Below are 71,906 nucleotides of genomic sequence, written 5' to 3' on the forward strand. Positions count from 1 at the left end.
TATTATTTCAAGCTTGATGAAAACTTTAATATTTTTTATTCACAAAATGCATCTCAACTTTAGTATTATTCACAAAATGTATCTTGACTTTTACTCTTCTTTACATGATTTTGCACAACATTTGAGTGGATTCGTGATCCTTTTGTACAAGTACTTCTTAGCTAATTTTAAGGCACATGTAGAAGATGCATAATAAGTGCTAGGCTCGAATGTTCACACTAACATTTACATTAATTTTATAAATTCCAATATATAGATATAATAATACTTTGGAAATAATGTGAGGCCACATGGTGATCCATGGCCTCCTCCATTTCCATTCCTTTTGTACAAGCACTTTTTAGCTATGTAGAAGATGCACGATAAAGAGAAGCCACATGGTGATCCATGGCATCGTCAATCCCATTCCTATTTCTTAGCTAATTTTTAAGCACATGTAAAAGATACAGCACATGTGGTGATCCATGACCTCCTCCATTTCCACTCCCACTTATTAGCCAATTTTAAAGCACACGCAGAAGACGCACAATAAGTACTAAGCCCAAATGTGCGCGCGCGCGCGCGCACACACACACACACACACACACGATATATATATAGTTAGGGTGTGTGTGTGTGTGCACATTTAGGCTTAGTACTTATTGTGCATCACACACACACACACACACACACACACACACACACACTATATATATATATATATATATATATATATATATATATATATATATATATATATATATATATATATATATATATCCATGATAGCATGAATTGTATCATTGATGTAAGCTTCTTGTTTTTAAAATAATGATTTTGGAAAATTTGAAAAAATCATGGTCATCATAGATTATGATCTTTTGGCTCTTTTATAGTGCACACATCTAAGGGACAAAAGGTTCACATACTTTTGGCATTTTCTAATTATATGTTAAACATTCAATATAGTGAAGACCTCAAAAGGTGGAAAGAGTGTGTTCTTTCTAGTCATGGTAAATCAAGAACTTTTGAACACATGTTGTTACTCAAGGTGATCCATAACTTACTTTGATGTTGGAGTTAGTGTTGAAGGCTTGAATAAGTGAACTAAGCTCGAAGAGGGGGCTTCTCACCCTTGTGGGATCTCTCATGATCCATCATCAATTTATTTTCTACCTTTTAAATAATCATGTTAGAATAATATAATATAGTCACACGTATGACCAATTGATACCTAGCTAGGTGAAGTTTATGTTGATTGTTTGGCGCTAGCTCATGAAAAATATGAGCTAGGCTAGACTTAATGATTTCTCTTTTGGCTAATGTCCAATGGAGAACAATATGGGTCCCAAATTTTCTTTGGCATTAATTAATTAGTTGATAGAAGAGAACCTTAAGAGTAGGGCATTTTAATAACTTTTGGGAAACGTATATGATGTGACGTGTGACAAGAAAAAAATAAATTGTGTGGTGTGCGAAAAAAATCAAAGTTTGAAGATGTCTCTAGATTCTTCTTGACCGCCTCAAAACGTGAATAAAAGCCATGAATAAGGGAAGAGCATTTGAGGATGTGCCCTCTAACGTGAGAGAGAGAGAGAGTGTTCTATAGAGACGAGCAACAAGTCCTTTTTTTTCGCTCGAACACAAGAGAGACATGCGAGGGAGAAGTGCCCGAGAGATGCGTCGTCTTGTTCTTAGACTAAGGTTAATGTACTAATATATTAGTGCCTTGGGCACTAATAATTAGTGCCTTGGGCACTAATATATTAATTGACAACCCGCATAAATATGTGAATATATTTCACATGAAATATTTATTAATTGAAGGTTCCAAGTGGCTGAGAAGCTAACACGTGGTAGGAGGAGGAGCAATGTTGAAATTTTCAGAGGAGAAGCTAACACGCTTGGGTAAAGATTTACGCCCCCTGGGAAAAGATTGAACGCACATACCATTGCAGTTACTTTATGTGTATAAAAACACATAAATTGAACGCGATATATATGCCATTCCAAACAATGCCGCAACATCGCACGGGTCCTGTATCTATTCCATCTATCAATTGAATGTTCCAAGTAAGTGGCGGAGAAGCTAACAGATGGTAGGAGGAAGAGCCATAATTTTGAAATTTTCAGATGAGAAGCTAACACGCTTAGGTGCACGCTTGAGAAAAGATTCACGCTTAGAAAAAAATTGAACGCACATACCATTGCAAATACTTTGTGTATAAAAACACATAAATTAAACGCCATATATATGCCATTTCAAACAATGGCACAGCATTGAGAGAGTCCCCTACTAGTATTAACAATGACGTGTGGATATGGGTAAACAACATTTTTGTTGCTCTCTCTCTCTCTCTCTGGTGTTGCCCAAGAGGAGATGTTAGTTAAGCCAAGTGGGCAGCTGTTTTGTCTCTAGTTTCATTGGTCTCTCTCGCGCGCGCGCGCACACTCTCTCTCTCTGTGTCTGGTGAAAGCTCAATCCATTCATGAGCCTGTGTTACGTTTTTTTCATCTCTCGTGTGTTTTTTGTATCACAGCTGAGCCATGGGCGCCTTTCCTGATGAGGTTTTGTGGGTGATTATATACTTGCTTTTCTTGCTGGTGTTCCTTCCATTAGCATCAGCTCCCTCCTTAGACCTGTGCCCTGCTGTAGATCATGAATCTTCCTGCCTTGCTAAGGAGCTTCTCGCAGCTGCCCACGAAGAGGAAACCATAGCCTGGCTCAAATCTGTCAGAAGGCGAATTCACGAGAACCCGGAGCTCAAGTTTGAAGAGTTTGACACCAGCCAGCTGATCAGAGAGGAGCTGCAGAAGTTGGGCATTCCTTATGAATGGCCTTTGGCAACCACAGGGGTTGTAGCTACCATTGGTTCTGGCAAAGACCCTGTTGTAGCCCTCCGTGCTGATATGGATGCTCTGCCCATGGATGTAAGCCTTCTTTTTTCTTTTCTATCTGGGTTGAATAGATGCAAAACCTTCATTTTGTATGTGGGATATCCATAGCTTTGACATGGTATGGATGTTAGTCTTCATTTTTATATGTGGGATGTATACATCAAGCAATTGGTTTTTTAATTTTCATTTGAGAGAGAGAGAGAGAGAGAGAGAGAGAGAGAGAGAGAGAGAAAGAGAAATGAAATGTTATATTAACGTCTTCAAAAGGCCAAAGTGACCTATGAGACCAACGTTACAACCATGTGACATCCGATACACTGTCTGGAAAAGAAAAGAAAGAACTGAAGGTAAGTATCTAGCCCCACAATACATCAGTAGGGGGCATCTGGAAGCAGCAACTAGGGAGAGTGGGAAGCTAATGCTACTAGTCAAAATGGGGTACATGAGTACATGGATACATGAATACATGAATATGGGGGAGTACAAAAGTGACAGTGAGTACAACAGTATATGGCTGGAGTCGTAATCATCCTAGGAGCTCTAGCATGGGTCTCTGCCGGATGGCCTGGATATCTGCCATAGTGAGATGCCTGGTCGGGCGAGCCTGATGCCTCGCAATGATGCTCTGAATCCTCCGGTCTAGGCACCGTCTCCGATGTGAGGATCCGCGAACCCTCGGGCGTCTAGATCTGCCCAGCTGGATAGCTCTCTCAACTAGAGTCCCACGGGGTGCCCGCTGCTGGGCTGTCGGTTGTGTGTCCTCTCGGGTAGTCCCTCTAAAGAAGTCAGTAATCTGTCTCATGGATTGAGGTGTGCCATTGGGCAGATCCGCACCTCCTCACATCAGTTAGAGACAGAGACATGCAGATTTAGAGGCATACCTCCAGGGGACAGGATTTGTCAGATTTGTTGGATAGAGCCAGAGACGGAGGAGCACTACATCTGTTGCTGCACAGCATATTATGAGATCCGAGGGCGCTACCATTGCCTTTTTAGAGCGGGATTTGGACCACTGGCTAGAGTCATCGACTATTGTGATCAGCGATGCTTGGGTTTTTATCTCCTGGAGATCCGCAGGCTCAGAGAGTCCATTATCAGGAGCAGACGCCCGACTGGCAGGGAATCCTAATGTGCATCTCTTGTTCTACTAGGAGATGCAACAATTACAACAAAGGAGGTTGGGGGTGAGGCTGTGTTGACAGCAGTTACCACTTGAGAACTGCTGGTTTGGGTTTGCGAAATTTTGGATGAGGGATGAGGGCTTTTCTAGCATGAAAGATGGCCTATTTGGGATGAGTGAATGTGGCTTTGACATGCCATAGATATAAGCCTTCATTTTGTATGTGGGGTATCCGTAGCTTTGACACGGTATGGCTGTTTGTCTTCATTTTTGTATGTGGGTAAATCCTCTCCTCTGTGGGTCTCCGTATGAGCTCCTTGGCTCTGAAGACGCACTCAACTCTAGTTGTCTCCAATTCGAGGCGGTGGGATGAAACCCGCATTTGGCCAATCGCAATCCGCATGGCATGGGGCATGTGAACACTCGAGAGCATGTCAAGCATATTAGTTTATTTCCTGAAGTTGAAGACAATTTGTGAACGTCTTCAAAGGACCCAAAGGGCCTATGGGAACGTCTCACCAGTTGAGAGTGGAGACAGCTAGATATAGGTTGAGAGAGAGAGAGAGAGAGAGAGAGAGAGAGAGAGAGAGAGATATTAACGTCTACGAGAGGCCAAAGTCGGCCTATGAGACAAAAATAATACAACTGTGTTCTTCCGGTCATCAGAAGAAAAGAAAGAAAAGAAAAAGTGTGCATGTGTCTGGATACAATTGTGAATCATCATGGATCGGTGGAGCCCATATACAAACAATATAAGGGGGGGTGGGGATGTGGATGGAGTGCTAAGGCAAGATGCATCTCTATATGCTGAAGGGGTAGTACAAGCATGCTATGCAGATCTATGTCTAACTCCATCCAGTGCCATAAGAGGGATATAAGATATCATACATCGCCGATGCTGAGGCTGTGAATGGCGTGAACATGTACCCTGAGTTTGAGTGAAAGCGAGCTAGCCTCTCCTGTGTCTCTACATTGTGTCTCATTCGGATAGCTGCTATCTCTCGGTGACGGAGTCGGGGTGCTCTATGTCCAGTCTGTCTAGGTCTCCTCCTGGCTCTCAATTCCTTTGCTCTCTGTGCGGTCACCCCATGTGGTACTTTAGCTGGCACTGGCATAGCTCTCTGGAAGAAATCTGTGAGTTGGGACTGTCTCCCACCCCTAGTGGGAGCGGGTGTCTGGAGGAGTCTCTCTCGAGAACTATGAAGCTCTAGTAGTAGTCTGCCAAGTTGTCGTTGGTCCGAGGCCTCCATCAACTGATGTAGTGAAGAGTGCTCCTCAAACAATCCTGCATATCTATCTATGACCCCCTGGTGGGCTCTACATCTACATACAAAGTGATCCTCAGTCTCCACCTCCTCGCGGCACAATTTGCATATCCGCTCAGCTCTGGGAACCCGTGCCGCTCTCCCAGCCTCTCTCTCTAGCTGATGTGATGAGACTCGTAGTTGTCCAATAGTAACGCGAGAGCTATGTGGCATGTATACATCCATGTACCGCGGTCGATGTATAAACCCATCCCTTGAGATGCTCATAAAGTGAGTCTATGAGACCAAAAGTGATACAATAGTGTCCATGTAATATCATCATGGTACAAAAGAAAACAAACACTAGAGCTATGAGTTGGGAATGTCAAATCCGAGCCATATGATATAAAGTGGAGCCATCATTATAAATTTTTTTTTTCCGAGAAAAGATCCTTTCATTAGCTAAAAAAAACGCCCGCTGGGCGACAAAAAAACTCTCGTGCTCATAAGAAGGCAGAGCAGAGATCCAATCAAGGCAGCTAGGGAGACTCTCCCTAGGTGCAAAAAGGTACAAAGATCAGTACAAATAACTGAGAGCTATATCATACAATAGGAGGGGGGAAAAGCCAAACAGGTGGCCTGTAATGCCAGCGGGGGGTACCCGCGTGTAGTGTATAGAAGGGGCCGTTGCGCCAAGTGGTGTGGAAGGCCTGGCGCCGCACGATCGCCGCATCCGCATCCGAGTCGCCCCGGATGCGGTCATACTGTCCTCGCAGGGTGTGGATCAGCTCGTGCTTAATCCCCCGAACAGTCTCTGCTGGTGGCTCCAGTCTCTCCTCAAAGGCCCTGAAACACCGGGCTCTCCAGGTGAACCAGATGGTGAGGCTGCTGAGGAGCTCCCATCGTAAATCCCTCTCCTGTGTCCAGACGGCGGACGAGAAATCCGGTGAAGGAACAAGGCAAGGCTGGCCCCTAATGAATCTGATGGCCTGGCTGTCCTGCTCTGTCTCGTATCCCAGAGCAGGCCCTGACAATGTCGACTAAGCAGCGGCACCCCACGTATACATGCCCTCTGGAGAGAGGGGGGCCAAAATGCGCAGCATCCTCAGCCAAATCTGCTGCGCCTGTGGACAGTCCCATAGGCAGTGTCTCTGTATCTCCAATAGGTGGCCGCATCGGGAACAGGCCGTTGGAAGACCACTGTAGACAAGCCAGGTGCCAACTGCAGAGCCCCTGTGGGCAACCAGCCACTGAAAAGTCGAGATCCTGCGTGCCTGTCGACTAGCCTAGAGCCTGGCCCAAAAATCCTCCAAGAACTCCTGTGAGAGTCCTTGTAGCCGCCAATGCTCCGGTGCGGCTGGAGAGACCATCCTCCTCGTAGTCAAAATATGCCTCCCCAACCGAACAGTGTACTGGAAAAAGGTAATCTCTGTGGCCTTGAGGGACGCATAAGGATCATGCCACTCGTACTCGCCAGGGTCCCGATGGAGCTGGGCCAAGGGGCGCGCAGCATATGCCCAAATGCGCCGATCAGAGTCCACATCTGCAGGGTCTAGATCAATATGCCACTTCCGGGAAGCGGCGGCCACTACCCGTATCCTCTGAAAGATGCACTCTGCAACCAAAGGCAACTCGGCCTCCACTCTCTGAAGTCTGCCCTCATCCTGGATCTCATAGTAGAGGCATCTACCATCCTCAGTGCAAGCTCTGACAGCAATCAGGATCTCCATCTGTGTAAAGGCTCCCATCCACCGTGGGGCCGCTGGCTCGAAAGGCGTGAACCACTCCTCAGTGAGTGCCTCCTGAATGTCATCCCTCATAATCAGCCCCCCTCTGAAGTGACTCAGCCTCTCCACCTGGACCTCCGCTGGGAGACTGCAGAAGGCCTGCCAGTCTCCAAAACTCCGTGCTGGGCCTGTCGCCAATGGTCCCCAGGCTAGACGAGCCCGAGAACCCAGCATATGACCCTGCTCACTGCGTACTGCGGGGCTCCAGATGAGCGGCTGTCTGGCCTGCTCCTCAGCACAAGTAGGAGGTCTCTGAGAAAGCCCCGGTCGTCGCAGCAACTCCCAAGCTCGCAGGATGCTCAAGGCAAATCTGTCCTCCCATCCCCTACTGAGGCCTGTCCTCCTCATCTCTATGAAGATCCATCATATCTTTGGTGCCCAAGTGCCCCCTGCTGGAGGAGCCCTAGCCTGCAGTCGTTGAAAAAGAAGCTCCTTCCAAGGCTCAGCGCGGCCTGGAAGCTGCCCCCGAACAATAAGCTTCCCCAATAAGGCTCTACTCTGATCAACTGGATCTAAAATGCCCAAGCTCCCCTGGGCCAGCGGAAGAGTAATAACTGCCCAAGCAACCTTAGCCCGGGCCGGCTGACCGTCCCGCCCAGACCAAAGAAAGTCTTGATTAGCCTCTGTACCTGGCTGATGCAAGAGTTCGAGAAGATCCAGCAAGACGTGATGTACCACATGGTCGCTAAAAGCATTTGATTTGTCACCACCACCCTCCCAGCCAAGGATAGCCGAGCTGTACTCCAATACAAAAGCTTCTTCTAAATGCTCAGAAGAAGCGGGGCGATCTGCTGCTCAGGTGACAAATCAAGTCCAATCTGGCATCCCAAATACCGCACTACTGTGCCAGGAGGAATCCATCTAAAACATGGGGCTGGGCTCCATGCTGGAGTGGGAGCGCTACTGATCCAAAAGGCCATTGTCTTGCGCCAATTGATTGATGCTTCCGAAGTTGCACCAAAAACCTGTAGCGACTGCTCTGCCCTCTGAAGATTGGCCTCCTGGCCATGCAAAAATAATCTCGTGTCATCAGCAAACTCAGAATCGAGCAGGTCCTCACCCCGGACTGGGAACTGGAGTCCTCTCAAACCAACCTCCTCTGCTGTCAGATACATGCTCATAGCCTCAGCAAAGAAGAGAAAAAGAAACGGGGCGAGAGGGCACTCCTGACGGACTGATCGGTCAACTCAAAACTCGGCCCCCGTCCTCCTACCATCAGCACCTGGCTACGAGCTGTGGAATATAGAGCCGCCACCCCTCTAATCCAGACCGGCTCAAAACCCAGGCGAAGCATAGTGCCCTCTAGGAAACTGTTAAAAGTCGTATCTCATGTGGAAACGAGTTGTAACAAAGGGCATAAGTTATTATTTAACTTATGCTACATGAGTCGGCCATTTCCATTGTGAGGGTATATATACCCATGCCCACCCATTGTAATATCCATCTATTCATTGCTAATCAAGTTCAAGCGTTGTTCGCCAACCCCTCTCTCTCTCTCTCTGTGCGTCAACTTCTCTCTCTCTCTTCGTGTATTCAAACTTCCGCATGCTCGATTCTGACATGGTATCAGAGCTGAGTGCTCGTTGATTCTTGGGCACACGGTGGAGTTGGAGAAGGTGGCTGCTGCAGCACAGAGGAGCCAACGATGACCTGGACGTCATGCGGCGGTGATGGCGAGGGCGGAAGGGTCATCCAAAGGGAACGGGTCCAGTGCAGGGGCGCCGGAAGGAGCGACGCAGGAGCAGGCAGTGGGGTGCAAAGCTTGCGGGAGGGCGGAGGTGGAGAACGGGTGCAACAGGGAAGGGCGAATCCAGGGGGCATTGGCGTGGTACCCGGATTCGAGTGGTGGCCCATCAAAGCCTACCGCCCCTGCCCGGCCTTCGTCCAATCGGGCGGCCGTTACAGGCGGTTATCCAGAATGCATATTGGCCCTGGTTTGTGCAGGTTGGGTAGCAGGGGAGCTCTCAAGTAGGCAAGTGTCCTAAAGCTGCATGTATCCGGCCAAAGCCTGGACGAGATCCTCTTCGGGCGCAGAGGAGCCGTTGTTATAAGTGCGGAAAGGGAGGGCATTTGGCTCGGGATTGCAAATCCAAAGCTAAAGCTCAAGGCTCGACGAATGACAAAGGCAAAGGCAAAGCTGACGAGGATGACAGTGACAGTGATTCTACTAGGGATGCTACGGCGTCTGCCGGTGTGGCGAGGACTACACTGGCACATGCTCCAGCATTCTAGCTTGGTGGATGGATGCTACCACATGCTTCAGCCAGAGAGAGGCATGTGAGTGGCAGAGAGGGGCAGTCTGTGCTCCTGTTTTGGTGATTTGGACCCGTGTGTCGGAGTTCAAGGCACATGCATCTGGCATGGAACAGCTTGACAAATCTATGGACGTGATGTGTTCGTAGTTCATTGGTAGCAGACTATGGATGGGATGAGTTCCTAGTTCATTGTCAGAGAATTTTGGGCGTCATGTGTCGATAGTTCAATGTTCAGGAGATCTTTTGGACGTGTGTGTACTCAGTTCAACGAATGGGGGATCATGAATGTGGAGTTGTCTGCAATTCATTATTCTATGTGGCAGCTGAAGCTCAAGATGGCATTCCTTGAGGAGACAGGTTGTTTGGTGCATTTTCCGAGGTGTATTCGGTATCCGGCCAGTACTGAGGTGTCCATGGTTGCATCTGTTTCTTCATCTATGTCCACTGTGAGCTACAGAGAGGGTGTTAAAAGTCGTATCTCATGTGGAAACGAGTTGTAACAAAGGGCATAAGTTATTATTTAACTTATGCTACATGAGTCGGCCATTTCCATTGTGAGGGTATATATACCCATGCCCACCCATTGTAATATCCATCTATTCATTGCTAATCAAGTTCAAGCGTTGTTCGCCAACCCCTCTCTCTCTCTCTCTGCGTCAACTTCTCTCTCTCTCTTCGTGTATTCAAACTTCCGCATGCTCGATTCTGACAAACCCCAATTGACTCTATCGTATGCCTTCTCAAAATCGAGAAGCATAACGACCAGGTCCTCGCCGAGAAATCTAGCTCGGGCCGTCGCCTCCCAGAAGGTGAAAATGTTGTCAAGGATACTGTGCTCCTTGACGAATCCTGTCTGGGTAGAATGAATCAACTCCCCAAGGAAGGGCTGGATCCTCAAACTCAAGGCCTTGGCCAGGACCTTGTAGACAGTATTGAGGATCGTAATAGGTCTCCACTGCCGAATATCATCAGACACTCCCTCTCCCTTGGGGATAAGAAAGATCAAGCCCTCTGAAAAGCTATGTGGCATCACCCTTGTGTCCAAAACATACTGAAAGCCCCTGCGGAGGCCTGGCCCCAAAATGTCCCAATAGCGCATAAAAAAGGCAGGCGTCAATCCATCCTCCCCAGGGCAACTATGGCGCGGAAGGACCCTCAAAGCCTCAACAAGCTCATCCTCTGAAAGAGGCTCACCCAGAATTGTGCGCATACGATCTGTGACCCTCTGCACATGGGCCCACACAGTCTGTCTGCAAGCATCACGTGCCTCCGTGGCTAGCTCCGTTGAGAGCAGGTCTCTATAGAACTAGTGGCAATGGCTCTAATCTCCCCGAGCTCAGTGGTGCCTAACGAGCCGTTCTGTCTCCTGAGCTGGTGTACACCTGCTCGAGCATGGCGGGGTCCGGTAATCTCAAAGAACTCCCTAGTCACTCTATCACCAAGTTGCGTCCACTGTGAGGCCTGGCGATGATAGTAGAACTCATGTCTCTGCTCCTCTGCCTCTCTAACCTCCTGGCGTGCCTGGCTCAGCTGGGACGCCACCCACTCACATGTAGGCTGCTGCTCCTGAAGGCGCTGGAGCGAAGCAAGGCTACATCTCAAGCGGCGCTCCCGCTCTTGTGTCTCTCCTAGCCGTGTCAAGGCTACAGCGTGCAAAAAAGAGCTGAGCTTGATGAGTCCCTGGGCACACTGGCCTGCTGCATCCAGGTCAGAGCTCTGGCTATCATGCCATATCCTCTCAATGTCCTCAGAGAGACTGGAATCTGTAAGTATCCTCTCTGGGATCCTCAACTGCAAGCTGGTCTCCCGTGTCCCCTCCTCAAGTGTCAAAATAACTGGCGCATGCTCTGAAAAAGAAGTGCCAGCGAGAATGCCAACGGAGCTCCCACGCTCCCTGAACTTGTCGCCCACATAGAAGCGATCAATCCGTGATAGATTAGTCCCTCCTTGCCGGCGATCCGACCGAGAAAAACTAAGACTGTCCTGAGAGCGGGAGAAAGCCTCATGCTGCCATGCATCAGTGATCCACAGTGTCATGCAAAATCGCTCCCAAGCTGCAAGCTCCGTGCCGTGCACTGTAACATGACTGCCTCCCACCCTATCGGCCGGGTCCTCAAGCATGTTGAAGTCTCCTCCGACACACCAATGTGCGACCTCGGGCAATGCATCTGTAACAAGGGTCCAGAACTCTGCTCTGGCACTAGCATGGTTGGGCGCATAGACATTGAGCACGCCAAAGAGCTCATTGTGCATCCTCAGAGTAACATACTGTGCTCTACCAGGCACAATGACCCCGCGATCCACAATGGCCTGCCGCCATACATCCGCAATGACCATACATACTCCTTCCCTACCCACCCAAGGGGCCAAACCCTGCAGACCAAAATGTGTCCCATCTACCAGGCATCACGGAACCATATCTCCGAATCCTGCTCTCACTCAAATGGTGCTCCTGCATCATCAGAATATCAATACTGCCCCCAACCAGGCATCTCTGAAGCTCCTGCCTCAAGCAACCACGATAGCGTACATAGTGTGCGCCGCCAAGGCCCTGTACATTCCATGAGATGATCCTCATGGATGACCTGCTGAGGTGGAGGCTGTCTCAGCCATACGGCGGGCCTTCGCAAGCGGCTTGGATGGAGAATAGTCCCCATCTGAGCGGCTATGAATCTGCCCACCCGGTGTGCTGCTTGAATCTCGGATCAGGCGCCAGTGGCTGTGTCCCATGGCGACTGCCTCCCGCTTAGAGAGAGCAACCTCGTGTATACATACATATCCAGGGTCGCGTGCTAGGTCTGCCACTATGCGAACCACCAAGTGGCGAACCCCGGAGGCATCCGCACTCCCGGAATCAAAGAAGTGAGCTAGCTCCCAGAGTCGGCCTATCACGTCTGTCACCTCCAGATCGCTCACATGGTGAGAAAACTCAACTGCTTGAGTCTTCAGTATGCTAAGAGCGAGATCCAGAGTCCACTCCCGGTCGCTAGTGCCACAGAGAGGGAAGGAGAAGGCCACCGCTGAATCAAGTGCCTCCTCCCCTCGGGCCGGAGGTATCACCACATGAACTCTGATGGGTGCTGGCTCATGGGGGCCCTCCGCTCCAAAAAGCCGTGTGAAGGAGTAGTCAAAAGCCTTCGAGCGCTGTCTAGTGTCGAGCCTACTCAGCCGACTGCGGATAGAGGATATCCGTGAAGCCCGAATCGGCATGGTAGGTCTCCTCTGCGATGCTCAAGCAAGGTTGGTGCTCAGTGCCCGCCGGACAGCAGGTGAGCGCCAGGGTACTGCTAGGGCCTCCCGAGGAGCTGAGGCGAGCGGAGGGGGAGGGGGGGGGGAGAAGGGGGTGGGGAAGGAGCCGCTGACAAAACGGGAGCGGGAACGGGAGGAGGCAAAGGTGGAAGCGAGGCGGGAGGGGGGGAGGGGGGGCGAAGGAGGGGGTGCTGGCATCTCCAGATCCTCAGTCTGCGCTGGGGTCTCCTCCTGGAGGGGAGCAAAGTTGTTCCTCACTGGAACCCAGTGATGCTGAGACTGTGACTGCTGCTGCATCGGCCTCTGGGCCTGCTGCTGTGGCTGTCTCCCTCTACGGCGCCCCTGTCCAGGCTGCCAATCCGAGGTCTGTGTGGGCTGAGCAGGTGTCCCGGAGGCTACCTGCCGAGCCGCATCTGTGGGCGGGCCATCGGGGGCCTGCTGCTGCGGTGAAGGTTGGGGTCTCCTGCGAGGGCAGGCCTTGGCCAGGTGGCCGACCTGCCTGCATATAAAACACTGGTTCGGGAGCCCCGAGAACTCCACTCTCTGATCGATCCATCCCCCCCCTATCCTAGGTAGTTGAATGACCTTCGGAAGAGAGGAGATGTCAGGAACCAAAACTCTGACCGAAGGCAGGCTAGCTGCTCTAGCCACCACTTAAGCTATTGTGGGGCCAGTCTCAAAGCAACGAGCCCACCAATGCTCCTATCCTAGAAAGGAGCGGAAGGTACTCGCGGCGGAGTCCAGGGAAGCAAACTGTGACATGGAATAGGCGCTCTCCCTGCTCAACCGTTGCTGGGTCGAAGCCATGCTGCCAAGGTTTGAAGAAGGCCCGAGCGCCCCTGATGTCAAGGGGACTCATGGTTAGGACCTGGGCCATTCTCTGGGCTGTCTCGAACTCAATCTGGTAATGTCCGCGGCCCAGTAGCTGAACGTCCAGGATCTTGCCCACATCTGCAAGAAGGCGGGCTTGGAGAAGATCCCGGATCTCCCCTCTGCTGGGGCGAGTGTCGACTATACGGCAGATGGTGGAATGTGCCTGGAGGCGTTCCACCTCTGGGGCGAGGCTCGCTTCCTCTTCTGGCGAAAGAGAAAGCTTGATGGGGGTATCCTCAGGGGCGGGCGAGGGGGCTACGGAAGAGTCCCTCTGAGGTGGGGTGGGAGGAGCCTCCATCAGTGTCTGAAGCTTTGTCGAAGGCGAAGCGTAAACGGAAAGCCCTGCAGGAACCGAGTTGCACAAAAGGCGGAGCGGGGAGGGGCGGAGGGGGAAAGGCTGAAGACGGAGAAGGATGGGGAGAACAAAGGGGGGCGGAAAGAAAATGAGGGGAGGGGATTAAAACAAAGGCGGCGAAAGGGGAGGGGGGGGCGGATGAAACACGAAAAGGGAGGGGAGAGGGTGAAGGCAGGTGGAGGGGGCGGGTCACGGAGACAGGGCAGGGGCGCGAAGGAGACGGAGTGGGGGGGGGGGCGCGAAAGAGCAGTGGCGGGGGGGGGGGGGCTGGCGCGAATGAGCAGAGGCGGGGGAGTCGGTGCGAATGAGCAGAGGCGGGGGGAGTAGACGCGAAGGCAGATAGGAGGCGGGGAGGGGGGTGTGCGTGCAAGCTGCAGCGCGAGCAGGGGGGGAGCGGAAGCTTCAGCGAGCGGGGTTTTTTTTTTTGGGGGCCATCATCATCATACAACCTATGGAGTTATATGAAACGTCTTCAAAAGACATAGTGGGTCTATGAGACCAAAAGTGATACAATAGTGTCCATGTAATCTCATCATGATACAAAAGAAAACAAACACTAGAGCTATGAGTTGGGAATGTGAAATCCAAGCCATATGATATAAAGTGGGGCTATCATCATCATACAACCTATGGAGTTATATTAAACGTCTTCAAAAGACCTAGTGGGTCTATGACACAAGTGATACAATAGTGTCCATGTAATCTCATCATGGTACAAAAGAAAACAAACACTAGAGCTGGGAATGTCAAGTCCGAGCCATATGATATAAAGTGGGGCCATCATCATCATACAACCTATGGAGGGGCATCAAAGATATTGAGCATGGGGTTAGCTTGTAGAAGGCTCTGCAGATTTGCCGGGTGTGGGAAGGTGGCTCTGTGTCTCTCCAAGATCTCCTCAAGCTGGGGCTGATGTTTGTGTTGCTGGCTAGGTTCAGGGAGTCTGGAACGTCGGGCTCACTGCAGTGCCATGGCACGGTCTAGAGTCATACCAGAGTGGGGTTTGGCAGGGGGTTGGGCGCTCGAGAATGTGTGGCTTGATGAGGCTTTGGGTATGTCATCCATGGTTGGTGGGGCATCCTCTCGTGGTCGGAAGAATTGAGTGATGGCGGCCTGGGGCCGGGGTGGATGTCTCCCATGGGGTCTCGACTCCCTAATTAGTGAGTCTCTGTGGTGATGAGAGAAAGAGAAAGAAGAAAGAAAGAAAGCTGTATTAACGTCTACTAGAGGCCGAACTCGACCTATGAGACAAATCAATGTACAACTGTCAATGTCTTCTGTATGTTCAGAAAAAAAAAGGACAAAATGAACATGAACTAAACTGTGAGAGAAGAAGAAGAAGAAGAAGAAGAAGAAGAATGTATTATCGTCCTCTGGGAGCCGATAAACGACCCATGGGACCTCCATGAAATTATTACAAAGCTGTAAGAAACAAAAAACAAAGCCTCCTTCCTTCATTGGAGGGAAATACAAAGCCTTCTCCCTTCATGGGAGTGATATGGAGCTTGTCGTATGGTCGCATTGTGCTGTAAGGTAGCCATGATGTTATGAATGTCTACAAGGACCCAATACATCTATGAGACCGACGTGTTACAACCGTGAACATGGAAACAAAAAGTACTTAAATTGAAATGAAAAGAGGACCCGTGTACCGCATGGGCCTCCCATGTACATGTGGTAGTGAATATCCCGGAGCAAGAGGGCCAGAGATACTTGGGGAATGTGTTCCAGATCTCCTCATGCAATGATAGTACCATCCTTCTCCATCATCAAGCATTAAGGTGCGATGGCATCCCCTGCCCGAAGAAAGAAAGAAAGAAAGATAGATATATTAAGCGTCTACTAAAGACCCAATGGGCCTATGAGACCAGTGTGATACAATAATGTCCATGGCATATCTCATCATGGAATGGAAAATAAAATAGAAACAAAACATAAACATAGCTATCTCACTAGGGTGATACAAAACTGTCCATGGAAACTCATCATGGAATACTAGGAACATAGAAACATGAGAGCAGCATCAGCTCCTCGTAGATGGTATACTACTCTCCAAAATATCAAGTATAGGGCTAATGAGTATGGCCGAGAGAGAAAGAAAGAAAGAAAGAAAGATTTTATTAATGTTTTCCAAAAGACCGAACTCGGCCTATGAGACAAATCGGAGTACCTGTATGGGGTATCCTCTGTCATCCCAACAAAATGAAAAAGTACTGAACAAAAAAAAAGCTGAATCTGGGTGTGCAGGGGATGGAGCTCTACTACTAGGGGAATGCAAAGCTATATGCGTGGAGTATTGATATGCAACCTAGCTAGCTCCATCTTGTACCATACTGGGGGTATAAAATGGTATACATCAGTGAAGGGGGTGTCCACAGCTCCCTGAAGAACATGCCTGGGTGTGCTCTGAAGCGAGCGAGTCGCTCCGCACCCTCTCTGTGAAACTGAGCCGTGATCTCTGTCATCTCTCTCTGGTATAGGCGTGGTGTCCGAAAGCCAGGTGTCCTCTGTCTCCTGCGGGCTCTAAGTGTCTCTGCTCTCTGGAGAGTAATTCCCTGTCGTGTAGGGGCTGGGAGGGGGATGGATCTCTGAAAAAATGTAGTAATCTGTGTCTGTCGCCCCCCCTCTGGAGCTGTCTGAGCTTGTAATAATGTCTCTCTGTGGCGCTGTATGTCTAGAATGTATCTCCCCAGTATGCGCTGGTCTGCTGCCTCAAAGATCTGGCGTAGGGAATGTGGCTCTCTGAATAAAATGGGATATCTCTCTCTGATGACTGTATATGCTCTGCATCTGCATACATAATGCTCCTCACTCTCCACCTCCTCTCTGCACAATCTGCATACCCTCTCCTCTCGGGGGATCCGTGCTGCTCTGCCAGTCTCAATCTCCAATCGGTGTGATGAAACTCTGAGCTGACCAATAGCCACTCGGGAGCCTTGTGGTAAAAAGCCCTCCATGTATCTAGGCCTCTCTATAAATCCATCATCAGTGATACTCATGAAGTGATCTCTGTAGTATAGCATCTTCGGTGGAAGAGGCTGTGTAGGCGATATCCATGTCTCTCGTGTATAGAGCTGCCATACTCTGTTCCTCTCACTATGAGAGAGACGGATATGTGGTGCATCCCTGTCATACTGGAATGGTGGTAGATGATCCATGTCTAGGCCATGCTGTGAGAACCAATGTGTGACCTGTGCATACCATGATCCTCTGTCTCCTGCCTCAGCCAGCTGTCTAGATGCCTCAAAAGCTCTGTATGACAATCTGTCCTGTGCATCTCTCTGAATCTGTTAGCAAGCATATAGTCTGAAATATGGCCTCTACCATCATAGGAGGCACAGCAAACTTTGCTCGGATAATGCCATGAGGTACTGACGATTTGCTGCGTATCATGCGTGCCATCATGAGGGCATGTGGTCTCTCTATCTGTGTCCACCAATGGGTAGCAAGGCCTGGCGCCCATACCGCTGACATCAATGCCGGTGTGACTAATGTGTCATAGCCATCCCTTCGTCCGGGGCTCCTGAAAATGTGCCTGGTGGCACTGTCTCTCTAGCATAGCCAATGCTGCATATCCCCGTGTCAATCTAGCTCTGGCTGCTGAACCCATGGTGAAGCATGTGGCTGCTGCAGAGAAGGTAATCCCTAGCCACCTCATCAATGTATAACCCAAATAGCGTGGGGGAAAGTGGGCATCCTTGCTTCACACCAATGGTGCTAGCAATAGTTTCGGACATACCTCCTGGACATCTGACTCGGCCAAAAACCTGCTCATATAATGCATAGATGCCCCATGTCATATCTGCTGGTATGCCAAGAGACTGCAGGCGCTGAAAGAGCCTCTCTCGTGGTACTGTGTCAAATGCCTTGCGGAAATCCACAAAGCAGCAATAGAGCTTTCTCTTCCTCACTCTGGCCTGATCAATCATACATCTCAAAGTGAATACATGGTCAGTGGTAGAGAAAGCTCTCCTGAAGCCTGCCTGCCCTGATGAGCGTAAACCTGCTCGCTCAGCATATAAGCTAAGCTCTTGCTCCAGCACTGCACCATAGAGTTTGGCCAGCACGTGGCCAACCATAACCGTCCTATAGTTGCTCGGACCGAGCATATCCCCTGTTTTGTGAATCGGCACAATGGTGCGCATCGTCCACTCCGCAGGCAAGCCCTCTGCTAGTGCCCTGTTAAATAGGTGTGCAAGAAAAGGAGCTAAAGAATCTACTGCATATATGAGATGCTCACCCTGCAGGCCCATATGGTCGGCGGCCTGTCCATGCTGAGAGAGAGAGAGAGAGAGAGAGAGAGAGAGAGAGAGAGAGAGAGGCAATCATAATGGTTTCTTTTCCTTAAACAACATCTATTTTGATCTGTTTTCAGGAATTGGTGGACTGGGAGCACAAAAGCAAGCATCCAGGAAAGATGCATGCATGTGGGCATGATGCCCATGTTGCAATGCTTTTAGGAGCAGCGAAACTACTGCAAGAGAGGCAAGACAAACTTCAGGTTAGTTTCCCAATTTAAGTAGGAACTACGAAAGGAAGGTATCATATCACTGGCAATTACCAGGATAACTAACATGTGGTGGTGTGGCCATGGTTTTGTGGGAATTACTGCAGCAGGGCATGATGAAAAACTACAAACTCATGAAGTATGAGTGCGGGGGGTCTTTGTAGGCTGCAAATGCTGTAAAGGAAAGGGCGGAGGGGCTAGTGACCGACCTGGTTGGATCTAGGGCTGATCCCTGAAGTCGGTCGGGTTGGGACAGCGATTGGCTGACAGGTTGACTGCTTTTCCAGCCCCAGGATGCTGTTGTGCCTTATGTGGCAGTATGGTGCCAATTACGCTTGCAAGGCTTGCCTAACAGTTGTGCTGGCCACATTGAAGCAAGATTATCCTGCTTGTCACTTTTTGCTCTATCCATTTCAATTTTTGCATGCATGATTGTGTGTCATCCGGCTAGGCGAGGAAAAGGGGGCTCTTACATGAGCTCCATATCGAGAGGAAAGATGCCTTTTTCTGTTTTTTCCCGCGGGGGGGGGGGGGGGGGGGGGGGGTGTTCCTGGTTGTTGGGACCCAGTGCTGGTGTTGTGTGTGCGGTTGTGAAAGTGTTTTCTGTCAGTTTCTTGCTCTACATGTGTTTTGTGAATTAAAAGGTCAATCACTTCTGCAAGCCAAAGTGTTCTTTCAGAGGTGGCCAATGCATTTCGCATGCCCAAATTGAGTTTCAAATCAAGTGCGTTGCAGTTTCATATTCTTTAGAAGTATACATTTGGATGCCATATATGCTTCATTTTCTCCACTAATTTCATCATTTTTAAGGTTTTCTTCCCTACAACCACAAAATACCTAAAAGAAAGTTCATAACAACTTCACATTATATATGACATTTAATAATTGTGAAAAGAGGCTTATTGATGACATTTAATTGGGAGGGCTCAATGAGCCCTAGAGGTCCCAATGTATAAGTTGAGGTGAGTGGGGATGCCAGAGCCTGTAGGCTATGCTATGCGTGATGGAGTTAATGATTTGTGAGTAGACTCTCATGAAGTCAAGATCACACTTTGGTTTTTGTTGAGTTTGGGAAGGAACTTGAACTTTCCGTTGGTACCTCTTTCTGCCGCATTTGTAGACATGCTGATTTCTTTTGAAGTTTTCGTCCAAGTTGCCGCCAGCTGGTTCTTTCTATCCAAAGTGGTGTGATTGCTCGACCAGCTATGGGGTGTGTGTGTGTGTGTGTGCATGCTCCCTAGTGCTAGCCTTCATCATGGCCGAGTTTGCCTTTCACCTTCGGAAAAGTAATAGAAACTTCGTATGGTGCTTTATCTTTGAAGATTTATCCACTAAGGACATTTCTCATGCGTGAACGTGCACCTATTCTTGGGTGTCGATGACGTGAGTGGATATGTTATAGCACGTAGTCTATGCTTTCCATGATGGAGTTGATGATTGGAAGCTTTATGAGTAGGAGTCAAATCACTTTTGTTAAAGCTTGGGAAATAATCTGAACTTTCTGGTGGTATATCTTTCTTTCACAGCAGACTTGCTGATTTTTGAAGTTTTTGTCCAAGTTGCGTTCAGTTGGTTTTTGCCTGAAATGGGAACGAGAAATTGGAATGGCCAAAGGTTGGGAAATGGGAACGGCCCACAGATGGGGGGTTGAGAACAGGGAATGGCTAAGGGGAATTGGGAAAAATATAGAGATTTAGAGGATTTGTTTATTTGGGTAGAAATTGGGGCAGTTGGGGATTTGAGGAATAGGAAAACAAAATTGGAGGATTAGGGAAAATTGGGCGAAAGTGGAACTCTCAGAGAAATCAGTGAAAATTGGGAGAGAAATTGTAATAGAGAGAACTTAATAAGGAGAAATAGAAGAAAAGAAATAATAAAATAAGAGCAAAAAAAAAAAAAACGTAAACAAGAAAGGGGAAGCTGGGTGTAACTCAAGAGGGAGTTCCAGAGCCGTTCCAGAGTGCAGGGTTCTACAAATCTCGAGATAATGGCAAACTCAAACCAATAACTAGATGCAATAAAGTTAAATGAAATAAAGTCAATCCAAAGATAGTAATAATATTGGACCTCAATGTACTAGATTAGCAATAATGTGAAAAATATTGCAAGAATCATAGGCATCATTCAACTTAACTTGCACAAGGTCCAGAATGGGCTGCTGCCCCCCTTAGGAATTTTATTCGAAAAAAGTATTTAAGCTACAAAATTTGAGGGCACGCAAAGTGCCAGATTTAATATGCATAAAATGAAAACAAGACAAATAAAAGTGTAACATGTGGAAGCTTGATGAATAGAATCAGTTCTTCAATGGACAGAATTCAGCAATCTTTCGTGACGAAGATAATGCACAAGATAGAGACATAGGTGTAGAAAAAGAGAGAGAGAGATAGAGAGTGAATCGGACACAATATTGGGTCTCGAATACCCTCTTTAGGCCCCCCACCATGAATGGTGTATTTACTTTATTAGCATGATGAGAAAATAACGCAAATCTGTAGATCTTCTGTGGCTGTAGACTTTCAGCCTGTAGAGGAACTGACTCTTGATGTTCAAGCTTCACCTTGGCTTAGGCTCCCTTTGGCTGTCCTGGCCTTTGAAATTCTTCAGCCCTTTGTGACTTATGAGATGCCTCAAATGAATCTCTTGCCCATGCTTTTATAGGCACTAAGCTGCTGGTCGGTGGTTGCTAATAAGCAGGTGGCCTGTTAAAAAGACCTCCATGACCTGATTTAAATGTATAAAGTATGCGCCTTTTCACACCTTGGCTGGCCGCCTTGCAGCGTGCCTGTCCAGGCCGCGCCCTTGAGGCTGGCCGCCTGTTGGGCTGGCCTTCATGGCTGGCTTGGCCATTGGGACTGGCCGATTGGCTGCCCAAGCCATATAGGCCTAGTCCTTGCCCCCTAGGGGCTGGCCCCCTTGCCTCTAAGTATATAAGGAACCAATACCCTCTTGGTGAGGCATAGAAAGCAATCGTGGAGACTTATAAAGGAGATCTTGTGAAGCTTCATCATCAACATCAACTTCCCTCTCTCCACACGCAACCCTTCTCCTCAACCTCGGCTGGCGGCAACCACCTCAGCAGTGCCGATTTCCGCCACTGCTCTGAATCCCTCTGCCACCCTGCACTGGCTTGCTATGCACATCCATCTGCAGCCCCTGCACGCCCAGTTGAGCCTGGCTGCGTCGCCACCCTGCCTACTACCTGGCTGCGCCGCCACCCTGTCTACTGCAGCTACCTTTGCTGCCAATTCCAGTCGCCGCCTCTGCCTGCTCTCTGCCCTGTGAGCACCGCCGCCACTTCTGCCAAGAGCGCCTCCGTCAGAGCGTCGTCTACACCCTGACCGCTGCCTCTGCGCCACCCAGAGAGCGGCACCGCCTCTGCCCAAAGAAGAAGTGCCTGCGCTACCTTTGTTGGGTATAAAGTCCTAGTTTCGCCTCCGGACCTTGATCATCGCGTAGCTCTTTTCGAGAGCTTCGTGGCCATATATTTACTTGTACATTTGGCCCCCATTTGGGCCTTGTAACGGCATTCTTTGTATTTGGTCCGCCGGGCGCCCCATAAGTTGGGCGCCCGCCCATATTAGACCTAACCCTAACTTTACCCTTGTATCACTATAAATACGAGGTCTCCCTTGAGCCTCATCAAGACATCAAGATATTCTTGAGCATTGTGTGAGTTCTCTCTCTCTCTCACTCCTCTATCTCCTCTGCGCTTCCTTGGCTGCAAGCTCTTGTGTTTGAGTCATTCTCCTCCAACAACTGGTATCAGAGCTATGGAGGGAAGCTGTATGCAGAAGCTATGGAGTTAGAGGTGTCTTCCACCACTTGACTACAGGATTGTCTGCGTTTTTCGCGTCAAACACCTCCCTTCTATCATCAATCTGGTGCGTTTTTTTTTTCTTTTAGAGTGCTGCTCTGTTTTTCTTTAACGCAGGAGCCTGTTTTGGGTTTTTCTTGCTCTTCCCCTCTCCTGCGTTTTCTGCTCCACTCTACGCTGCCCTTCTGCTGCGTTTTCCTCTACCCTGCTGCCCCCTTTGCTGCGTTTCTGCTGCTGTGCTGCTGCAATCAGCGTTTGCTGTCTTTTCTCCTGCTGTACGGCTGCCTCCTGTACGGCTGCCATCAGCAGCAGCCAACGCTGCAGCCAGCAGCCCCACGGCCACCAGCAGAATCTAGGGCTGCAGCCAGCAGCCCCACGGCCACGAGCAAGCAGCCCGGGCTGCAGCCAGCAGCCCCACGGCCACTAGCAGCAGCCAACGCTGCCTCCAGCAGCCAGGAACTACGAGCAGCCCCAAAGACAGCAACATACTGCCCCGGATTCACTTCAGCATCAATATAGAGCTGCCCCGGTCCTCTTTTGCAGTATCTCCGGCTGCCCCTCGGGTTTACATCGACATCCGGTGATTCTCTTCCGCCGTCTTCTTCACTTGAAGTTGTTTCATCAATCTACGAGCATCCTACTGTCAACCCGTATTTGGCACTGGGTTTGATCTTTGGAAGGTGAGGATTCAGAATATCTTCTATCTGCGGGAATGTGATATTGCACTTGAGCAGTTCAAACCCGCTGCTATGACAGATGATGAATGGGGAGTCCTTAACAGAAAGGCCGTTGCCTATCTCCAGATGGCTGTTGCTGATGAGGTTCTTGTTGACCTCAAAGGGCTGACAACAGCCTATGCCGTCTGGGAGAAGCTGAGAAGCACCTATGAGATCACCACGCCAGTGAACCAGGTACATCTCATCAGGAAACTCATGAATATGCAACTTGATGATTCTAAGAATGCAGTAGAGCATATTACTGCTTTCACAGGGGTGCTTAATCAGATGCAGGATTCTGGATTGCCTGCTTTTGATGATAAGTTGAAAGCTATTTTTTTGCTCACTACTTTGCCTGACTCTTGGGAGACACTTGTGGTGTCACTTGGGACAAATCCCAACCTAACTTTTGATGGAGTCAGGGGTGCTATTCTCAATGAAGATATCCGGAGGAAGACCTCAGAGACTAGCGGTTCTGCAAATATCTCACGAGGGAGGACGACCAAGCGGGGAAATACTACTACCAATTCCAAGGGTAGAAGCAAGAGCAAGGGCCAGCAGTCTGATGTTACATGCTACCAGTGTGGTCGTAAAGGCCACAAGAAGCCAGATTGCAAGTTTTACAAGATGGAGCAAGACCGGAAGAAGAAATCCAGTCATTCAAATGACAAAAAGAAGGAAAAAGAGAGTAATTCCAGCAAAGCAGAAGAGTTCGAAAAGGACAAGAGCAAGGCCAATGTGGCCTCTGGTGTTGTCATAGAGGAACTGTCTGACTGAGATGATGTGCTATGTGTTTTTTCTGCTAATGCTCTTGATGTTCATAACTTGCATGTCTTAGAACCAGATGTCATTCATGCCTTGATGTATGAATCTGATGTGCTTTCACAGACTTGGATTATTGACACGGGTGCCTCTTTTCATGTAACTCCTATCAAGGAGTGTTTTGCAACTTTCACTGCAAGCTCCCGAGGAAAGGTGTTCTTGGGGAATGATCATGCTTGCAATATTGAAGGCATGGGCACCGTGAATTTGACTTTGCAGGATGGTAGTGAGTTTGTGCTGCCAAATGTGAGGTATGTGCCTGGTTTGAAAACCAGTCTCCTGTCTGTGGGCCAGCTTGATGCCTTGGGATACACGGCCATATTTGGAAATGGCACATGGAAATTGACCAAAGGCACAAGGCTGATTACAAAAGGATGCAAGAAAGGAACATTATATAGCCTTCATGGTCAAGCTTTGTCTGGTAAGTTTATTGCTTTTGCAGAGGTACGCTCCCACATGGAGCTTTGGCATAAGAGACTTGGCCACATGAGCCAAAAGGGTCTCTCCATTTTGTCCTCCTTGAACAAGTTTGATGCAAAAGGAAGCAAGCTTGATTTTTGTAATGATTGCTTGTATGGGAAACAGAATAGGAGTTCTTACTCCTCTCGTGCCTCTCGCACGGCTGAAAAGTTGGACTTGGTCCACTCTGACGTATGCAGCATGCCCATTAAATCTAAAGGTGGTTCAAAGTACTTTGTGTCTTTTGTGGATGATCACTCACGAAAAGTATGGATCACTTTGTTGAAATCTAAGGATGATGCTTTTGCTGCATTTCAAAAGTTTTATGCATTTGTTCATACTCAAACTGGAGTGAAGATTAAATGCTTACGCACTGACAATGGGGGTGAGTTTGTTAGTACTAAATTTCAGAAATTTTGTGATGATAATGGCATTAAGAGGGAACTTACACCCCCTTATAGCCCCTCTTCAAATGGTGTGGCTGAAAGGTATAATCGTACACTGTGTGAAAGAATTCGATGCATGCTGTCCACAGCTAATCTCTCTCAGGATTTTTGGGGAGAAGCCTTGAAAACTGCAGTTCATGTTTGCAATCGATCTCCACACACAGCTTTGAAAGGTGGAATCCCTGAGGAGGTTTGGTCTGGCAAACCGTCCTCATATGACCACTTACGCATCTTTTGTTGTGATGCATATGTGCATATCCGCAAGGAAGACCGGAACAAGCTTGATGCTAAGTCCGAGAAGGGCACCTTCGTTGGCTACGGTGATGAAGGTGAGATGGGCTACCGTGTGTGGTTGCCATCAACCAACAAAGTGGTTCGCAGCCGGGATGTTGTATTTTATGAGGCAAAGCTGCTTCGTAATGTTTGTGCCTCTCATGGTGATCAGAAAAAGGTCAAATTTCAGCAAGGGCAGCCACCCATTGATGCTGAAAATGAGCCCCAGGATGCTTCACAAAGGGCTGAACATAATGAGTCCGTGATATTTGAGCCAGAAGAGGTTGGACAGCCGCTTCATGCTCCTGGAGGTGTAGGGCAGCAACCCCTATATGCTGAAAATCAGGCTGTTCGTGAAAACCCGCAGCCTTTTGATGCTGAAATTATGATTCCTCCCGATATTGACCCCCAACCAGCCAATGATCATTGGGTACGGAGGTCTACTCGTTTTCGGAGGGAACCTCAGCGTTTTGATCCCTCTTTGCAACATGTTTTGCTTACAGATGAGGGTGAGCCTCTTACTTTCAAAGAGGCTAAGTCTTGTGAACTCCGAAACAAGTGGGAGCATGCTATGCAGGAGGAGATTAAGTCTCTACATGCAAATGACACTTGGGACTTGGTTGAGTTGCCCAAAGGAAGGAAGGCTATTCCTAACAAGTGGGTGTACAAAGTCAAGACAGTTGACGGCCAGCCTAAGTATAAAGCCCGCCTTGTTGCTAAGGGCTATGCTCAGAAGGAAGGGATTGATTTTCAGGAGGTCTTCTCTCCTGTGGTCAAAATGACCACCCTTCGTGTTTTGTTTGCTCTCACTGCTGTTTTGGATTTAGAACTGTATCAGATGGATGTAAAGACAGCTTTCTTACATGGTGATTTAGATGAAGAGCTGTATATGAAGCAGCCTGAAGGCTTTGTCATTCCTGGCAAAGAACATCTGGTTTGTAAGCTGAAGCGTAGTCTCTATGGGCTGAAACAAGCCCCGAGGCAGTGGTACAAAAAGTTTGATGCTTTCATGCTTAACCAGAAGTTTAATCGTAGCCATGCAGATCATTGCTTGTATACTAAAACTGATGCAGATGGCAGCCCAGTGATACTTGTGGTGTATGTTGATGACATGCTTCTTGCCGGGAAGAATAAGAGCGTTTTGGAAGCTCTTAAGGACCAGCTGAAGTCAGCTTTTGCTATGAAGGACTTGGGTTCAGCTGAATATATTTTGGGTCTTCGGATTAGACGGGACAGAGCACAGAAGTTGCTTTTCCTCTCGCAGGAGAAGTATATCTAGAAAGTCCTTGATAGATTTAACATGGCTGATTCTAAGCCTTTGGGTGCTCCATTGCAGCCCTATGTTAAACTATCCAAGGATGATTGCCCAAAAGATGATGATGCAGCCAGTACTATGCGTGGGATCCCTTATGCTTCTGCTTGTGGATCTCTTATGTATGCTATGGTTGCTACACGGCCAGACATTGCTCATTCAGTGGGAGTAGTCAGTCGTTTTATGTCCAACCCTGGCAAAGCACATTGGGATGCTATAAAGTCTATTTTGAGGTACTTGAAGGGGACACAGAAGAAATGCCTTATGTATGGTAAAGGTCCACTTGAGGTGCAGGGTTATTGTGATTCAGACATGGCAGGTGATTCTGATACCCGCAAGTCTACTAGTGGGTACATCTATACTCTTGCAGGTGGTGCTGTTTCTTGGTGCTCTAGACTCCAGAGGATAGTAGCACTTTCTACTACTGAGGCCGAGTACATCTCCGTCACAGAGGCTTCTAAGGAGGCCATTTGGTTAGCACGCCTTGTCACAGAGTTTGGATTGCCAGAGAGGGCTCCGGTCCTTGGTTGTGATAGCCAGAGTGCCATATACCTGGCTAAGAATGCCATGTTTCATGCTCGTACCAAACACATTGATGTACGGTACCACTTCATCAGACAGGTGCTAGATGATGGTTTGGTCAGTTTGGTCAAGATTGGCACTCATGAGAACCCTACAGATGCTCTCACCAAAAGTTTGCCAAAAGCACAGCTTGATATGTGTCTTCAGCGGGTGGGAGTTACATAGCTTCACTTAGAGGAGCTTCACTGGCCCTTTAAGTGGGAGGTTGTTGGGTATAAAGTCCCAGTTTCGCCCCCGGACCTTGATCATCGCGTAGCTCTTTTCGAGAGCTTCGCGGCCATATATTTACTTGTACATTTGGCCCCCATTTGGGCCTTGTAACGGCATTCTTTGTATTTGGTCCGCCGGGCGCCCCATAAGTTGGGCGCCCGCCCATATTAGACCTAACCCTAACTTTACCCTTGTATCACTATAAATATGAGGTCTCCCTTGAGCCTCATCAAGACATCAAGATATTCTTGAGCATTGTGTGAGTTCTCTCTCTCTCTCACTCTTCTCTATCTCCTCTGCACTTCCTTGGCTGCAAGCTCTTGTGTTTGAGTCATTCTCCTCCAACAACCTTTGCCTGCAGTGCCTGCCTGCACCACCTCTGCTTGCGGCGCTTGTTTTCTTCCTTTGCACTACCTTGTGCACTGCCTTGTACAGTCTCTGCCTCCAGACACTCCCGGTGCCAACGCCAACCACCAGCTCCAACAAGCTCCAACACCCCCTAAAGAAGCTCGGCCGCCACCAATTTTCTTGAACCCCTATGAAGGAGGGGATTTCCTTGTGAAGACACATACTTGTTATCTTGGTGTGAAGTCTTTTGGATTTGCCTTTGTTCGGATTGAGTACAAAGAGCCTTGTGGATATTTGGGGACATCTGTTTGATTCATTGGATTTCGGTACTAGCCCGGTGTAAGTCTCTTGTGGGTCATCCTTATGGTGAGCTTGGCATCAGTTATCTTGTGCCTTGACATCAACTCGGCCCGACCCCGACATCGGCACTTTGTTTGATATTGTATTCATTTGTTGTATTGGTCCTGGCTTGGAAAAGCCCGTGGATTGTTCTTGAAATAAATTCCGAAGAGGGGGTGGGCCATGTTCCCCGCTCAGTGTGGTGTACTGTGTGAAACCCCTATTCCCATCTCTCTCTCCCGCATCAATCTCTCTATCTTTATGTCTCGTAACGTGGTTGCATTTGTCACTGCACGCTCTGTTGGGCTTACAAAGCCCACAAGCTATGAGAAACCTCTCCCTTGCAGTTCTCTCCTTGGATCCCTCATTGGCACCCGAAAGAACAAGAACTCAGAATTTTGTAAGCGTAGTGCTTCCACTGCTTCACCTCTGCTCCTGATCATCCAGGGTCTCAATTCACCTCTCTGCCTAGTTCCATGTCATTGCTCTCTCTGTCCCCTGCTGAGAACCCTTGAGGGGTGGATGTGGAACTTAGTTTGCTTCGAGTCGGGCTCGGATTGTCCTCTCTCCAAGGAATTGGATGCTAGATGATGATTCCTCAAAACTCATTGAGTCGAGAGATGAAAACCTCTTGAAAAGCTCACCAATAGAGTGGTTCAATCACCTTCTTAAGAAAAGATCACACAGTCTCAATAGCTAAGCCTTGGGTGCATCACCGGGTTGTAGGAACAGAAGATGACTAATCGTGCAGCAACAATACTTGATTTTAATGGAGATACAGGCACGCGGCTCCTTCACAAGGTTCAGACAGAAGGAACCAACTCACTCTCTTAATAGAATACCCAAACCTTAGCTAAGGTCATGAGGTTGCAAAGGAAAGGAAAAAAACGACTCTCTCAAGATCTTGGTCCTCTCAGTTGATTCATGCAAAGATAACTGCCCTTATCTCCTCCTCTCCAAAATACAAGGCAATCCCCCAATTGTTGAAGATTTCCCCAATTCTTTATTCCTCGGTTCCAAGTTTCCCTGGGCATCATTCAAATCATCCCCCATCCCCCCCCCCAAGAAAATAAAAAATAAAAAATAAAATAAAAATCTTTCCAATCCTGCGCTAGCTCATCATTTTCCTTCTCCATTTCCTAGAGGGATGCATGCCCCTAATTAGCAACCCACTCAAAAATCTGCCACTTCACTCATACTCTTTTGGGTTCTCCCCAACTAGTGGTACATCCTCCTAATGCCAAGTGGATTAGCACCTTTACATGGTTATTGGATGTACATGGCAGTGCATCATCCCTATGGGCATCATGAACCATAGTTCATTCTCATCGATTTCATCATGGGTCCACACATGCCATCCCATGTCCTTTCCATCTCCTCATTCCATGACCTGTCCGAATCACACCATCAGAAACTCTCATGGCTTCTCCTCCTCTGGGCTTTCTCCTGTCCTAGCTGCATGCATCACAAAACTGCTCCTCACACCGCCAAAGAGTGGATGCCCACTGGGCAGGAAGGCCGGCTACAATAAAACTGCCAAAAGTGAGGGGGGGGGGGGGGGGGAGGGAGGTGCTGGTCCATCATCGGCCCCCAGTGTGGTGTCTTGCACATGTTTTCACTGCACCCATACACTTATAAATCTTGCATCCATTCCATCTTGCATTGTGTAGTTGAATTAAGCGGTATATTAAGATCTCTCATGCCATGCCCCCGTTACATATGCTTGTGTCTTTCATTAACAGGGAGCCATCCGTTCTTGGAAGCTGGGCCGCAGGTCTTTTTTAGGAGGTCTCACCTATTGATTTTGATTTATATGACAATAGAAATATGATTCAGATAATCTCTATGGGTGAGATTCCATAGACAGACTTAGGCCACTTCGTGCAGCAGTGGATTGGAAGATTTTTGAGAGCCCAACGGTTTGGCAAGTATGGATATCACATTGTGTTGAGGTCATTGAGGGTATACATACTTTAAACTCTATGGGCTGATGTCACTCATACTCGTTCTGTGCATCTAGGGAGATAGCCTCTTATGCTAGTTCTAAATGGTTTCACAAACAGTGGCTTTAAAGAGTGTCCTCTATAAATGGAAGAACTTGGTTGTATTATTCTTTTATATTCAATAAAAAAGGTAACAGAGTCTCTTTAAGTAGAGCAAAACTGTCATTTTCAAAGGGTATCATGGTTTTATTTAAGTCAGTTTGTTCAAAGATAAGTTATGCAAGATCATACTTTATTCTCATTAAAGCTTTGTACTATCAGGTATTGTTTGATTGATTAAGGTGTAACCTAGTCTTCATGCAATTTGTGTGATATTGCAGGGCACAGTCAGATTACTTTTTCAACCAGGAGAAGAAGGGGGTGCAGGTGCCCAACGTATGATGGAAGATGGAGCCCTTAAGGATGTTGAAGCTATTTTTGGTATGCATGTCCACCCGTTGGTTCCATCTGGGAGTATTGCTTCAAAATCAGGTGCACTTTGTGCTGCAGCAGGAGTCTTCCAAGCATTGATAAAAGGTGAAGGTGGGCATGCTGCCTCTCCTCACCTTACTGCAGATCCTATTGTGGCTACATCGTTTATCATTGTGAGCCTGCAGCAGCTCGTATCACGTGAAACAGATCCCCTCGACAGTCAAGTTTGTACTTTAGTCTTTCTTTCTGATGCTGTAGTTGATTGTGGCTACTTTTGTTCACCATGTCATATCTTGTGTCTTACCATACTATAGCCACACATGCCACACATGCATTGCACACCAGCCCACACATGCATTGCATACCAGTCCACACGCATGTGTGCACATGTTTGTAGACTCAGGCACATGAACAGACATGCACATGTGCATGCAAGGAATGAAAAAGAAATAAAACTAGTATAACGGATGTGGAAGCCACCAGACTAAATGCATTACAACATAGGGAATTTGATTTGTAAGGCTCTCCTCTTAAAAGCTACCACAGCAGAGAAATGTAATTAAACATTATCTATGTAACTGTCTGCCTACATAGTCCGTATATATGTCCGTGTTACTGTGATACAACCCTTCAATATTTGTCTTAAGGGTTCATGGATATGATGATTTTTAGAGCTTGATAGGTTTACAGAAACTTGGAGACTGTCATCCTTCGTTAGTAGGCCATCTTGGCTGTTGTGTTGCAAATGCTGGGCTTTGTGGGTCTTTTGGGCTCATGGGCGCTGTGGTGCAGACCTTTGGACTGTTGCCCTTGTTTCAAAGTGGGTGTTTGAGTATGTTCCTTTCGTTGGAGTCCAATCTTCCCCTCTTTCTTCCATCTGCTTTTTGTAGCCTGCACTAACTTGTGTAACAGGGTTGGTCCCACCGATCACATGCAAAAGAAACACTATGCACAATTTGTCATTGGTGTTTTTCTTGTGAGTGCTTTTGTTGGTGCATATCTATACCATTATTCCTGGATCTTGTGTAAGTATAGTTTGTTGTTCCTTGAATGACATGGCAGATGGATCAAACTCTTTTTGAAGAAGCTGGTAGTGTCCTCAAACCAAGTGGTTCCCTGAGGATCAACAAGATGTCCTGATTCCTCGATTATGATTCATGAAGGCAATTTCTCTATCCTCGTTTATGATTGCTGAGCTAACCTACTCATCCCAATTTTCTCGATCTACGATACAATTGTCTCATATTGGAAAGTACTTGTAACGCGGGTCCATCCTACCACCCACTTTCGAGTGTTAGATCTTTTTCTACTTAAACCAGATCCATAGGCTCAGTCTAGCCTTGTCCAATCCCATGGGTCTAGGCTTACGCTCACCACTCGACCTATGAAGCCAATGTGACCACCTAGGGCAGAGTCGAGTAGCAACAGGGCTGGGCAGCCCAACACATGCTCCCCCAATGGGCCGGGCCCTAGGTGCAAGAGGCTGCAGAGAGGAGGGCACCACGCACAGGAAGCAGCACAGCAGCAGGGCGGCAGCTTGCAGGCTCTGCAGGTCACGAGCACAAAGGACGCAAAGGAGCTGTGTATGGACCACAGGGGAGCTGTGTATGGGCACATGGAACAAAGAAGCGTCCGCCACTGTCACCGCCGAGCCGCAACATGCATAGGCGTAGAGGAAGGCTCGGAGCTGAAGCGGCCGCTAGTGCCTTCATGGCCAGAAGCTGATGCACGAACACAAGAAGGTGTTTTACAAGAGGATAAACCTTGGAAACCCTAATCGCACCAAACCCTTAGCACACACCCCTCCTGATTTTTGAGAAACCAACAACCACATCCCCCTCCCCTTTCCCCCTTCCTTGTTTTTTTACCACTATTCTTCTTTATTTTGCAACCATTAAAAAACAAAACGATATTTACCTTGAACCTCAACCTTTCCATGTGCGGCGGTGAAGTGAGAGAAGTGGGGTGAGTGTGTGGAGTATTCGGCCTTAGGTGATTCCTGTGTAGCTAAGGTATGGAGAGAGGCTGGAGTAGAGAAGACTCAGCAAATCCAAGACCTGTGTGCACTTAGGATTGTCCTTGACGAGAGTGTAACCCACTAATTCTCTCGTTACTTTCTCTTGTGTGGATCGTCTGTAGGTATAGAGTGAGCGGTCCCAATAGTTCATGTACAGCTTACCATAAAATTTGGCCATCACAATGGGACCCCCATTTAGGTCAAGGAAATTCTGTCTTTTCAGTGGTAATAGTCTATGCCCCCTAAAACCAGAGCTTCTGGTGGTTCTTCGGCGTTCGCCCCTGTTATATCCACTCAAGAGAAGCCATAGAGTTCGTTCTAGCAATCTTCCCCATTCTCATAGTCTTCCCGAGACCTCTCTTACTCCCCCAACTATGGCTGTCCCTCAAGCACCAGAACCCTTAGCAACTGTGCTTAACGGAGTGCAAGTGAAGTTACCAGCCTTCAAAGGGGCTATCACAGAGGACGCGGAAGATCATGTTCACCGGTTTCTTACATTGTGCGATTCTCAGGGCCTTAATAGACATAATGCCCGGTTGGTCCTCTTTCCTACAACCCTTGAAGAAGGAGCTGACCGGTGGTCCAGCCAGTATGCCGCGAATCACTTCTCCGATTGGGCGACACTTCGGTAGCAATTTTTGGCCACTTCAGACCAGGTAATTATTATGACTTGGTTACTCATGAGCTTAATAATTTCACTATGAAGGTTGGGGAGACAGTGGCTCAACCCATCACTCCAGCCAAAGTTCTGGTGGCTCAGCTTCCCCAAGATCCTGAAGATTACATGTTGCAGCAGTGGGTCCTTCAGGATCTCCTTGCTCAAACTTCTATGAAGATGAGAGAGACCTTTCCTCCCGAGGGGACCCTTCAAGAGTTCTAGGATAAAGCAACCCAACTGGAGAATGCCCGGGTAATGGCAGAAAGGAGCGCTTCATGGCCTCCTTTCATCCTGGTGTTGTCATCACCTTCATCCTCAATGCCAGCTTTGGTGCCCACTTCACCCTTGGCGCCATCATTGGTGCCTCTTGCACCCACCGTGGCTGCAACATCCGCTTCTTCATCCCTCGACGAGCTTGGAAGGCTCAAGCAGGAGCTAGAAAACCTTAAAAGAGCCCAACAAGAAAATGTGGCGGTGGCCACACTGATGAAGGAGAATGAAGAGCTGAAGTTGTAGGAGCCCAAGTCAGGAGCATGGTGCTCTCTGTGTCACTTACAAGGCCATCTTCCATGTGATTGCCCATCTAAGTGGTATTGCTCTTTTTGTCAAAAGGGAGGCCATGAGGACAAAGAGTGCTATTACTTGAAGGGGATTAGGTTGGTCCAGCAACGGTTACAACTGAGCAGTCCTTCCCCTTCGGCTTAGTTTGCGATTACTTGAAGGGGATTAGGTTGGTCCAGCAACGGTTACAACTGAGCAGTCCTTCCCCTTCGGCTCAGTTTGCTGAAGACTTCTTAGCCATCACCACCAATCCCCCACCGGCTCCTCCTGCCTCCTATTCTCTTCCGCAAGGATCCCAGTATTAGCCGCGGTGCCGATACCCTCCCAATTTGGCATTCCTCAAGTGATACCTCAACAGCCCCCCCATGTCACCAATTCCTCTCAAGTGCAAACCTTGGCTTATGCTCCAGCCTCTACCCATGAGGTGCAAATGCAGTATCCGGTGGTCATCCCAGTTCAGTACACCACCTACCCCCAAGCAGCCGCATACGAAGCTTCGCAACCAGTGGTGGCATACCAAGCCTTTCACATCGTTGTGGCTTACCAAGCTCCTGGAGTTGCTCCAGTAGTGTGGTGTATGCTGCCACTCCCCCTCAATCTCCTTCAAATCCGCCCCCCACATATGGAGGCTGGGTGCTGCCAAGAAATAATAATTACAACTACCGAAGGCCGCCTGGTAACCCTCCTCTCCCCAAACTGCTCATTTGTTACCAATGTAGTGGGAGTGGTCAGGACGGGGGGGGGGGGGGGGGGGGGGGGGGGGGAGGCGTTCCTCTCTCTCCTCAGGATGAGGTAGAGGAACTCAATTTAGGCTCTGAGGAGGACCCCCGACCAATCTTGGTGGTGGCATGGGTGTGGAGGTACCCAGCCACCCTGGAGCGGGTCAAGGCTTTCTTCTCCCAACACCATGAAGTTTTTGCATGGACTTACAAGGAGTTCCTTGAGCCAGATGACACCCTCAAGATGGACAGACCTATCGACTATGCACGCTGTCAACTCAATCGAGCTGAGTGGAATTAGTCCACCACAGAGAGGGAAGGTTTGGCTATTGTCTATGCCTTGCATAAATTTCGCATTACTTATTTGGCACCCATTTTGTGGTAATTACTGATCACCAAGCCATAAAGTATCTACTTAACAAGGCTCAGGTGGCTGGTCACATCTGGAGGTGGCTATTGCTGTTTCAGGAGTTCGACTTCGAGAGTATGGTGCGACTAAGGAAAGAGCATGTGATGGCCAATCACCTTTCAAGAGTCACCAATGGTGAGCCGGCTAGTGGCATTTGTGATGAACTTCCAGATAGCATGTTGTTTGCAGTGGATGCTACTCCCACTTGGTACAAAGTTATTGTGGTGCTGTAGAGCGTGGCCTGCTTCCTTGAAGCAATGAGCCCCAAAGAGAAGTGCAGACTTCTCTTCAAGAGCCAGCCATATCAGACCATTGCGGGCCAACTATACGCCGGTGCATCAACCCTCATGGGGTGAATTTCAAATTGGGGAGGAAAGGCTGTAGTCTCTTGCTGATGGCTTGGCTAAGATTTTTAGGTGGTCCCTAGGAGGGTGATGGGTCTCTACACTGCCGAATCTCCAATCTGTCACCACCCTCCTTTGGAGTCAAATGAATCAGTCCCTCTGACAGCCTCTCCGGCATGGAGCCCATGGTCATAACCTCATTGAAGGCATCAATGAAGCTGCCTTCCATGAGATCCCAATGTCCAAGAAATAGGGAAACATGAAGCCCATCCTCTCCTGAGCATGTCTTTGGGTAGTGCCTTCAGAGCCTCCACATGCTCCTTTGAAATAAAGGGTGTCCCGAAGAGCAGGGGGGACCGCCTCTCTCAAATGCCGCCAAACTCGCTTACGTGCCTCCATCACCTGAGAGGATAGGGAGGCATACCATGCTAGAGCCTTCTTTTAGACCCAAGAGGGTGACAGGATCACTGGAGATGTCTTTCACATCGCAGGCCCACACATGCAGAGGGATGGTATGCATTGTGTGGCCAAGATGGATCCATTGTCACGGATCCCCCTCTCAGGTGTGCACCATTGCCACGGACTTCTTCCGTTCCCTTCTCACGGGTCTGTACTCCACCCTCCACTTCTCGATGGAACTAAGCTCTGTACGGGTGCAGCCAACTGGGCCTCAATCCACGGGCTCTAAAGCTGCACGGAGGCAAGGCTCTGACAGATGCTCCTCTCCTGCTCTCTAAAGCCAGCTAGTCTGTTCTGTGTGGTCTTTTGTAATAAATTGCTGATCTCTCCAAGGCATGCGTCTAAAGCTCCTGTGTGGCTGAACCAGTGTGAAAATCCAGACTCTCCCAAATCTTCTGTATCTTGCTGCAAATCAATGAATTCTGAATGAGGCTATTTGGGATCTGGGTGCTCAAAATTCTGTCGTGCCTCCATGGGTCCTCCAGGGAGAGAACGATGAGTGCATGATCAGAGAAAGTAGAGCCTCCCAGAATTCCGATCATGCCACCTCGTCCACAAGCTCACTCATCCATATAAAACCGGTCTAATCTAGAAAGGTTGGGGCCTGTACTCCTCTTGTCGGATCGTGAGAAGCACAGACTCCCAAGGCTACGTCCGAACCCCGGTAAATGCAAAGGTCCTGTCCCCTCAAAGCCAGAATCAATTCCTCCCAAGCTGAGTACTCCGTGCGTGAAATTGTAACCATGCCACCTCTGAGTTTGTCCTGTGCCGACTCTAAGATGTTGAAATCACCACCCATGCACCAAAAATCCGTGTGCTGCGGGAGGGACTGGCAAACCGTACTCGAGAAAGTGGCTCTACTTGTTGCAGCGTTCGCCAAATAGTTACATCCCTCTCTCTTATATCGCAATTGTCCTCAATTGTGGAATACAAATGTTCTGTATAGCCATATTTTCTCAAGTACATCATGTACATCCATACATTTTCAAGGTACTAGCCCCATCTAGTGATCTTGTGCATCTGGTCTTTCCTTATATATGTGGTGCCTTCTGCTCTTCTGGCAACATCTCTATGCCGTATCTTTGACCAATGTCCTTGTTCTTGATGGTACATCTTGAAGGCCTGTCACATGTGTTAGATATAATAAATGTATACTTACCTTCTGCAAAAACTAGACACAACCTATTCAACAAACAAGTATGCAATTTGCATCTACTGGGTACTCGAGGTACTGGCAAGGTAGTCTGGGGCCCAGTGGACTATCACAGGCCATAAATCCAAGCATTATCCACTCATCAAAAACAACAGACAAAGTCAAAGAAATTCAAACATACATCAGTATGCAATGCACAAGTAATGATCCTCATGTTCATGGATTGTCCTTTCTGGTTTCATCAGAAATCGTGCTGAGCTATCTGGCTCTTGAGGGACACCACTCAGACTATCGCTCAAGGCTATCTAGTCATTAAGACCGCCCAAGGGTTCGCTCAAGGCCATCTGGTCACTAGGACCGCCCGAGAGTTCATCAATAGTCATTTGGGCCATTTGATCACATTGATCGCCCGACTATGAAATCCAATATAGCCATGTGGGCCACCTGGTCGCAATGACAACCCGACTATGAAATCCAATACATTCATCTGGTCCATCTAGTCGCAATGACCGCTTGACTGTGAATTCCAAGATATCTGGCATTGTTGTCAATCAATGGGTCATCTAGCATGGTTGCCTCCCATATATAAATCATGCTGTTGGGGTTATCAGGCATCATTGCCACCCAAAACTAGAGCATGTCCAATTAACCATTACATAAGAAGATAATGATCAATTCCATTTCAATATAAATATATACAATGAAGAGGGCCATAGGTACAATCCCTCTCTTAAATCTATCTTGTTCGCAAGACGTCTATGCCTGTTCTTCAAATACATCTAGACCAAGCGCTTCCTCATAAGCTCGAAGTATATCTGGATAGTCCTTGAAGTACTCTTTTGGCATCCATTTCACATCCAAAGGCGAGTAATTCTTAAACTTCTAGAGGAACTTTTTGACCAGTGTTTTTCCTCTTTTTCTCACCGAATGCGATACAATCTGTTCCAGTTGCAAAATTTCTTCTTGTTCTTCCACCTTTGGTGGATCCTCCAACACAGGCTCCCTTGGAGGTAGTTCTGTGTATGGTTTCAATAGACTGACATATGTATCCTCCAATGATCTAGAAGGTCCAATCGATAGCCTACATCATTCATCTTCTTTGGTAACTTGAAAAGGTCCATAATATCTAGGGACAAGCTTGAGTTCCTTGTGCTCCTTAGCTTTAGACTTTCTAAGTCTGGCTTTTTCAAATCTCAATAAGACTCAATCCCCTTATTCAAAGGTGACCTTCCTTCTATGCTTATCTGCGGCTTTCTTTTGCTTGGCTTGAGATGTCTCAATAGCCCTTCGAACCAGTGCAAAGGTTGTATCCAAATCTCGAACAAACTCGTCTGCATGGAAGATCTCTTCCTTGGTCTTTAGAATGGGCAACAACAATGGTTTGCCATAGATAATCTCAAAGGGAGCTTTCCCTGTCGAAGAGTGAACGGTGTTGTTGTAAGCAAACTTAACCAAGGGCAAGTACTTCTCCCATTGATCCTTTGCTTCGAGAGCATAACACTTTAGCATATCCAAAATATTGAGATTTGCATTCTAACTTTGTCCATCTGTTTGGGGATGATAAACCGAGGAGAAATTCAGTTTTGTTCCCATATTGTCAAAAAGAGCTTGCCAAAAGAAACTAGTAATCCGAGGAGCTCTATCTCCCACACAATGGATTTGGGTAATCCATGGTGCTTGAAAATCTATTGAATGAACAATCTTGCCATATGCTCTGTGTGGATGGTCTTCTTTACGGGAATAAAGTGGGCTTGCTTACGGAATCTATCAACAATAGTCCATATTTCATCATAGCTGTAGACTTTCTATGTGGTCGAAATATTCGTTTCATCATTCGGTTGAAGGTAGCCGGGACATTGGTAAGACCAAAAGGCATCACCAAATACTCGTAAAGTCCAAAAGTAGTCCTGAATGTGGTCTTGTGAATGTCCTCTAGAACAATCCTGACTTGATGGTAACCACTCTTCAAGTCAATCCTGCTAAAGATGGTGGCCCCATCCAATCTATCTAGGATTTCATCAATCGTAGGGATAGGAAACTTGTTTTTCACGGTGATCTTGTTAAGAGTCCTGTAATCAATACACATACACCAAGAACCATCCTTTTTCTGAACCAATAAGACTGGGGAGAAAAAGGGTGATGAGCTAGGTGACTAGGTCTAATCAAACCCTTTTCTAATAGCTTGTTCACTTGCTTAATAATTTCTCTTGTTGTGCTTGACTCACATGATATGGAGGTCTGCTAGGAGGTGAACTTCCTGGCATAATGTCAATTTGATGATCTTCTGGTCTTTTTGGAGATAGCTCTCCTGGAGGAGGAGTATCTGCAAAATAATCTTTATATTTCTTTAAGAAATCTTTTCTTTCATGATCAAGAGTTGAGAGTGCTTCATCACTCTCAGATTCCTTTGATCTTTGACATACATGAAGTACGAGGAAAAAGATTGCTTTATTGCTTTATGAACTTGTACATGGCTAATGAGTGGAATAGAGTTCCCCTCAACTCTGATAGCAGTCACCTCTTGTCTGTATATTTACACCAAGGCCTTTGTTGTGGGTGTGCCCGCCCGATCTAGGTGTTTTCTCATTTTTCCCCACTCTCCATATTTTTTCCAGGTGTGGGAGGATGTCCTGTGGCTGTTGGCTGATCCAGATGATGGCCGACTGTCTTTGCCTCTCCCCGACTTTTCATGTGTGCTGGTCGACTGGAGGAAAATCAGGTCGTGGGTCTTTTTGTTGCTGTCGGGTGCCTTTTCTACTAGCCGACTGGCTGATAGGGGCCATATAAAATGGCCCCTTGGCCCCCCACACTTTGTATTCTGATTTCGGGTTTTCTTGTCAATATAGCAGAGTTATACGCTTCTCTCTCTCCCTCTATCTTGCTGTGTTTTTTCTGCAGTGCACTTGCTCTTGTGTTTTCAGATCTTGTCTTCATCTCTGCTGCATATTCTGACATGGTATCAGAGCTCTAGGCTCTTGGAAGATCTTGGGAGCTGTGTGAGCAAGAGGGGGGCTGTTATGTTGCTGATTGGAGGACTGTTTTGGGCCGTACGGGAAGAGGAGAAGCAAGCGGAAGGCGGGCTGATTTGCTGGACAGCCACTTGCAGGTTTAGTTCCTCATTTTTTCCCGCCCACCCTCCCTTTTTCAGTTACACCCCCCACAATGGCATATTTACTTGAGATGGTTGAGAAGCACGTGAAGATCTATGAAGGTAATGATGGAATCTGTTTTGGAGTCTTATGACCTTGCTGATTTCATTGTTGTTGGGGTTCCACGGTCGGAGTTAGAGGAAGGGGAGTTACCCTCGATTTGGAAGGAACGTGAGGCACAGGCACAGTTATGGGATCATGTCAATGCCAGAGTCCGTTCTTTCATTTTCCTCAATTGCACACCACAGGTAATCAATCATATCAAGCATATGACGCTGGCCAGAGGTATTTGGCAGCATTTGGCTTCTCTCTACAACAGGGTATCACCCATAAAGAGGATCTACTTGGAAGTTCAGATGCGGGTAATGAATCCTGGAAAGTCGTCCACGATGCGGGAGCACATCAAGATGATGCAGGCTCTTCAGCAGGAAGTTCTCTAGGTTGAGAAAGAGATATCATCGGAGGATATGGCCATAACGTTGTTGCTGTCACATTTGTCCTCTCAGTACTCAGCATTTTACTCTTTGTTGATTACCAGTGGTGGCAGGCTCAGCACCAGCACATGGGAGGAGCTTGTGCCCATGGTCTTGGACCAACAAGAAAGATTCACGAACCCTCCACAGGGCGGAGGTTCTGAGGCCTTAGCTGGCCAACAATCGAAAGGCCGGAATAACAACAACAAGGGCAGAGGGAAGGCTTCATCGGACAAGTCTTCTGAGAAGAAGCCCGACGCAGACCGAGAGAAACTGAAGGCCGAGAGGACCTACAATGATTGTGGCGAGAAGGTGTTAGAAGTCATCTCCTGTCCAGTTTTATACAGCAGGGCCTTTGTTGTGGGTGTGCCCGCCCTTATCAGGTGTTTTATCATTTTTCCTCACTGCCCGCATTTTTCCCCTATTTTTTTCCATTTTTTGTGGCTTGGGAGGCAGCAGCCCATTTGCTGGCCGACTGCTGAACTGGTCCATGACTTCATGCCAGAGCTGGCCGACTGCTGAACTGGTCCATGCCTTCATGCCAGAGCTGGCCGACTGCTGATGATCTGGCCGACTGGAGTTGATGCTGGTCGTGGAGTTCTCAGGGCCAGTCGGATGCCTACAGCAGGCCGACTGTTGCTATGGGGGCATATAAATAGGCCCCCAGCCCCCATACCACACTTGTATCATATCGGGATCTTCTTGTGTATATCAGAGCAGAGTTACACGCCTACTTCTCTCTCTCTCTTGTGTTGTTTTTCTGCATGCGTTTTTTGCTCTTGTGTTCCCAGATCTCGTCATAATCTCCGCTGCGTATTCTGACATGGTATCAGAGCCCTAGGCTCTAGATAGTTCTTGGGATTTGTGTGAGCAAGAGGGGGACTGTTTTGTGGCTGATTGGTGGACTGTTTTGGACTGTTCGGGAAGAGGAGAAGCAAGAGGAAGGCGGGTTGATTTGTTGGACAGCCACTTGCAGGTTTTAGTTCTTCTTTGTTCCCACCCACCCACCCTTTTCAGAGTACATCCCTGCAATGGCAGATATGTATGAGATGGCTGAGAGACATGTGAAGATCCCGACACTCCCCACGTTCCCGGTGGACCGTCAGTTGGACGGGAGCAACTACGGCATATGGAAGGTTATGATGGAATCTGTTTTGGAGTCTTACGATCTCGCCGATTTCGTCATTGTTGGGGTTCCACGGCCGGAAGTTGAGGAAGGGGAGTTACCGTCGACCCGAAAGGACCGGGAGGCTCAGACACACATGTGGGATCGTGTCAACGCCAGGGTCCGTTCGTTTATCTTTCTCAATTGCACACCACAGGTAATCAACCATGTAAAGCATATGATGCTGGCCCGAGGTATATGGCAGCATTTGGCCTCACTTTACAACACGGTATCACCCATGAAGAGGATTTCCTTGGAAGTACAGAAGCGGGTTATGAACCCTGAAAAGTCGTCGACGATGCGGGAGCATATTAACAAGATGCAGGCTCTTTAGCAGGAAGTTCTTCAGTTTGGGAAGGAGATATCATCTGAGGACATGGCCATAACGTTGCTGTCACACTTGCCCTCTTCGTACTTAGCATTTTACTCGTCGTTGATTACCAGTGGCAGACTCAGCACCATCACGTGGGAGGAGCTTGTGCCCATGGTCTTGGACCAAGAGGAACGATTCATGAACCCTCCTCAGGGTGGAGGTTCGGAGGCCTTAACTAGCCAACGGTCGTAAGGCCGTAACTCGGGCAAAGAGAAGGCTTCATCGAAGAAGTCTTCTGAGAAGAAGTCCGACGCTGATCGCGAGAAACTGAAGGCAGAGAGGACCTGTAATGATTGTGGCGAGAAAGGCCACTATTGGAGGCAGTGTCCCAAGCGGAAGACCGAGAAGGGTGAAGATTCCTCAGTAGCAATCATGAAGACTCCGGCTTTTGTGCACCTGGAGGTGATGGACACCGATGTTTTATTTTCTTCAGGCAGGGAGGAGATTGGAGGACTCTCCGCACGGATACTCGGGAGTGGATTCTCGATAGTGGTGCTTCCAGGCACATGACTCCTTCCCGTTCCAGTTTACAGGATCTCTGTAGGCTTTCTGGTCATATTCTTACTGGTGACACATCCACTATCCCAGTTCACAGTGAGGGCAGGATGGAGATAGTTCTCGATGGCAGAGCGGGGAAGCATCCCTCCCAGGTGTTGTATGTTCCGGCACTTGGTTTTCATCTGTTGTCAGTGCATCAGGTTTGCAAGACTGGCGTACGGGTGGAGTTTGATGAGCATTTTGTTGCTCTCCGGGACAAAGCAACAGGCCAAGTGGTTTGGGAAGGCGGAGTGGAGAATGGAGTTTATAGGCTTTCAGCACTCTCTCTCCCAGGTCCTCAGGTTTGTGATGAGTGGCGGTCTGGTAATGGCCACTTAAGTGTGGATACGCTGCAGGTGCGGGCTTTCCGGGACAAGATGGTGGATAGCTTGCCAGTAGATGGCAGCAGTTGGCAGGAACTTTCCAGTACTGATGTTGGTAGTTCTTGTGTTCGTGAGTCAGAGGAAACTGAACAGGTCACTTATGCTCTGATGTCTCGGAGTATTCGGGACAAAGAACCTCCAGTAGATGAGGATGTTCTTTCCACGGGGACCTTTCGGAAAGCCAGGCAGGTGGCAGGTGCTTACTTGCAGAGGGAGGTGGTTTCTCCAGGCTTTGTGGTTCTGGACTCAGAGGGGGTGGTTGACAGGTTTCATCAGGTTTCTAGGACTTGTTTGTGCACCGTAACAGGTGTTGATCCTTGTGAGCAGTGTGATGTCTTTGTGACTCAGAAGCTGTATGGTTCATTGATTTGGTTGATGGACACCAGATTGGACGGGAGCTTCCTATTAAGCCTTTGAGCTCATGGTTGCGGATGACTCTTTGGGAGGCAAGATTGCGTTTCCTGTGGTTTCTGCGGCATGCGAAGGATCAGGGACTCTTGTACACAGGAGGGGGGTTGTTGGATGGAGTCCGACTCCAGGGTTGGAGTGACTCAGTTTGGGGAGGAGATCCGGATACGAGGAGATCTACTTCAGGCCCAGGAGCAGTTTTACGGAGTAGTTGGAGACGGTCATATTTTGCCTTGTCGAGAATAGAGGCAGAGTACCGGGCTGTTTGTGATGCTTTTTGTGAGGTGGTGAAGATGCAGAGGTTGCATAGCAGGTTTGGGCTTCCACTGGAGGAACCCATGGTCATCCCGAGGCACTTTGTTCGTGAACAGATCGTTGGTGATGACATCTTGCTAGAGTTCTGTTCAAAGGAGGACAGTACGGTGGACCTCTTCACGAAGTCGCTATCTCAGGATTTGCTCAGGCGGCACTCCAGCTCCCAGTGGTTGGTTTCACAACCAGGAGCTGAGAGGGGGTGTTAGAAGTCATCTCCTGTCCAATTTTATACACCAGGGCCTTTGTTGTGGGTGTGCCCGCCCTTATCAGGTGTTTTATCATTTTTCCTCACTCCCCGCATTTTCCCCCTATTTTTTTCCATTTTTTGTGGCTTGGGAGGCAGCTCATTTGCTGGCCGACTGCTGAACTGGTCCACGACTTCATGCCAGAGCTGGCCGATTGCTGATGATTTGGCCGACCGGAGTTGATGCTGGTCGTGGAGTTCTCAGGGCCAGTCGGATGCCTATAGCAAGCTGACTGCTGCTATGGGGGCATATAAATAGGCCCCCAGCCCCCATACCACACTTGTATCATATCGGGATCTTCTTGTGTATATTAGAGCAGAGTTACACGCCTACTTCTCTCTCTCTCTTGTGCTGTTTTTTTGCATGCGTTTTTTGCTCGTGTGTTCCCAGATCTGGTCATCATCTCCGCTGCGTATTCTGACAGAAGGGCCACTATTGGAGGAAGTGTCCCAAGCGGACTGGGAAGAGTGCTGATTCTTCAGCTTCAGCTGACTCTAGCCTTTGTGCACTTAGAGATGATGGACACGGATGCTTCATCTTCTTCGAGCGAGGAGGCAGTTGGCTTCACTGCAAAGGATACTCGGGAATGGATTCTCGACAATGGTGCTTCCAGGCACATGACTCCTTCCCGTGACTTCTTTTTTCTGGATCTGAAATGGCAGTCAGGTCGCATTTTCATTGGCGGCAATTCCACAATTCCGATACACAATGAGGACTGGATAGAGATCATTCCCGACGGCAAAGTGGGTAAGCATTCCTCTCGTATTCTTTACGTCCTAGCACTTGGTTTTCATCTATTGTCAGTGCATGAGGTATGCAAGACTAGCTTCTGGGTGGAGTTTGAGGAGCATTCTGTTGCTCTACAGGACCGCGAGACTGGCCAGGTTGTTTGGGAAGGCGGCGTGGAGAATGGTATCTACAAACTCTCCGCACTCTCCTCTTTGACAGGTTCTCAGGTTGGTGACTTGTGGCACTTTCGGTTTGGCCACTTAAATGTGGATGTGCTTCAGCGAGTTTTCCGGGACCAGATGGTGGTTGGCTTGCCAGATGTTGGTAGCAGGCAAGGATGCTGCAGTTCTTGCATACGTGGTAAGCAGCACAGGGAATCCTTTCCGAAGCAGGTCTCCAGGCGGGCTTCGAAACCATTGGAGTTGGTACACACTGACTTGTGTGGACCTATGCAGACACCATCCTTGGGAGGTTCTCTATACTTCATGCTGATGGTTCATGATTGTTCCAGATTCACATGGGTCTATTTCCTTTCTCAGAAGGACCAAGCCTTTGCTCAGTTCAAGGAGTGGCATGTGATGGTGGAGAAAGATTCTGGACTGTAGGTGAAGTCTCTTCGGGCTGACAGAGGAGGCGAATTTTCTTCTAATGCTTTTGTGAGATTTTGTGCAGAACATGGCATCAAGAGGGAACTGGCCAATACAGGTTCGCTGTCAGAGAATGGTAGTAGAAGGAAAGAACAGGACTGTGCTGGAGATGGCGAGGACGATGCTGGAGCAAGGAAACCTGATGTCTCCCATTTCCGTGTGTTTGGGAGCGATGCGTATGTTCACATTCCGAAGAAGCAGAGGGGGAAGCTCGACTCAAAGTCCCAAAAGCTTATATTTGTGGTATATAACTCTCTTTCCAAGGGATACAGGTTATTTGATCCAGAGAGGAACGAGATTTGTTGTCAGCAGGGATGTGGTCTTTGATGAGCATGTTTCGATTTCCACTGTCGATGAGCCGCCACTTCTTGGAGACCCAAAGGATTCTGATGATGATTCCCAGTCTATTGTTCTAGGTGGACAACCTCAGTCAATTCATGAGGTTGAGCCCGCATCTGGAGTTGAGCCCCCGCAGCAGCATGAGGCTCCGTGTTCTGTTCGAGTACCCAGGTGGTTAGTGGACACCCTTCGGGAGTCAGGTGTCACGGAGCATCCCTCCGAATGGACCACTGAGGACAGACCCAAATTTAGGTGATTTTGGGCTGATTTTGATGAAGTTTTGGCTTGAAGAAACTTTGCGTATGAATCTCCTCTTATCTTTTTAGACCTTTTTGAGTAAAGCAAAGATGTAATTTTTCTCCACCATTGATTTTTGCAAAACTGCCGCCACCGTTGCAAATTCAAATCCCTAGATCTTCCACAAAACCCCTCAGACAGGGTATAAGATTTATGCAAGAGAACACGCCGGATGCATCCAACGGAGCAGATCTTTGAATCGGTTGCAGAACTGAGAGCCAAATTTCTAGAGAAGAAGATGGCACCGTTCGCTGGCTTGACGGGTGGGAATTTGCAACCAAGTAGAGCTAAGCTTAAGCTTTGTTTTAAGCCTTGCTTAAGCTTTTTATTATGCCTTGTTTAAGGCTTTGGGTAAAGTCTTTACCCCTTGGATATGTGCTTGATGTGACCTTGAAAAAGAGACCTTCAACCAAGCCTCCAAACCCCTTGAATTTTTTTGAATTCTTCTTCTTTCATAGAAACCAAAAAATTGCACGTACCTTCTCTCTTTCTTTTGCAAGCCTTCCTCCCTTTGATTTTTTCTCAATATTTTTCACCTTCTCTCCTCCCTTTGCTCTGATACCACTAAAACCACTAGGATCATGGGGAGACACACCATCCAACCAGATACCATCTAGTTCATCACTTCAATCATATTACCAGAACCGAAAAATTAATAAATAATCATAAAAGCTGAAAACACACAAGAGAATCATTGGGTGCAATCTATCCCCCCTCAAGAAGTATCGGCTTCCTTCCACCTCTTGAGTATTTATGCTTTATTAATCAAAAATAGCCCATAAGCCAAAAATAGATGCACATTTATGCATGGGCTTGCTCTTTACAAAAATGGGGGTTGCTTTTAACACAAGCTTAGGTAAAGTGTTCCTATCTAACCACTAACCACTAAAAATTGTGTACTGGAGTTGGATTATAACTTGGTTGAAAATGCACGTGAGTGAAGGGAAATCAAGACAGCTAGTTGAGACTAGACTTTATGTAATATCACCTCAAACAGTCGGGGGCTTTTGCCTGAGTGGCAAGTTCTGCCAAAAGGTCATGAGTTCAAAACCCCAACACCCACTTGACTATACATACACACATACCTGCCTGCCTACCTACCTACATATGTACATGCATACAATGTGTACGTATGTATGTGCCTACTTTCATGCCTACCTACATAACATATATACATGACATAGCACAACATACATGCATACATATGTGCAGCTCCGGAGGTTTGATAGAAACTCAGTACAAAGGGCTTTGTGTGAATATATGCTCCTATGTGTGTGTGTGGAGTGCGTGTGTGAGAGCATATCTTGATACAGAGCTCTACACCCACTATTGGGCACTGATGACGTTAGTGGGGATGTCGTAATATCTAGTCCATACTATGCATCATGGAGTTGATAGTTATATAGTCTTGTGGGTTGACTACCATGAGCATATAACATGCACGTTCCTAAAACGTGAATTTGGGCATGTTCCTACATTCATCTAGGTATATATATACATATGTGCACACGTGCATACATACATAAGCTACATAACATGCATGCATACGTGTGTGCACACGTGCATACATACATAAGCTACATAACATACATGCATGCATAAGATCTTGAGTTGCATATATCCAAATATATATGTAAAATTTTGATTTGTTTTTAATACCGTGCCTAAGTTTGTTATTTTCTCTCTTCACCTAATGCTGCACGGCTGTTGAATGAATGCAGGCTATGTTCTGCCTCGATTGTTTGTATGCTTTTGCAATCTTGAAATTTGAGAATTGTTTCTAGAAACATTGAAATTTAAGAATTATGTTTAGCCTTGGTCAGTTCGACCATCAAGACTCAAGAGGCTTTTCTTGGTAAACGGTTTTGAACCTGTGTAATTGTCGGATTACTGCAGGTAGTTTCTGTGACATCTGTCAGGGGTGGGGAGGCCTTAAATGTTATCCCACAAGAAGTGACCATCAAAGGTACATTTCGCACCACTTCACGTGAGGGTTGGAAGAAGCTCAGGCAAAGGATAAAAGAGGTTGATCTCTCAACCTTTGGTCTTGCTGTTATTAATCAATTGTAACCTTGACTTTTCTGTCTGAGGAACTCCCTTCTCAACTTCCCACAGCTACACATGGTAGTCCCTTCTCAACTTCCCACAGCTACACATGATATTGCCTGAGACACGTCCACAACCACATCCACATGCCCCCCACCACCCCCCCCCTCTCCCCCTCGCCCCCCCCCCCCCCCCCCACACACACACACTCATGCATGCATGCTCAGGTGCACGTGCCTATGCACATACATACATGTGTGTGTGTGTGTGTGTGTGTGCTGCAGGTTGTTGAGAATCAAGCTGCTGTCCTTGGCTGTCAGGCATTTGTTGATTTCGATGCTAATCCTTTTTATCCGGCTTTAATCAATGATGATAAGATGTATGAACACATACATGCCGTTGGAAGTCTGATGTTGGGCGAAAGTAACGTACTGTTGGCTGAGCCAACTATGGGAGGAGAAGATTTTTCTTTTTATTTGGATGAAGTACCTGGTGCAATGCTCTTTCTTGGAGTGGGTAATAAACATGGTAGTGTTAACTATATGCTTCACTCACCTCATTTTCATTTAGATGAAGATACTTTGCCTATAGGGGCTGCATTGAATGCTGCAATTGCAGAGATGTATCTAAAGTCAGCTTAGAGTTTTGGCAAAGATTGGTGTCTAAGATCACATGAAGGTTGTAAAGAAGTTCCAATGCTAAAGATATTAAATACATGCCTCATCCCTCTGTCCATCTGAGTTCATGCTTGATGAGATCAGTTGTGAATAAGCGCACGTGCAATTCTTTTGAGCTTAAACTTCATCATTTAGTGCAAGGGTCCATGGCATGGCCATATGCAGTGGTTTTCTTGATAAAGCAAAACCGTACTCTAAAGGTATGGACTTCACTTCAAAGATAATCACTGTTTGCTTAAGCTTTCATCCTAAGAGAAAAGCCACTTTGAACTTCAAGAAATAGGCATGCCTCTATAGTAATATGTGTGTTATTCTGGATAGTACTCTCAACCCTCAGTAATGAAATTATGGCATACGTGTTTTACAAGTTTATCAAGAGGATGCCTATTCCCAAGAGTGGCTTTTGTGTACCCAATACCTTGGTTTGGATGGTTGAGTTATATGCCTTTGCCTCTTACCATCTTAACACGTTATTTATTGATAATAAAAATCCTTAAGTAGTTATCCACACAACCCACTATCGACAGGCTACCATGACAATGTTGGCATATGTAACTCTGTCTTATTGGTTTAGGAAACAAAAATAGTAGAGTACATCATGAAGTTTGTGAATCAAAATCAGGTATATTTCACTTTGTTTTTTCAATGAGAAGTAGCTAGTAGATCATATCACCTAATGTATTGAAATAGGCAAATATGTTGATTTGCTCTAACACAATTGTATGGAAGATAGCATCATTGTTGACCTTGGTATAAGTGTAGCATCATGATTGGCCTTGGTATAAAGGGTGATATTTGCCCTACAAGTGCATTTGTGGCGAAATTTATGGAGAGGCTTTGAGGAAAGATCACCCTTAGTGTAAGCTCAACAATGTTGATTTTAATATTTGATGGTAATATTGAGGCCTTTGTTTCTTAACATCTTGAGCTTTTGCTTGTTATTACCCTAAAATGTGTGAAGGATAAAATTGTGGCTTGACATGCTACCTACTATAACACATCGTTTACTAAGTAGCTTCTCTTATTAATGTCCACAAGGCCCAATATCCCTTATAATTGATCATGGATGTGGTACCCTAGCTCCCTTGTCACTTGAGATACTGAATAAGGCCCTATGCCAAGGTTTCCCCCCTTCTTGGTCTAGTAACACCATTATCCCTATCCATAAGGCCAAGGATTTAATAACTACAAGACTGTCATAATCAATCACAGTTTGGCCAAGTTATATGAACTTGTTAGAGTCAGCAATTAGTTCACTCATGGATACAAGGCTAGAGGACATGGAGGCTTTTGAAAGAGAACGCATGTAAATGAATAGTTGCATCAAAAATGGTGTGCTTGCAATTCAATGGTGCTTTGCATAAGACTAGTGTACATACTTGTTTAAGGGAAGAAGCATGACATGAAAAAATTTTAATGACTTTTGTTATTGACAAATTTGGTGTAAAGGGCTTGTCCCCAATTTGTAGGTAGACACCATGATCTTGAAACAACTATATCTCATCTTAACTTGATATTTGCAAGAAAGAAAATCACATAATGCAAAATTTAACTCAAATTTTCAAGAATATTTTGAAGTTGTTTTTTACTAGGAACTTTTTAAAAAAAGGGAAACATGTCTTTTTTGGTGTCACTCATCTTGAGAGCTTACATGAGAATATAATGATGTCGGAAAAAAAGTAATGCAGGGTAATGTGGTCCTAAGGTTAAATTTTGGATTTGATAGCTACCCACGTTAGCCTTTCTTTGACAAACAAACTTGCCACATCATCATAGCATATAACAATGATTACCACCTCACGATGCCACATAATATTTATCATATCATTGTTGATGACTGTTAATACCCACCCAAGCCTAAGCTAGATTGTGTTTGATGGGTCCTCTCCCTCTCACTCTCTCCCTTTCTCTCATATGCATGGAAGCAAGAAAAGGAGCAGCGCACATGATTGTTAACACCCACCCAAGCCAAAGCTAGAATGTGTTTGATGGGTCCTCTTGCTCTCACTCTCTCCCCTCCTCTCTCATATGCATGGAAGCAAGAAAAGGAACAACACACAATGTAGTCACGCACACACACACTAGCTCTCTCTCTCTCTCTTTGTCATATAGGATACAGCCAAGAGTGTTTTTCATTATGCATAAGAGTGTGCCATATACAAGAGTGAAAGTCACTTATATATAATGATCATGTGTTCACATGGTGGTATGGCCACCCCAGCCAAAAATTAAAAAAGTGAACTTCTAATGGACTAACGGCCTTACAAATGATTTGCCTTACACTCTTGTTCAAAAGATTACAAGTAAAATATGTAGAATTGGTCCAAAATGCGGTTAATATGGACCCCTTCCTAATGGAGGTTTTGTACTTGAAAACTCCAATAGGTGGCATTTGATCGTACTCCCAAAGACCTCTACAAACATCCATTCATTTTTGGACGTTCCTTATGACCCTTAAGAAGTAGTAAAATGACATCCTAAAAATGGTGTCAAACATATCTTCAAAAGTAGTGACATCAGGAAGTTCACTTAAAAATATGCAAGTTTATTACTTAAGCTCACTAGAAGAAGTTTTTATATTTACATTTCCCTTTTTGAAAATAAGGGAGACGATAAAGATTTGGGCCTTTATTGAGATCCAAGTTGAGATTAATTACATATTTGTTCTCATGGTATTCTCCTTTGGTTGATAGATGAGAAGCAATATTAGCTTGGAAGAAGCCAACTAAAAGTTGATTGTGGCACCTATGTCAAGATTAGGGGATGTCTCCATCATCCATATGTCCTATCTTCAATGTTTGCCTTCAATATGCTTGTGTCTTCAAAGGATGAGGGCTAAAACAATGGAAAGTTATAAATCCTTCATCGCTATGAACTACTATAAGATCCATCTTCTTCTTAAGGGCATGTAGGCAATGTTAAAATAGTGATCTTGCTCTTATGTGAATTCGAGTTGATGAAATTATGTAAGAACCTTAAGTAATGGTTCAAAGGTGGAAAGGGTACCTTAGAGGTGAAATTAATTGGGCTAATTAGTTGGTGAGTCGTGTGAGTGGCTGATATGAGTAGGAGGAGCTATGTAATTGGAGAGATTTTAGGACTTAGTTGTAGGTAGCAATTTGAAGAGAAGATTTTAGATCTGGGTGCCTTCGCTAAGGCTATATATGTGTAACCTCTTATGAAGAAATCAAGCAAGCAAGTTCTTTGGAGTATTCACATAGTATCTTTTTGGAGTATTCACGTAGTATCTTTTCAACTTGTTTCACTCGATTGTTCTAAGTGTTTAGAATGGCTTCTAACCTAATTCAAGAGCTCTCACACGTCGACCCACCATGAAATTTATCATGGTATTAGAGCTTAGGTTAGTGCTTAGGGTTTAGGAAAGCCATATGTGCTATTTTCTTTTCTAGTTGCGGTAGCCCACAAAAACATCCAGTAGGAAAAATGCAATTTCTCTCAATCTCCACAATAGATCTTTTGAAACCATTATAGATGGGTATTGTTCATGCTATTGCTAATCTCTGACAAATTTTAAGCTCAAGTGAGAATCAATCTTAACAAAGTGCTATCGCAATTTTTGGGTGGTAGAAAACAAGTGACCAAAGAAGATCTTGTTGCACTCAAAGCTACTCCCAAACAGCATGAGAATCCCCCTACCTGATGCAGATTCCATCCTCAAAATCTGGGTATAGCCTAAAAGCCTGATCATCAAGTTTGCAAAACAATATTCACTGCGGTGTTCCTGGAGTCTCTTCAATGTTCACATGCAATTTTGCAAAAAAAGCAACTTATAGAGAGAGAAAATAATTGGTGAGCAATCAATCAAGCATAATTAGTTATTTTAATGCGACTTACATGATTGCTAAATCATAAATACAAATAATCTTTCATTTATTTTATCATTAATTTGTCAATTCTTGCTTTTGCAAGAATTATTTGTTAAAATGCAAGTTATGTGGAAAGCACTTGCACTTCAATCAGGATATTTATTTTTCAAAATTTATTTGATGGACGGATTCTTATTTATTTATGAGAGCTGGTATATATTTCACATTCTTGTACCTTGGGTGGAATACTTAAACCTTCTATTGGTATACTTCTTTCACTCAATGTCATTAGCACTCATGGAAGAAAAGAAGAAGAAGAAAGGTAGAACTTTATTAGAAATATTCTTCTATATTATTGGCTATCATGGGTCAATAATGGTTAGTATTGAGTGTCCAATTGGGTCACACTATGATGCATATGTTAGTATCTACCAAGAAATGTTATCTCAAAGAATTATATCTCGACCTTTTATAGCTGAGAAACTTGACGAGTGCCCGGATATATGGCATAATTCTCATGTGATTAGGTGCTCTACCCTAGCTGAAAGATGCCTAAAAGAATGTTATAAGTTAAGGTGGCTTACATATATATGTGAGGGGTGCATTTTATTCAAACATATATTTTAGGGGTGCATTTTAGGCAAGATGCAATGGCATCATTCTTGAAAGATAGATCAATAAAGGGCTATTCACCAGAAATTACAACTTATACATAGTGATGTATGTGGTCCTTTGATTTGGGAGATATCTCTACTTTGTGGCTTTTATTGATGACTACTCGAGGCACATTTGGGTGTACCCATTGAAGGAAAATTTATGCTTTAGACACTTTGTTTCTATGGCTGAAAATGTGTTTGCATGTAAAGTTGGCACCCTTCGTACAGATCATGAGGAGGAGTACATGTCAAAGGAGTTTCATGCATATATGGTTGAAAAATGGATAAAATATGAATGCACGGTGCCTTAAACACCTCGTCATAACAGTGTGGCTAAGAGGAAGAATATATCTCTTATGGAGATGGCATGTTGCATGGTTAAACGAGGCTATGATCTGCCTCATGTTTTTGGGTTGGAGGAAGTTATGTGCGCCACTTATGTGATAACAAAAGCTTGGAATTGTACCCTCTGTGGCTCATTTGCATGCTTTTGGTTATCTTGGTTATGATCTTGTGCCTAAGAAACAACATAAAAAGTTAGATGATAGGGCAATAAAATGCATTTTTGTGGGATACGTCTCAGAAAGTGAAGGGTATAGATTCTATGCCACAAAAAGTAGATTTTGGTGAGTAGAGATGTTATCTTTGTTGAGTACTTAGTTTAACCCATGTTTTCATGAAAATAACAATAAAATGTACGCTCACATCTTCGATACACTTACATTGTCAGGCAACCATATGTGGAGCGAATGAATGCTCGCCTACAAATCAACGCATACTAGCTAAAAATCAGCTCAAATTTTAGCCCACAGATCAATCTATTGATGAGGCAATTGTAGATGATGATATAGTGGATGAGGAAAGGGCAGACATACATGCATCCAAGATAATGCCAAAATGGATTATACAAACATTGTGGAATGAGTTAGCTACTCGTTTGCCTAATAGGATATGAGCAGGTTCTTATCATGTATCTTATTCTTTTGTGAATCATGCTCCCATTTTCTAGTATATACAATGAAGAGAAACTTATTTCCTTTGAGAAACCACATGAAAATTATCATTGGGGATGCAGGCCATGTAGGATGAGTACGCTCAATCCTTGAAAATGACACTCGGTATTTGGCATTTGCCTTATAGTAAAAAGGCCCTTGGGATAAATCAGGTTTATAAAATTAAGCGTAAAGATTATGGTAGCATGACCAGTTGCAAAGGGTTATGCTCAAGAGAAAGGCATATATTTGATGATAGTAGCGTGACCACTGCCAAAGGTTTATGCTCAAGAGAAGGGCATAGATTATAATGAGACCTTTGCCCTCCATCTCAGATGACTACAATTAGGTATATTATTAATGGTGGATGGAATGTACATCAGCTGGATATTAAGGCTGCCTTCTTGAATGATGATTTACATAAGGATATTTATGTATCTCGGCCTCATGGTTTTGTTTGAAAGAGACATGAGTCTAAAGTATGTATGTTAAGAAAAGCTTTATATGGCCTTAAGTGAGCTCCCACATCATGGTATGAGAAGATAAATGCACACTTGATTGGAAGTGGCTTTTGTGACAGTCTAATTTACGAGTAGCCTCTATGTGAAGAGAAGTAAAGATTATTAATTAGTCATCATGTTATTATACATTCATGACATGCTGCTCGTCATCACAGGCCTTAATGAGGAGAAGATTTCAGCCTTTAAGATTGAATTACATGTGTCATTTGAGATGACAAATTTGGACTCATTACATTATTATTTGGGCATACAATTTATGCAATGTGATGATGGTGTTGTGATGTTGCAGTTAAAGTACATAAAGATATTTGTTGCATGGTCTGTAAGCATGTTGCCATGCCAATAGAGATAGGTGCTAGGATTAGTCTCAAAAAGGATGTAGGTGAACCATTTGATGCATCACTTTTAGTAGGCTCTTAGGTGCCTCATCTATCTATGCAATACAAAGCCAGACTTTCAATTTAAGGTCTCCTAGTTGAGTGAATCCTTTGACGGTTCTTGGGAGCATGTGAACAGGTTAGCATGATCGAGCTTTTCTCAAGGCAGACCTTATGGTTTCCTTGATCGAGCTTTTCTAAGGCAGACTTTATGGTTTCCTTGATCATTGAGCCACCTTTAGTGTTTATAGGAGATGAACAATTTTTAGAAACTATGCAATACAAAGCCAGACTTTCAATTTAAGGTCTCCTAATTGAGCGAATCCTCTGACGGTTCTTGGGAGCATGTGAACAGGTTACCATGATCGAGCTTTTCTCAAGGCAGACCTTATGGTTTCCTTGATCGAGCTTTTCTCAAGGCAGACCTTATGGTTTCCTTGATCATTGAGCCACCTTTAGTGTTTATAGGAGATGAACAATTTTTAGAAACTAGAGACCAAAGTGGTACTGCTATTCTACCTCCCTTTTTTTATATTTAGATGGTGTGCTCCATTCATTGAATGGAGTGATTGATTGCACCAATCCATGCTCGTCTGAATGATACGTGTTCTTCCTCTTCTTAGTAGGCAAGCCTTTTTGCCATGTCTTGTTCTTGTTTCTCCTCTTCCTCCTTATAGATTTGAGCAAACATGTCTTGGGTTAGGGTTCCATAATAGTTTTTCAGCTTGATCCTATTGATGTACCCATTGGTCTCTATGCCATCAAGGCTCTCAATTCTAATTGACCATTATTTTAGTTATTCTAAAGGGTCCAATTCCTAGGATTTTTAACTTTTTTTTGTTTATTTCTCCTTGTTCCAAACAGAAGCACCAATCCATGGTGTGCTCCATTCATTGAATGGAGTAATCGATTGCACCAATCCATGCCCGTCTGAATGATACGTGTTCTTCCTCTTCTTAGGCAAGCCTTTTCGCCATGTCTTGTTCTTGTTTCTCCTCTTCCTCCTTATAGATTTGAGCAAACATGTCTTGGGTTAGGGTTCCATAATAGTTTTTCAGCTTGATCCTATTGATGTACCCATTGGTCTCTATGCCATCAAGGCTCTCAATTTTAATTGACCATTATTTTAGTTATTCTAAAGGGTCCAATTCCTGGGATTTTTAACTTTTTTTTGTTTATTTCTCCTTGTTCCAAACAGAAGCACTAGGTTGCCCTCCAGCTCTTTGCCTTTAGCATTTTGGTCAAACCATCGAAAACTTTTATATCATTAACCTAGACATGGCTAACAATCTAGTCTCTTCCAATTTTTCTAGATCAATCAGCCACTCAGCCATAGCATTTTTAGTTAACCTTTTATTAACTGTAATTATCAAATTGGGTACTACATATTACATGGGCATTGTATAGTATCGACTCCATAGGTCAACAGAAATGGGGTATACCTAATTGTCACTTTGTAAGATGTTTGATATGCCCATGCCCATCGCATAATTGCTATTGCTATCAACTTATGCTCCCAATCTGTTCTCCCAATCCGTTCTCCTAGTCCATTATACTAGCTTGAATGGTCGTTGTTAAAATGCCACATAAGATTTTATTTGTGTTGTCTACCTGGACCCATTGGTTTGTGGGGATAGTACAATGAAGATTTTCTGTGAACTATCATGAAGCCCTTCATGAGGCAACAATCAATCACCCCATTGACAAAATGTGACCGTTGGTCACATTTTTTCACTCACCAACTCCGATGCGCATCCAAACCTAGAAATGACATGCTCATATAGGATTAAGAATTTGGTAGTGGTACAAGCATCGGAATTCCTGGTAGCCCTAGCCTCTGTCCACTTTGTGAAATAGTCTATCACTACTACTATGATGTAGCGAGCTTGGGTTTTATGTGCAGTAGGACTAATGAGTCCTATAAAGGAAATCCTCCATTTCTCAAAAGGTTACCAAACTAATGAGTCTTACAAAGTCAATCCCCCATTTCTCAAAAGGTTGCTGGACTATTATTGAAGTGAGGGGTATCCTATCTCTTTATTGTGGATAATGAGTCATTGATACTCATTTGTAACTTTTGACAAATTATGCTACATCATCAAACAATGTTAGCCACCATAGTCCTTCTTGGAGAACCTTTCCTATTGTCACTTCCCCAACAAAATGTCCTTCTTGAGTGTGCATACCCTCCAACACATGTAAATTTGAACGCACCTCCACAAAATATCATCTTTACCCAACTTATTTAGTCTCATTATCATTTAATAAGAAGGTGCTATCAGCTTAATTAGTTGGTGCATCTTATCTTTATTTGAGGGGGGTCGATCTTGTGGAAAACCATAAGCAAGTTATTGGCATATTTTGTTGCTCCAATATCAAGCACCATATCAATTTTAAACAAGCATACATTTGGGAGATCATCACGTATTCTGGTGGGAGGTTGAAATCTGTGACATATTCTAGTGGTGAGAGTTTCACCATTCTGTGACATATGATTAGCTAAAGCATGTTGCATTCTCCTCTTTTATTTGGCTTTCTCTACTTGGTGGTCTTGCCGCCAACCAGTGTGGAGATAGGTCATTGGTGCTAGCCTAGCTTGTTCGAGATGTGTAGGAGCTTCAGAGACATCCTATCATTTCTTATGGGAGTGCAAGGAGCATAGAGGATTTAAATTGCAATATTGTAATACCTTTTTTGAAAGGATGAGGAGAGATGCCAACAAATTTTTTTGGTTCTATTGCTTGGTTGACACAATCGGGCTTATAACTCAAGTTTAAAGGAAACAATAAAGATATGGTCATGAGGATTACCCAAGCAGTGCGTCAGAAATAACATCTTCAAGTCATGCCAGAGTCAGGCTACATCTCACCAACATAGAGATTGGACATTGCATGGGGAGAGATCATTGCTAGCATCATAGCGTGGCACATTTGGAAGGCTAGAAGCATGAGGCCATGGAGGGTATTTTGGTTTATGATACACAACACATTTACAAGATCTGGTGTGATATTATCCTTATGCTCATGGCCACTTGGGCTAAGATTTAGGGATCTTTGAGGGGTACAGAGAGAAAACGTGGCCAATTTATAAGAGAGTGGGATCATGGTATCGTTTTCACTGCCTTTCATATGGGACCTTGCTAGCAGCACAAGGCACCAAATTGGTTGAGATTTCTTCCCTGCTTCATCTGAAATCTCCCTTCTTATAAATTTTTTGTAAATAGAATTCTCATTTTCATTTAAAAAACATGTTGCGTTCCTTTTCTCACAATGACTGTAAAGTTAAATTCTAAAAGTAAAACCACCGTGTAATCCATCTTGTTGTGCAAGGCTTGTTGACAAGATATAACAATGTCTGGTGGTTCACAAAGAATACAAATTTGTTGGCCAAAAGATAATGTCTATACTTTTCCACTATAACAAAAGCAAGCAATGTGGCGCTTATTTGCGGCATTTTACGTAACACCACTATAAGTGCCATTATAAGTGATGCTATAACCATTGGGCATTGTTTATATATAAGTGACGCCCAACGTGGTGCTTATAGCAACGCTAAATAACTTTTCAAAACCTCGCAATGTCGTCGGCGCATTTCTTCCCCCCCAAAATATTTCCTCCACTCCTTTCTTTGAAGGACTGCACACTGGCTCCATCTACTCCATCAATCTACCTCTATCCCATGCATTTATGCTTCCTTCCCCTTCCTCTTCCTCTTCCACTTTATCTTTCCCTTTCTCCTTTTTCATCACTACATGGCTATGGTGTGACCTAATGAAGGTATTCTTCTCTTATGCTTAACTCTAATGATTAATAGAGTACTTTATGAGATTAGGATTAAAGTTTAAAGTACTAACCTTCTTTTAGCTTCTTCTTCTCCTCCTCTTTTGTGAGAGCATGCTTAATATGTGTTGGTCTTTTCTATGTCTCTTATTTTTTTATAGGTAGAGTACTTGATTAGATGTGTTACTCATCACTTTTTTAAATTTGATATTTTGTAGGTCTTGCACTAATCCTCTCTTTAAGCTTATGCATAAAGCATAGAGCTAATGCATGCATAAAGCTTAAAGGTTAAAGCTTATGCATAAAGATTTATGCATGCCTAAGCTTATACATAAAGCATAGCGCTAGTGCATGCATAAAGCTTTAAGCTTAAAGCTTATGCATGCCTAAACTTATACATAACGCATAGAGCTAATGCATGTATAAAGCTTTAAGCTTAAAGCTTATGCATAAAGCTTTATGCATGCCTAAACTTTTGCATAAAACATAGAACTAATTCATGTATAAAGCTTTAAGTTTAAAGCTTATACATAAAGCTTTAAGCTTATGCATTAAAGCTCAATGTGTTTAATCTTTATGCATAGAGCTTAATGCAAGTTTTAATCTTATTAAATCTCAATGCATAAGTTTATGCATAAAGTTGTATGCATGCATATAGTATACACATAATAGATATGCTTTTTAAGTCCTCCAATAAGTATGTGTGCTATACACATAATGGGATAGATTGGGGATAATATCCCAATTTGTCCCTTTTTTTTTTGTTTCTCAACGTCGCTTAGCAACGCTTAAGGCATTGCTTATAGCATCGAAAAAATAGCGACACTTACACCCCAACACTTTTCCAATTCCCTTTATAAAAACCACGCTATAAACATAGCTACCCTCTCTTTCTGTTGTAGTGTTCACAACATAAACCATGGCCAACCCTTCTCTTTCTTTGGTTGTATAATTAATCTCAACTTCATTAAGTAGTCTACTATCAAAATAAATAAGGTATTCTAATTTGTGTTCTCGTGGTTGTGCCAGTACACAACCAATGGTAAAATTTTATGCATCAATATGCACATAGAAGATTATGTCCCAATTTGGGGGTCTCAAGATAGGTGCACTTTCTAAGGCCTTCTTTAGTTCATCATCATATGCTTACCGACATTCCTCTATCCATTCAAAGACTACTAGTAGTCTATTTAATGGCCTTGCAATCTCCGAATAGAGTACAATGAACCTTTGGTAGTATCCGATATGTCTCATAAATCTATTGACTCCCTTGAATTTAGTAGTTGGAGGTAATTCCACAATCAATTTGATTTTTCTCTCATCCATAGTGGAGATACCATTTTTAGACATAATATGTCCCCAACATAATCCCATGCTTTACCCAAAATTGAAATTTCAATGGATTTAAGGATATTCAATATAATTGACACCTTAGAAATACATTTATTAAGTAAGCCACCTGGAATGAGCACACAAATCACCAATGAAAACTTCCAACCACTTCTATAGATAATCCTTAAAAGCTATGCACATAAGCCGATGAAATGCTGTAGGGACATTGCTTAGTCCAAATGGCATAACCTGATAGGCAAACATGCCACACCCATAGTGGTGAATGTGGTCTTGTGTTGTTCTTCATGTGTGATGGAAACTTGGTTATATCCGAAGAAACCGTCTAAGAAGTTGTAGGCTTCTTCCTCTCATCAACAACTCTCGTTAGGACGTGTTCAATGTTATGACAACGGGTAATGATCTACGTGGCTGCATTGACTTTTTTCTAGTCCACACACACTCGCAGCTTTCCATTTTTCTTCGGCATGATGATAAAGGGTGATACCCAATTAGTGTGCTAAATTTTATAAATGAATCCCGTAGCAATAAGTTTGTCGATCTTACAATGGTTTCATTTGATAAGGTCTTTGCCTTGTTGGTCTTTATCCTTTTATGGAAGAGTTATGTGTTATCCTTTTATGGCAAGCTTGTCAATCTTACAATGGTTTCATTTGATAAGGTCTTTGCCTTGTTGGTCTTTATCCTTTTATGGTAAGGATTGTGTGTTATACCACCTCAAGCAATTCTTAAACTCTTTTAACAGATCTACCAGCTTCCTTTTCTCATCTGGAGTCAGATCCTTAGTATAATAAATATTGGTTTGGGCTTCTCCCCAGGTTTGGCCTCATTGATTTCCACGGGTTTGTCATATGAAATGCCTTCTTGTCCCTCCTTAAATCATTGAGCTCTAAGGTGAACAATTGTTTGGTCACCCACTATGTACAATTTATAGTGTCCAAGGGCTGGTCTTAAGTCCATTACATCATCTTCTTTTGCCTCAGTTTGAGCCAAAATCCTCTTAGCCTCTTGTTCAGCTTCTGCCAAGATTTTGTTTCGCCTGCACCTCTGATCTAGAAAGTCATGGCTCAACCTTCCCTAGAGGTTGGAGTATCTCTTGTGTTTCACGAAGGACAGTGACTTTTTCTAGTTCCTTGTTTTGCAATTCTTGAAAAACTCCTCATGCACCTTTGTAGCCTTACCTCAGCATCTATCCATTTGCTTCGTAACATGTTGTTACATCTAGCTTGATAACGTTTTTGCCTTAACCATTTTCTAATACACTTTTGTTTTAGTGATGATTCACTATCAGAGCTTGTTAATAACTTTGATTTTGAAACATCAGCAAAATGATTATCATAAATATAAAAGTCAAAGGACCCTACTTCGTGGAGTCCAAATCCATGTGCATATATCATATCTAGTTCTCGTCGAGTCCAAATCCATGTACTTTCATCATATCTAGTTCTTGTTGAGTCCAAATCCATGTATTTAGTCCCCCAATAAGGGAATACATCAATTGTTGGCAATATGTGCATCTAGTTCTCATTAAATTCTAGAGGAGGAAGGGATGCATACATCATATCTTCCTCTCCACCCTTGTCTGGAACAATTTTTGGTTCACACACTTGTACTAATGTGGTGTGGTCCATTGTAATAGACTCATTTCCAAAGTGGTTACCCTCCATCAGATGAGTCTTCTATGTCTATAAATCCACCTTTAGAACTTGGGCATCCTTTCGTAAAGTAGATTTGGTCCAAGGCCCAGTCATGCACACCAACCTAACTTCCCTCATGAAAGGTCTGCCAAGTATGACATCATATGAATCTGGTTGGCCCAAGAAATTTATCACCATGAATCTGATGATATAAAAATGAGAAGATTTTCAATTTGATCCGTTGGCAAGACTCTCATGGTCTTGCTGATGTTCCATTGGCCATCTTTATGCCAAGATCTATTTGCTCTAAGGTAACCTAGGTTTTTTGCAGCATTATTTTGTAATGATACTCACCTCTACTCAGATCACATATTTGTCGAGTATCTATTATGGTGGATAGGAATGGCATCATCTATGTCATTATTCTCATGGTAATGTCCTAATTCATTGACTAGAATCTAAATTAATCTAGGAGCATTACTATCCTCTCTCAAATAGTGTGAGGTATCAACCTCACAACTTTCAAGAGAGGATGAATCTAGGTGCATTACTATCCTCTCTCAAATGTTTTGAGTTATCAATGTCACAACATTGACTAGAATCTGGGTGAATATAGGAGCATTACTATCCTCTCTCAAATGTTGTGAGGTATCAACCTCTAGTTTGTCCTTGTTCTGCATATGGCCATTAGCTTGTGGTAAGGTGAAGACTTTCTGTGCACTATCATAAAGCACGTCATGAGGTGATGAATTACCTTATTCACAAAGTGTGACCGTCAGTCACACTCTGTGTGAATAAAGCATGTCATGAGGTGATGAATTACCTTATTCACAAAGCGTGACCCTCGATCACTTACAATCTCTAGATCCCAATCTAGAGATGACTTACTCGTATAAAACTTTGGTAGTGGTATGAGCATCGACTTTCCTAGTAGCTCTAGCTTTTACCTAATTGTTGGTGAAGTAATTAGTAGCTAATATGATGTAACGAGCTTGGGTTCTTTTTACATGTGGAAATTCCATTGGAATTCCAATAGACTTCTATTGGACTTCCAATGGACTTATATTGGAATTCCAATAAACTTCTATTGGACTTCCAATGAACTTATATTGGAATTCCATTGGACTTCTATTGGAATTCCAATAAAAGTCCAATAAGAGTCCAATGGAATTCCATTAGAATTTCAATAGAAGTCCTTCTATTGGAATTCCATAGAATTCCAATAGAAATCCAATGGAATTCCATTACAATTCTATTGACTTCCATTGGACTTCTATTGGAAGTCCAATGGAATTGGAATGGAATTCTATTGGACTTCTATTGCAATTCCATAATTCCATTGGAATTCTATTGGAATTCTATTAGACTTTTATTGGAATTCCATTGGACTTCTATTACAATAATGGAATTCCATTGGAATTCTATTGGACTTGTATTAGAATTCCATTGGAGTTCCATTGGAATTCCATTGGAATTCTATTAGACTTCCATCATACTTCCATATTGGAATTCTATTAGACTTCTATTGGAATTCCATTGGACTTCTATTGGACTTCCATTGGACTTCTATTGGACTTCCATTGGGCTTCCATTGGACACAGAGGTTTGAAAAACAGGCATTGGCATTGCTCTTTGCATAACATATAAGTCAAGCATAATATCCTGCGTCTCCTCATAATAATCTTAATTAAGTTCAGATTCATATGGATATTCACTTTCTTCCAGCGGTTCTTCGATCAAAACTTGGTTGATCGGGGTAATCTTTGGTGGAGATGGTTGTGGTGGTACAGGTCTGTTGGGTACCCTATAAATTCCTTATGTGTATCCTTGTCATGGCAAATATGTAGGTCCCGTATTACCATGTTAGGGAGGGTGATGCTGGTATAGCTAGATTTGGTTTGGGTATTGGCACCTGTGCTAGCGGTGGTGGTTGAGCACCATATCTACACATTGATGTTTCATGATTTCTAAGTCATCTACAATGTACACAAATATAGCAATGGTCTGGGCCATAGATGTAGGCATTCACTATGATTGTATGATTTTGTCTACATATTGGACACTAGATTCTTGGATAAATTGGAGCATTGCTAGGAGGTTCTCTTACCTCTTTCATCTTGATCTTTACTAGAGTTGCTGATGCGAGTTTATCAACGGACATGTTTTTTACCTACATATTCGTGGTGTCCGAGTCAAAACAACTTGACAGTTAGGAAGGTGCAGTTGAAGATGGAGTCTTGTTTTTCTCTTAGACTATGGTAAATGTAACATGCTGTCTTCAAATTCTATGGCCAATTTATAGCATGTATCCAATGTGGTTTGTTTAGATAAGAGTAGATAGTCATGCATTTGAGGATCTCATACTCCCTTGTTTTGTGGAAGCATGACGATACTCTTCTCTATTTGAGTTTATGGAGTTTATGGGGGGAAGGATGGAATTTTAGCATTTAGTGCTTCTCTCCTTTGGGAAAGTCTATCTTGCTCTTGCAAAAGCAATGTCTGCACAAGAGCAAGGAATTCAAGATTGGTTATTAACTCATTAATATCATCCTTACTATATAGTTGTTCTTTGGGTTCTTCCTTTCTTTTTGAGTTGGGTTCTACTAGCCCAGAATGGATAGTGGTTGCCCATCCCACCTTCTACCCCTCCTAGATTGGCTCTAGAGGGGGCATTCCCTCTGCCATGCTTGTGCATGTGCCCATATCACCTTCAACCCCTCCTAGAGATTGGCTCTGCCAATGCTTGTGCATGTGCCCATATCACCTTTGACCCCTCCTAGAGATTGGCTCTGCCAATGCTTGTGCATGTGCCCCAACCTCTAATCTTTCCTTCTTCGGAACATTCGGCTCGAGGATTGGCTCTCTTTCCCTGTATCTTTTGTTCAACTAGAGCCCTCCTAACGTCCAGTTCTTGTTTCCATTGGTCATAAATTTGTAACTATCTCAAAGCCTCCCGGGACCATATCTCTACCACCATCTCTTGGCTTGTCAAAAAAAAAGGTTTTCCTTAGATCTAGCGATACCTTGTCTTAATCCTTGAAGAGATTGGCTTGTGGGACAAAAGTTTGAAGGGGAGATCTTAAAATAAATTAATAAATGATATATACGCTGATTGCACAACCTTGGTCGGTCACGGCAGTGTGCGGGTCTTAAAGCGACTTGCACAGGGCGAGAGAGAGAAAGCGGGGCTTCATCTCATTCCTGTCTTACATTCGATCACTTCGTTGCAGCTCTGGCGTTCTCGCGGGTCTCAAAGCGACTTGTGTCTTGGAGAGCATTGAGGCCCATGTGGCAACCCATCAGCAGCAGCAGCAGCAGCCAAGATCTGGTGATGGAAAGGCTGGGTATGTCGAGGCCTTGGTCGTCCAGTGGTAACCATGGTGGTGCCCATGATGGTGACGATGATGATGGTGGTGTTGGGGGCCGCCTCTCCCATCTGTACGGCTTCAAGAGGCCCCACATGTACAAGGACACTCTCCGCGGGACTGTGCTTCCCTACCAGAAGCATGTCTTTCTCTGCTTCAGAGAACCCAGCAACTGGCCGTCTCAGATTGAGACGTCCCCTTCCCCATCATATGATCTCCCTCGCCTTCTTGCGGACTCCCTCAGAGCTCACAAAAACCATATGCCCAAGAAGGTGCCATTTGTTTGATTACCTTTCAAGCCATAGTGAATGATTTGGATCATCCATAGCCTTTCTCATCAAAGCAAATGATTTTATGTATATAGACACGTTTTACCTTATGCAAAGGGTGTGATCATATGGAGTCTTCAAGGGGAAACGTGCTTGTTTTTCCTGACATGGTCAAATACAAGTAAGTGATTGATGGACCTGATAGAGCACTACTATTATGTATGCCGCTATGGTGGCCTTCTCTCTGATGGTTGTCTCCGGTTCCTTTGCCAGGAACTTGACAAGTTCTGATATAGAAGGCTTTGTGGAGGAGATTCTTGTCCATGAAAGAGAGTGGCCATTAGAAAGGGCAGAAAAGCTTAAAGGCTCTCATGTCTTTGTTTGTGCTCATGGAAGTCGTGATATGCGGTGTGGTGTTTGTGGACCTGCCCTGATAGAAAGATTCAAGAAGGAGATCTCCATCCGAGGGCTTGAAGACCTTGTTTTTATAAGATCTTGCTCCCATCTTGGTGGCCATAAGTACGCGGGCAATGTAATCATATATGGCGAGGATGCTAATGGTGGAATTGCAGGCCATTGGTATGTTTACTATGAAAGCCATCGAAACATGCTCTCAAGTTTCCTTTGCTTTGTGAGTGATTAGCTGGCAACTTACTGAGCTTTAATCCATGCATGTGTTTTATGGTAGTTTTTTTAGAGATGTTTTCTTGTCTTATCTTCTAGTGCAGGGGGATCTGCTAATGTTAATAGATGTTCTCTAATCTTCTAGTGATATGTTGAATTTTACCTCTTTGGTTTAGGTATGGGTATGTTACTCCAGATGATGTTGCCATTCTGCTGGATGAACACATCGGCAAGGGCCAAATCATCAATAAACTTTGGAGGTTTGTAGTATGCTATTCTAATGCATATATAGACTGCCTGCCAATCTTTGCTTGCAAAGTTGTGTGAACATGATTGCTTAGAAGTTTTAGGGCCTAGGTACATGGGCAAGTTATGGCTGTAGTCAACTTGCTAGAACACTTTGTGCAGTTCTGGTAATGGCGGTTGACTTTAGGAATGCTGTGTGTGCAAGTCTACTTGGGTTACAGGGTCGGCATGTTTGAGCTTGAAGATAGCAGCCTGGACTAGCTATAACATGAGCTACAGACAGGGAAGGTTAAGCTAGAAGCAGATTGAAGTCTTAGCATGCAGATCGCAGCAGGGATGTAAGTATGCAGTGCTACTGATAATGTGTACGAAGAAAAGAGAAAAGGGGAAGATGGTGCTTTTGTGAAGGTTGATATTTGGGCTTATTGGGACAAAGATACTGCTGCTGGAGGTTAGAGCTTGGGATGCTTGGACGGCTTGGGCTTTGCTTGAAATAGCAGGATTACTTTCTAGGGTCATCTTCTGTTACTTGGCATATGGATGGTGAATCGTATGCAGGTTCCGAATCAATATAACTGTTGTCCTTTTTGTGATGTTAACAGAAATGGATGTCTATACTATAATATGTTGCGATGTTTAAACTACAATGTGCTACAGGGGCCAGATGGGTTTGGCTGTGGAGGGCCAGAAACAAGATGCATAGCGCTAAAGGAGCGAGTTGTGGCCAAAGGCACATTCAGATGAAAGGGTTGCTTTTGTAGTCAAGCAAGTCAATATAGCTGCTGTAAGAGCAGAAAATAACCTTAATTCTTGGAAAAGAGAGAGACATGAGAAGCAAGGGCAGTGGTGGATGGCACGGGGTACTGTGGCTACTGCTTCTGTTGGCTTCAATTTCTGCAAGAAAGCATTGTAGAGTCTCAACCTTTACAGATATGTTAGTAAGTGTCAGCTGCCACTCAAGCATGCCATAAAGTGGTAGTGAGTGCCTCACTTGTGCTAAGAGTCCAAGGCACCTATTTTTGCATGAGGCGGCCAGGACCCTATTTGATGTCAATAGAAAATAAAATATAGTTCTGTAAAGGCAGTTCAACTTAAAACAGTTGATAATTGATTATTGAGTACAATGTGTAGAACATGATTTATGAGAGAAACTGCTTGTGTCATAAGATGCACTTTTTTTGTCTGAAGCAAAATTTTCAAACAGGTAAAACATTACTATTTGCAATTGCACTTAAATGGTGGCCAAAACTAAGCTGCTTGCATGATAGCAAAAGAAAGAACACAAAATTTGAGTAGGTGCTAGTTGAATTTCAAGTGATAACAATGATGATGACTACATTGACATCTACAAGGTATAACCAAGGCAGTGCATTTGCCTGACCAGCTACCCTGTGTGTGCACATGCTCTTCACATCCGGAGAAGTGATATAGGTGATTTATCCATGAAGATTTGTTCATTAAAGTGGGCGTATCTTAAATTTCAATGCATGGACTTGCACCTTGGGTGCTGATGACATGGATGTTATAGCATGTAGCTATGCATGATGGAATTGTAAGTTTGAAGCTTTTAGAGTAGGGTATCATGGAGTGGAGATTGCACTCTGTTTTTTTGGTATGCATGCCCACTAATCCATATTGCTAAGTTTTAGCTCTCCTCCGATATCTATAGGTCTCCTCTCTCCTATGATTGTTGGTGGTGCTTGCATGGGGACAAGGAGAAGATAGGTAATGTGCTTGATACCATGGGAGCTTGTGGCGTTAATGAGTGATTCTACTCCTTGCCATCATAAGAAGGGGTGGGGCATCATGATGGAAAAGAGAAAGAGCCACATAGTCCACTGTGCAATCACAAAGAGAGACATGTAGCATAAAGCATCGCTCAACAGGTTGCAAGAGTAGTGGAGGATACATGTTGTGATGGTATGGAGGAAAGCCCATCTTGTCCATGTTCATTGAGAGTCTTGTCTCCTCTTTGATTCACCTCATGTACCAAATGGATTGGGAGAGTGATGTAGATTTTAGGGCACTTTACACAGAGAGGACATACCACCTAAAGTCCATCAAAAAGGTAAACACCACCTCATCCATTAATATTTACCCGCAGCAGAGACTCACGTTATGAGGAGGCAAGTCTGCAAAAGAATCAGACATGTTGAGCCAGAGAGAGAAAGAGAGACTACACATACTCTTCTAGCTCCTTACATAGATTGTGTGAAATGAGAGATAGAGTGACAGTCCATAATTCACATCCTCCTCTTTTAATTGCATTAACCCCCTCCCATTCTCTCCTATACTCTTGTTAAAATTTTGATCACCTCTCGTTACACCCTCATTAATCTTCCCCACCCTCATTTAGTTTCTCACATGGATATCAAATCAACATTTCTATGAATAGACATCTCAAGGAGGAGGTATATGTAGTTCAACCACTAGGTTTTGAGATGCTTGGATCAGAAAATAAAGTTTGCAGGTTAAAGAAGGCATTGTACGGGTTGAAACAGGTCCCCAACGCATGGTATCACAGGATAGACCATTTTTTCAAAAAGATTGAGTTTACTAGAAATGCTTTTGATGCTAACTTGTTTGTTCTAAAAAGGCATGACAAGATTGGGTTTATTAGAAATGTCGGTGTCCGGTCAAGACCCGGCACTTACGTGGTTTCGGACCACCTAGTCAACTCCAGCGAGACGACTAATGCAACTGTGCCCAATACAATAAGTCAACGTTAGGATGTTGAGCTACCTGTCTGCCTAAGCTCGGGGAGTTGATCACGACTACAAGCAAAGTTAGTTTCGGGATCTGTCCTGAATCTAGACAGGAGTCCACCTCCAGACAGGACTACACTTAACACTAGAGTGAATGTAGAATAGACAAAGATATGCAGAATATAAGACAAAGACCATCCCATGTGTCATTCTTGAGTAATAGTTTGAATCATACAGTATAATGTCTTCGCAAGAGCTCTGCTCATGAACTGATCACTCAACTCTCTTATCTTCCTATTCAATACTATTCCTCTCCTTTGAATCCAAGTATACCCGCATGATTCTCGAACTATCCAGGCGAAACACACTCTTACAAGTTTGTTACAAACAAGAAGGTTCGGTTTGTTGCACAACGATCAATCTGAGCGGTGATCTAGGTGGCAGATAATCAACCTAGATCGCCAACCAAATAGGTTGATTAGCTGCCAGCACCACTTGGTGATCACAATGGACGTTGCGTCAGCAGAGCAGCGAAGCCCACAGTTGCTGTTTTGTAAATTTGTGCATCAGGATTGCCTCTGAGTCCAGATCCTCCAATCTAGATACCTTATGGCCTGTTCTAGCCACCTTCTTCTGGTTCTTCTTCTATTGTAATGCCCCTCGAGATGAATTTGATAGGGAGGTCCTGGACATATCTTGGCTCGTAAGCCCTTTTCCTGCTGCTCACACATGTCCTCTCATTGGCCCGCCTGAATTGTACATCTATGGGTTGCGCCTCCAGATACCTTGCCCTTGCCCTTTTCATTGTATCCATAGCCATGCTTGCTACAAAGGCATTGGGCTCTTTTTACTCTGGGGTGATGACATCTTCTTCGAAGATTGTGTGCTCGGTTCCTTTGGCCTTCTTCTCTCCTGCCCCGACTCCATTTCCACCCATAGGGTGGTATGCCCGTGGATTCTGGCTTTGGTACTCCCCTTCCCTTTTCTGCTAGGTGACTCCGTTGGCAAGGGCACTAGCAGCATCGCTCTTCGAATGAGTTGTTGCCTCCTCGCCTAGATCCACAAGTCATAAGATCCTGCTACTTCCATGCACTGCTTTGAATCCGGGGGAGGGGCTTCTTCTCTATCCAGCTGCTCCTGCTCGAGAGCTACTTTGGTCCTATCTTGCTGCCTTAGGCTCTTCCAACTGGTTCATGAATTTTACAATTTCGTCCCAGTTGGAAGGCCTCAAGGCACGTCTAGATTAAATTTTGCATACATTTTAGAGCGGTCTCCTTCCAGACGCCCATGCTCTTTTGGTCCATCTCCTCTTGGATCCTTTTCTGTAGGTCCTTTGTTATGAGACTGACAGGAAACATTATAAGGTAAGACTAGAAAATATTATTTGTATGTAAAAGGTTTGCATATAAATAAATAAGGTTCAAGGGATTTCAAATGGGAAGACTAGAAAATATTATTTGTATGTAAAAGGTTTGCATATAAATAAGGTTCAGGGGATTTCAAATGGGAAATACCTAAAGCAATGGTTCATTAAGGTCGATGCAAAGGGGATGTAGATGGTGCAAAGGCCACAAAAGTAGGCGCCCCCTTCTAAGGGGAGTTGAGGAGGCATTGGACAGTGAAAGGGGTCCATTTGGGATATGGTTAGGGGGAGAATCAAAGTTCTAGTATTACAAGTCCTCAAGATATTGATGCAAGAAGCATTACATTGGTATCAAAACTAAGTTCTATCTCTTTCATGTTTCCATTGAGCTACTCATTGTTGACTCTTTCTCAAAACTTCTCCATACAAATACTTATTGCTTAATAGATTGGGCAAACCTCTTGCCTAATTGATTGAGCATATCTCTTGCCTAATAAATTGGGCATACTTTGGAGATGCTACATGAAGCAAGTGGAGTACATGACAACCTTGAAGAACCATTGAAGCAAATATCACCAAGGACGAATCAATGGAATTGTTCTTTACATCAATTGAGACAATTCATAATTACCCAACCAAGTAAGGTCGTTGTGTTGCATCTTTTTGCATTGTATAAGAAACTTTTCATTTTGCTTATTATTAGAGTAAATGGCTTTTCAAGGTGGGAAGGATGAAATGGGGAGAAGGGGGAAAACCCAATGTCCTCTTTCCACATATAGAAGAGGATATTACAAAAACAAATGAAATAGATATTTAAGATTTAGATCTTAATGAGTATGAGGATATAGAAATGAAGGAAATGAAAGAAAAAATCTCTAATATAGAGAATAAACTTGAGAAAATGATGGGTCTTCTTAGCTCCTTGATGGGAGGAGAAGGATTGGGAGTAAAAGAAATATCTAAAAATAACATTGATGAGGGAAGGGAAAAAACTCAAGAAAAAGGATTGAATGAAACCATAGTTAAAGAGGGTCGCAAAACTAGAGACTAGGGTATGGTATTCAAAGATTTAAAGGCACCCACTTTTAGTGGAGAAGAGAAGGAGAGAAATAAAGATGCGATCCATATTTTTCTACAAAAGTGGCAAGATTTGCATCTTTTAAGAAATGTGCCTAATCATAGTCGTCCCATTGAAGCTAGTGTATCCTTATAAGGCAAAGCTTATAAGTGGTGGATGAGTTTAGTGAAAGCTAGACAAGTATCCGATTCTTGGGATTCATTTAAGGAATTGTTCTTAAAGGAATATCTTCTTAAAATTGAAGAAGTGTGGGATAATTGTTTTATAGAACAAAAGAATTTAAATCTCACTCACAATATATAGCTTGCTATAGAGAAATTGTCTTAAAACTTAAGGGCATAGACAATTTTCAAAAAGTAAGAGGCTTCATTAGAGGCCCAAAAAGGGAGTACAAGAAGGAAGTTCACTCCAGAGAACAAAAAAACTTAGATAAGGCTATAGGATTTGCAAAAAAAAAAATTGACATACCATGGGTAATGGTACTCATAAAGAAAAAGATAAGAATTTTTCATATAAGCCTCGTGGAGAAAATTTTGACTCTCAAAAAAGAAAGAGTTTTTTCTTTAAAAAAGATGAACCTTCAAAAAAGCAAAAATCTAGTCCAATAAGTTTCTAAAAAACCAAGACTTTAAGAGAGCGATTAAAGAAAAACTTTGTTCTCTTGTTTTGAGCCAGGACATGATAAAAAAGCATTGTCCTAAGTCCCAAGGACAAGAACTTATTGGGAATGGTAATGATAAATCTAAAGGAAAATCAGTGCACACTATTCAAGTGTTAACACTTAAGGATTCTTCTAAATATAAATCGATCGAGCTCTCTCATTCTCATGAAAAGCATTGTTGTATGGTGGCAAAATCTATGTGGGAACCATTCTTTGGACCACATGATTTGGTTCGAGTGCATGGAAATATTAAAGATAAAAAAGTTACAATCCTCATAGATGATTCGGCCATACACAACTTTTTAAATTACAACTTGGTTAAGAAACTTATATTGCCTCAAGTCCCAA

At 44.8% G+C, this 71,906-nt stretch overlaps 2 protein-coding genes across 3 annotated transcripts; both read left to right on the forward strand.

Moving 5' to 3' along the window:
- Window positions 1-2,513: 2,513 nt before the first annotated feature.
- LOC147628444 (IAA-amino acid hydrolase ILR1-like 3) lies at window positions 2,514-48,143 on the forward strand. 2 transcript variants are annotated; one of them, XM_086813591.1, is made up of 5 exons: window positions 2,514-2,910; window positions 18,136-18,261; window positions 29,915-30,229; window positions 47,282-47,410; window positions 47,716-48,143. In XM_086813591.1, the coding sequence occupies exons 1-5, from the start codon at window positions 2,527-2,529 to the stop codon at window positions 48,070-48,072; spliced, it is 1,311 nt and encodes a 436-aa protein (XP_086669717.1). In that variant the 5' UTR covers window positions 2,514-2,526; the 3' UTR covers window positions 48,073-48,143. The 2 variants fall into 2 exon arrangements, with proteins under 2 accessions (XP_086669717.1, XP_086669718.1); XM_086813592.1 differs by lacking the exon at window positions 47,716-48,143 and adding an exon at window positions 31,068-31,168.
- Window positions 48,144-64,380: 16,237 nt separating this feature from the next.
- On the forward strand, window positions 64,381-66,914 carry LOC147628445 (altered inheritance of mitochondria protein 32-like). Its single transcript, XM_086813593.1, has 5 exons — window positions 64,381-64,884; window positions 64,977-65,062; window positions 65,155-65,460; window positions 65,682-65,765; window positions 66,409-66,914. The coding sequence occupies exons 1-5, from the start codon at window positions 64,534-64,536 to the stop codon at window positions 66,452-66,454; spliced, it is 873 nt and encodes a 290-aa protein (XP_086669719.1). The 5' UTR covers window positions 64,381-64,533; the 3' UTR covers window positions 66,455-66,914.
- Window positions 66,915-71,906: the final 4,992 nt, after the last annotated feature.

The sequence above is a fragment of the Cibotium barometz genome, chromosome 19, assembly GCF_041138505.1.
Source record: "Cibotium barometz isolate CiBa-2024 chromosome 19, ASM4113850v1, whole genome shotgun sequence".
NCBI lineage: Eukaryota > Viridiplantae > Streptophyta > Polypodiopsida > Cyatheales > Cibotiaceae > Cibotium > Cibotium barometz.

What these genes read in the sequence shown, in the direction of transcription:
- LOC147628445 (XM_086813593.1), top strand. Translation starts at nt 64,534, where the DNA reads ATGTGGCAACCCATCAGCAGCAGCAGCAGCAGCCAAGATCTGGTGATG. An exon ending in GGTGGAATTGCAGGCCATTG is followed by an intron (nt 65,461 to 65,681) that starts GTATGTTTACTA and finishes TCTTTGGTTTAG; the next exon opens with GTATGGGTATGTTACTCCAG. An exon ending in ATCATCAATAAACTTTGGAG is followed by an intron (nt 65,766 to 66,408) that starts GTTTGTAGTATG and finishes AATGTGCTACAG; the next exon opens with GGGCCAGATGGGTTTGGCTG.
- LOC147628444 (XM_086813591.1), top strand. Translation starts at nt 2,527, where the DNA reads ATGGGCGCCTTTCCTGATGAGGTTTTGTGGGTGATTATATACTTGCTT. An exon ending in CAGATCCCCTCGACAGTCAA is followed by an intron (nt 30,230 to 47,281) that starts GTTTGTACTTTA and finishes GGATTACTGCAG; the next exon opens with GTAGTTTCTGTGACATCTGT. An exon ending in TCAGGCAAAGGATAAAAGAG is followed by an intron (nt 47,411 to 47,715) that starts GTTGATCTCTCA and finishes TGTGTGCTGCAG; the next exon opens with GTTGTTGAGAATCAAGCTGC.